At 44.1% G+C, this 67441-nt stretch overlaps 4 long non-coding RNA genes across 11 annotated transcripts; 1 reads left to right on the top strand and 3 right to left on the bottom strand.

Moving 5' to 3' along the window:
• Window positions 1-16951: 16951 nt before the first annotated feature.
• On the bottom strand, window positions 16952-18478 carry LOC124659102. Its single transcript, XR_006989448.1, has 3 exons — window positions 18425-18478; window positions 17923-18039; window positions 16952-16998 (listed from the first exon to the last, which is right to left on the bottom strand). It is a non-coding gene; the product is annotated as an uncharacterized LOC124659102 (long non-coding RNA).
• Window positions 18479-37298: 18820 nt separating this feature from the next.
• LOC124665799 lies at window positions 37299-42305 on the bottom strand. Of its 6 annotated transcripts, none has more exons than XR_006990687.1 (7): window positions 42192-42305; window positions 41942-42113; window positions 41635-41753; window positions 41367-41548; window positions 40884-40952; window positions 40591-40762; window positions 37299-40234 (listed from the first exon to the last, which is right to left on the bottom strand). It is a non-coding gene; the product is annotated as an uncharacterized LOC124665799 (long non-coding RNA). The 6 variants fall into 6 exon arrangements; XR_006990689.1 differs by having other exon boundaries at window positions 37299-37525; window positions 37630-40234; window positions 41942-42270; XR_006990690.1 differs by having other exon boundaries at window positions 37299-39190; window positions 39847-40234; window positions 41942-42264.
• A 5026-nt stretch (window positions 42306-47331) lies between these two features.
• On the top strand, window positions 47332-56379 carry LOC124661473. Of its 3 annotated transcripts, none has more exons than XR_006990201.1 (5): window positions 47332-47490; window positions 50526-50612; window positions 51007-51116; window positions 54854-54952; window positions 55794-56379. It is a non-coding gene; the product is annotated as an uncharacterized LOC124661473 (long non-coding RNA). The 3 variants fall into 3 exon arrangements; XR_006990200.1 differs by adding an exon at window positions 54572-54753 and having other exon boundaries at window positions 54854-56379; XR_006990199.1 differs by having other exon boundaries at window positions 54854-56379.
• LOC124661474 lies at window positions 48102-48800 on the bottom strand. Its single transcript, XR_006990202.1, has 3 exons — window positions 48662-48800; window positions 48443-48568; window positions 48102-48346 (listed from the first exon to the last, which is right to left on the bottom strand). It is a non-coding gene; the product is annotated as an uncharacterized LOC124661474 (long non-coding RNA).
• Window positions 56380-67441: the final 11062 nt, after the last annotated feature.

Below are 67441 nucleotides of genomic sequence, written 5' to 3'. Positions count from 1 at the left end.
CCCATTCACCCTTTTCTTCGGGGACTACTTTATGTTTATGGTCTCCAACTTCACCACCTCACACCCAACTCTATCCTTCACATTTCTATCTTTATCACCCTCTGCGAAGCCTTCCTTGGTGTCCAGCCTAACTGGGCATTATGGAAGCGCATTTTCTTTTGTCGCCGTAATGGCTCCGCCAATGTCGCCTATAATATAGGCGGCCTTGTTATTTCCGTTCGCTCCTCTGTCAACTATTTCGACGTCAAACTCCCCGACTCCGTTCAAGGATGGCGCAAGAAGTGGTTGTACATTCGTGAAGAAAACGATGGCTGCGCCGAAGACAATATTCCTCCTTTTGACGGTGCCGAGAAAATCCTTCGCCGCCGTTCTTGGGACGCAGAAGCTACCGAGGAAGAAAGGACTTCGACAGAGGCCCTGATGACTCGTATCCATGAGTTGCAAAATACTCGTGGAAAAGAATTATCAGGCATCCAGATTACGGCGTACTTCCTTAGGACTAGGGTGCAGCCTCTTCAGGCTCGCAAAAACCCTTTCTGGAATTACGCTGGCGATGAAGACGCGGATCGCTCGTCGACGAATTTGGAAGTCAAGGATTTGGATAGACTTATCCGTAGAATTTCATCTCTTAAGAAGAAAGACTCCATCCCTTCCACTTGTCGCGTAAAACCATACAGCGCCGCCCATGCGCTTCCCAAGGTAAACATTGTCATGTAATTTGTCTATTGCCTTGCTTTTTTGTGTTGTTATTCACTTCGACAAACTTTCCCCTCTTTTTATACAGGACCACCCAAATCTTGTTTCACTTCCTCCTCTTCCTGAAGGTGGGGAAGTCGAAGAAAGGGCTGTTATCTCCGATGATAACCCAGATGCCCCCTCCTTTACAAATGAACCCGCAGAATCTCGAAAATCTGCGGGATCCGACGAAAAAGAGGATGTCTCTGAAGCCACTGCGTCGGCACAATCTCTTCCTCCCGCTGTTTCTCCAAGGAACAAGAGGAAAAGGGATGATGTCGAAGATTCCGGCACCTCCAAAGTCGACGAAGCTGTTCCTTCGCACCAGAAGGCAGGCTATGATCCATACCTCGAGTCTCTCATCAGTTCGTAAGTACCCTTTTTCTTGTTTACTTGTACTCGAAGATTCTTGTCTATCTTGCTTTTTATATTGTCGACGCTTGCTCGTAGTGATGATGAAGAAGAAGTACCAACTGCTGTTGTGGCTGCTCGCACGAGCACGTCACATACATTAGTTGCCTCGGATACGCCAGTCGAGAGAGAAGAAACGTCGCCTCCTCGACAGAATGTCGGCGCTGCTACTCCTCCGGCAAGCCCCCTTGTCCCTTCACCAAAAAGGGCAAGGGTTGAAATAAATCCAGAGCTTACTCTTCAATCGAGTAGCTCTTCTAACCCTCTCTTGGATGATGTAAGTTGCTAACACTCTTGTCGTTGTTTATATTTTCTCTGTTTGCTCTATGTGTCGCCATTTTTCTCATGCCAACATTTTCTTTCTTTGTCTCTCTTTAACAGCCTATGATCAAAGAGCTTCTTCGCATCGGTGCCCAATTCGTTGGGTACCGTGATTATGCCAGCAAGACTGAAGGTAATGCCTGACTACTTTTTGCTTCCTTTCTGCATGACTGTCGACGTTTATAACTAATCTTGTCTTCCTTTTTCAGAGAAACTGGCAGAAGCCAACGAACGTGCTGACACGCTTGCTCAAAAGTTAGAGCAATGTGAAGAGGCTCGTAAGAAGGCCGAGTCGGATGCTGTTGAAGCTAGGCAAGAAGCCGACAAGGCCAAGGCTCGATGCTGCTTGGTGTCGAGGATCTTCGGAAACGTCTGCATGACGCCGAGACTTCGCTGAGTGATCACATAACTGCGCAATCTGCTCGCGAAGCGGCGATCACCAAACGCATAAAGACACAAAGTCGTCGCTTTGTCGGTAAGCATTTGCACCATTGCATACCCTTTGGATTTTCCTTTTTTGCACTTGTTTGTTGACAAAAATTTCTATTTTTATGTTGTCAGATAGGACCTCGCAAGAATTTGAACTTGAGGATCCCGACAACGATGCTCTTCTTGACGCCATGTCATTCCTTGAGTTTCATGGGACGGAAGCGCGTGAAGGCATGGATGAAGCCGAGGCGGGGTTGTCGAAGCTTTTCCCATACTTCTTCCCGAAGAAAGAGGAGCCCGCAACTTTCCTTGGCCTTGCCAAGTGCTTTAATCCTCCCGAAGATCTTGGGCTGAAGATGCGCCATGAGAACATGAAGATTGCCGTGGAAAGCACTGTTGCCCTAGTTGCTGACAGTCAACAAACTATTGACTGGGCCAAAGTTGGCGACACGGAGCAAATAGAGCAAGCAAAATGGCGATCCTTGATCAAGGCGGCAAAGCTTAACACGAAGAAGATCCTGGCCTATCTCGGGATCAAGCCATCTTCGACTCCTAGCTCTTCAAGACCGGAGGTCTAGTTTTTGCTTTCTTTATTTCCTTTGCTATTGTCGCCATTCTAGTCTTGGCGACAAGTTCCCTGCCGATCCCTTAGGAGAACTTCTTTTGTAATGGCCATGTAAATTTTCTACAATCAATGAAATTCCTTTTGGTGCTATCTTTGATTCGGAGATTTTCTTTTCCAGTTGATATTTGATAATTATTCGACGAATCCTTCTTCTTCTGATGCTGCTCCCGCGTCTTCCTTGTCGAAGAAAGTAAGAACCGATGACAATTTTCTTGAAGGTTCTTCCAAGCACACCCTTGTCGGAAGATTTACAAGAACTTCGACAACAACTTCAATCCACGAAGAAACAATCGCTTATGCTTATGGAGCAATCTCGAGAATCTTCTCAAAGGGAGAAAATTGCACTTCAACAAGCTCAAGATGCCATGATCGAGAAGGACGCCGCTGCTATCGAAGGCTGCTGCAGCTGCGTCTCGAGAAAACTCTATGCTCCAACTCCTAATGGATGCTAGCTTGGATATGGCGGGTAAGTTTCATTATCTTTGCCTTGCTTCTTCTTTTCCTTTGCTGCTTGCCTCTTTATTACCCACTGACTTGTTTTATGAAACAATAGGTTCTTTTTTGGATACTGCAACTGAAGATGAACGTGTCGAGGCTCGTTCCAATGTTCTTCTTCGGCTTGCACGTGAACATGGGTCGACTTTTTGGGGCACGCCTGAACGGACTCGCCAAATCGTAAGATTTCAAGATCGCGCGCTTCGAGTTCGCGAATATCTTGACTTCTGTACAAGGACTTTGTCTATGGTTTATAACTCTATGTTTCCTCGGAACATTCAACCAAAAACTCTTCCCGAGTTAGTGGAGAAGTTTAAGGATGCCCATAGGATCCATAACTTTGTCAAGGCTCAACTGGTGGCTGGCGCCAGATTTGCCCTTATCATGCTTCAGATCTGCCACTCGAAGCTTGATCTGACCCAAGTTGTTGAAAAAGTTCACGAGAAGGTACGGCGCCGAAGAGTTGGTGTCGATCGTATTAATACGAAGGTTTCACCTATAGCCGAAGAAATGATTGAAGACCTTCTTCGGATGGATGCTGACTTTTTTGCAGACGGTCATTACGCTGATTTTCTTGGCGCTGCCCCTGAGGAAAACAGAGTTACCCTTGATAATATATTGAATCAAGACTGATTATTTTCCTTTGGTAGATAATTTTCCCTTGTACATCATGATTATGACTATATTGTGAAGCAATCATCATATGTCTATATTTGTCTAGCCCCGAGTATTTTCGGTGGCTATTCGCTGTATTTGTATAATGCGAGGTTTTTAAACCAAGGCAAGATAATATACACTGTATACTATTTTTGTGGGTGTAAGCCCCCGAGTCTTTTGTTGATCACTATTTTGTCTGTATCTCTTGTTATTTTGGCGAGGTATTTTTACCAAGGCAAGATGCTTCTTTTGCGTTTGTCGACACTGTGTTTATGTATATATATTGTATCATGTAGGGGAAAAACCCCTAGTCTTGTCGGGAAGAAGATATATAATTCCACTATCTTTATTATATTGCAGCACCGCGAGTCCGCCTCATTAAAAACCTTCTCCGGCCCCACTCGGTGCCCCGAAAAAGGAAAAGAGTGCGTCTGAAAACTCGCGGGCGTTTCAGTACATTGTAGCTTTACAAAGGGAGACTATATTTTCGACATCTAGGCGTAGAAACGCCTGAGCTGTGCCACGTTCCAGGGATTTGGCTCGTCAATCCCTGTCTTCTTGTCTTTGATTCTGTATGCTCCTCCTTCTATTACTTCTGTGACGATGTATGGTCCTAGCCACGGTGACTCGAGCTTTTCATGGCTTTTTTGATTGAGTCGTAAAACCAGGTCACCCACTTGGAAAGATCTTGGCCGCAATCGTCGACTGTGATAGTTTTTCAGGTCCTGCTGATATTTGGCAACTCGTGACAGGACTTCGTCTCGAGCTTCATCGAGTGCGTCGACATCATCCTCCAAAGCTTTTCTCGAAGTTTCTTCGTCATATTCTATGACTCGCGGAGAATCGTGTTCTATTTCTATTGGCAAGACTGCTTCAGCTGCGTGGACCAAAAAGAACGGCGTTTCTTGCGTTCCTGTATTTGGCGTTTTTCGGATACTCCACAAAACACTTGGTAGCTCCTCTGGCCAAGTATGCCTAGCTTTTTCTAAAGGTCCTAGCAGGCGCTTCTTGATGCCATTGAGATGATGCCATTGGCCTTTTCGACTTGACCATTGGTCTGTGGATGTGTGACAGACGCAAAACTTAGTTTTATGCCCACTTCTGCACAATATGCTTTGAACTCCTTGGAAGTAAAGTTACTGCCGTTATCTGTGACGATGCTGTGAGGTACTCCAAAGCGAAAGACAATGCTCTTCACAAACTTTATTGCGGATGCTGCATCTGGTGAATTTATTGGCTTCGCCTCTATCCACTTGGTAAATTTGTCGACAGCCACCAGCAAGTACTCATATCCTCCTGGCGAAGCTTTGTGCAATTTACCCACCATGTCGAGACCCCATTGAGCAAAGGGCCAAGACAGTGGGATTGGCATAAGTTCCGCTCGTCGGTGAGTGAGGTCTTGCCGCAAATCTTTGACACGCGTCACAAGTGCGCACTATTTCCTTTGCATCCTCGATTGCTGTGAGCCAATAAAATCCTGCTCTGAAAACCTTAGCCGCGATGGCTCTGCTACTCGCGTGGTGTCCGCATATTCCTTCATGCACGTCCTTTAGGATGATCCTTCCTTCTTCGGGTGTAACACACCGTTGTAGCACACCCGAAATACTGCGTTTGTACAGTTCCCCTTTTACCACAGTAAAAGCTTTTGATCGCCTAATTATTCGCCTTGCTTCGACTGGATCGTCGGGTATGGTTTTCCTTAGGATATATGATATGTAAGCCTGCATCCATGGAACTTGCACCATCATGACTAGCTCTTGCTCTTCTTCTTCTTCTGCTGTGTCCTTGGTGATAGTCGAGGTTTTCTCTTTCTTCTCCTTTTTTGTTTTTGCTGGCTTTGTTGATCTCTCGCTTATCTCTTCCCAAAACACGCCTGGAGGTATCGCGAGACACTGTGACCCGATGTTTGCAAGAACGTCGGCTTCATCGTTGCTCATCCTGCTGATATGATTTACTTCGCAACCATCGAATAACTTCTCGAGCTCGTTATACACCTCTTTATATGCTATCATACTTTCGTTGACTGCATCGCATTGGTTCATGACTTGCTGTGCCACCAATTGTGAGTCGCCGAAAATTTTCAGTCGGGTTGCACCACAAGCTTTCGCCATCTTCATCCCGTGTATGAGAGCTTCATATTCTGCTTCATTGTTAGACGCGTTTGGGAATGTCGTCCGCAAAACGTATTTCAGTTTGTCGCCTTCGGGTGATACCAATATTACGCCTGCTCCGGCGCCTTCCAATCTTTTGGACCCGTCGAAGTTCATGGTCCAAGTTCTCGATAAATCTGGGGGTCCCGTGTTTTGTAGCTCCATCCACTCTGCAATGAAATCTGGTAAGACCTGCGATTTTATTGCTTTTCTTTTTTCATACGTGATGTCCCGAGGGGAAAGTTCTATTCCCCAAAGGGAGACACGACCCGTAGCTTCGGGTTGTTCAAGTATATTTGATAAGGGAGCCTCGTTGACCACTATTATCGGGTGCGCCGAAAAATAGTGTCGCAATTTTCTTGCTGTCGTGAATACTCCATATGCTAGCTTTTGATATTGCGGGTACCGCTGTTTTGACGGCGACAGTACTTCACTGATGAAATATACTGGCCTTTGAACTCCATGAAGCTTGCCTTCTTCTTCTCTCTCGACCACTAGGGCCGTGCTGACCACCTGAGGTGTAGCTGCGATATACAAGAGGAGAGGTTCTTTCTCTTTTGGCGCCACCAGTATCGGTGGTGTCGAAATTGCTCGCTTGAGGTTCTCGAAGGCTCTATCTGCTTCCTCGTTCCATTGAAATTTTTCCCCTTGTTTGATCAATGCATAGAACGGCAGCGCCTTTTCTCCTAGCCTGGCGACGAATCTGCTTAAAGCTGCGACTCGCCCCGTTAACTGTTGTATTTCTTTCAGCTTTGTTGGCTTTCTCATAGTGACGATGGCCTGTATTTTTTCGGGATTAGCTTCAATCCCCCTTGCTGATACTAAAAACCCGAGAAGTTCTCCTGCAGGAACTCCAAAAGAACACTTTGTCGGGTTCAACTTGAGGCAGAATTTGTCGAGGTTGTCGAAGGTTTCCTTCAGATCTTCGACCAAAGTCGACCCTTTCTTTGATGTTATTACGACATCGTCGATGTAGACTTGTACATTTTTTCCAATCTGTGTTGCTAAGCACTTCTGCATCATCCGCTGATATGTTGCTCCCGCGTTTTTCAAACCAAAAGGCATTGTTTTGTAGCAAAACACGCCATAAGGTGTGATGAACGCTGTCTTGGCTTCATCTTCTTCTTTTAATCTGATCTGGTTATAACCAGAATATGCGTCCAAAAAGGAAAGACGTTCGCATCCTGCCGTGGAGTCGATGATTTGATCGATCCTTGGGAGGGGAAAGTGATCCTTAGGACAATGTTTATTGAGACACGTGAAGTCGACGCACATGCGAAGGACTATTGTGTGTTTCTTCGGCACCATTACTGGGTTAGCTACCCATGTGGCTTCTGTAGATATTTCTCTGATGAAACCAGCGTCTGTGAGTCGATCTATTTCTGATAACATTGCTTTGCGGCTAGGTTCTGAAAATCGTCGTAAAGGCTGTTTGACTGGTCTTGCGAGAGGATCCAAATTGAGGTGGTGCTCGGCGAGTTCCCTGGGTACTCCTGGCATGTCAGCTGGACACCATGCAAAGATTTTCCAGTGCTCACGGAGGAACTCGACGAGCGCGCTTTCCTATGCGACATCCATGTTTGCGGCAATGGACGTCGTTTTCTTTGGATCTGTCGGGTGGATCTGTACCTCTTTTGAATCCTTGTTTGTGTTGAAAGTTGGCTCCTTAGAAGATCTTCCTACCTCTGGCAGCACATCATAATCAGTGAACCGTGGCGCCGCATATTCTGCTTGCATCCCGAAAGTTTCTGACAGTCGATGAAAATCCTTGTCGCATTTATCAGATAACGCGAAACTTCCTTTGATTGTGATAGGTCCCTTGGGCCCAGGCAACCTCCACAACAGATATGTATAATGCGGCACGGCCATGAACCTGCATATGCTGGTCGTCCCAACAAGGCGTGATACTGCGACGGGAAATCCACAACTTCGAACTCCAGATTCTCTATCCTGTAGTTTTCTCGGGTTCCAAACTGAACGTCGAGGTTTATTTTGCCCAATGGGTAACTTGGCTTCTCCGGTGTAATCCCATGGAAACGTGTATCAGTTGGTTTCAGGTTTGCCAGGGATATGTTCATTTTTCTCAATGTATCTGCATACATGAGGTTTAAGCTGCTGCCGCCATCTATGAAAACTCTCGACACATCAAAACCAGCGATTACTGCGGGTAAGATGAGTGCTGATTGTCCTGGTCGAGGAACTTGCTGCGGATGATCTGCAATTGTGAAGCCGATGTCTTGCCCCGACCAATTTAAGTACTCGACTGTTGGTGGAGGCATCTTCTCTGCCATGAACACTTGTCGAGATATTACCTTCTGCGCCCTGTTGGATGGCCTAGCTTTCTGAATCATCGAGACCACACCGTTAGAATTAGGATCAACATATGGAGGTGGGTGTGGTGCTGCCGCTATTCTGAGCTGATGTCGATTTTCGTCGGTAATTGCGGGAGGAGGTGGAAGGTGGATCTCGCTCCTTGGCTCCCGGGGGTTTCTGTTACTTGCTTGAGCATTTGCAATTCCTGCGGCTCGTAGCATTGCCTGAAAATTACGACAGTCTTTCTGGAGATGTCCTGACTGCCTTTTTCCGTTGTTGTCGAGGTAAAAGTGCATTTGACATGGACCGTTCATCATCTCCTCGGGAGACACGTAAGGTCTTTGAATCCTGGGTCCGCTATTTTGCCTGTTGCCGCGAAAATCACCTCTATTGTCGCCTTGTTGCTCATTACTCCTTTGATAATCATCTCGACTATTTCCTCCAGGATTTCCTCGAAAACCAGCCGATATATGGCCGGGAGCATCGTTGTTGTAGAACTGGCGAGAAAATCGCCTTCTATTTTGATAATTTCGACCACGATCCTCTTCTGGCGACCTGTGTCGCTTGTTGTATATTGCGTCTTCACCATCTGCCCATTTATTGGCTATCTCCATGAGTGCTGCTATGGTCTTAGGGTTAGTTCTCCCTAAGTCCTCGATGAAATCTGCTCGGCGAACTCCTGCCACAAACGCATCTATTGCCCTCTCGTCAGATATATCTTCTGCCGAGTTCTTTATGATGTTCCACCGCTGTATATATTTCCTCATCGACTCGTCGTGTTTTTGTCGACATGCCCTCAACTCTTCCAACGACGCAGGTTTCTTGCAGGTGGATCGAAAGTTTTTCACGAAGATATCCTCAAAGTTATCCCAGCTGTCGATGGAGTTTAGGGGGAGTTTCTTTATCCAAGATCTTGCGGCACCGCTCAGGTGAACTTGAATACTTTGCATAGCTGTTGCTCTGGTTCCTCCTACCAGCTTCACCATCTCGAGATAATCTACGAGCCAATCCTCGGGATCTTGCATGCCGTCGAATTTCTTGAAATTCTCGGGTAGCTTGAACCCTTTTGGGACTCGAGTCTTTCGAACTCTTCTCGTGAAACACGGGAGCCCACACATATCTTCGTCGGCAACCTCTGGTGAGTGCTGACGCTCTCTTCTTTCTTGTCGTGCTCTGTCCACCCTTACTTGGACTGCTGTGTCTCTCGCTCCACTTGTCCTTGGGGGATCTTGGACTGCTGTGTTGGGTCGTGGACTATTTTGCCTAGGATTTTCTTCGGGAGGCGTTGTTGCAAACGCTGTTCCCATTACACCTACTCCAGCCATCGCCATATTGAACAATGGTTCTCTCGGGTCCCCAGGAGGTGGTCTAGACGCCAAGATGTACGCTTGTGTTGCCATGTAACCTGCTTCTGGCGTTTTTGGGATGATGTTTCCTCTTTCATCAATCGACATAAAGGACATGTCGAGATTTTGGATTATGTTTCCTCTTTCTGCTTCGGGTATGTTTTGCAGCCGAGACATTGCTCTCCTCCGAGCTTCTCTGTGACTATCTCCCGTATTTCCTGAATGGCGACTTAAATCTGCTCGGCGTCTGCTTGATGCAGAAGCTGCTTCTTTCCTCCTATTCAGGGATGCTGTCTGTTTTTCCAACTCTCTGTTTACTCGAGCAAGTCTATATTGATATGCTTGAAGTTCTTGTACAGTAGCAGTGGTGGTCATAGGTTCTGAACCATCCATGGCTTTCGCAGCCCTGTCCCATGCTTCTTGCGGGAGCTGTACTCTTGCGCGAGTTGAGGATCCGGCATACTTAGTGCCTAAGCCATGTCTGAGATCAGCGGGATCGACGTATGGATTTTCCAATTCGTCGAAAGCCTCTGACGTTTGTTGTTCTGATGTACCTGCCCCTTCTACCACATAGATCTGATGATATTTTGCGCATTGATTTTTTTCAGGATTGGTGACACCATCATATAGAGTGGTGAAGACCTTTCCGATGGCGACGGACTTGTCGATGAAGTTGAAGTCGTCGACGCTGTCGGAGTCGCTGCTTATAAAGGAGTCCGCGGACGACTCGAAGGATGTGTTGCTGAAGATCTTGGCGAGCTTTCCGCTTGCCTTGTTGTCGACGAAGTATGGCGACGAAAACTCCTCGTCACTCGACGAAAAGTTAGAATCGACCGCTGAAAATTCCGACGAGATCGGAACTTCGAGACGGTAGGATCCTTCCTTGTTGACGCCAAATCGGGATTCTCCGAACGTCATGATGATGGGCTCCTCCAGATAGGCACATGCATCCATACGGGAGGGCGGGTGAGGAATAAAATTGAATAGATCAGTTTTTCCCTTGTTACCTCGATCCATCGCGTTGCTTGCTGTTGATGAAGTCGAAGATCTTGAACGTGCCATCGAGATCGGATCCTTGCAACCTCTAATCCCCACGAGACGGCGCCAATTGACAAAGGATTAACTTGTCAATGCCTACAGATTGTAGACTAGGGTTTTGCTAGAAGTAGAGGGCAAGTAGATCTCGAAGGTTTAGGCGAAAAGTACTCGACGATTATGAAAACTAGGGTTGTGTTGACAGTAGATTCGATCCTTTCTTTGTCCCTCGACTCCCCCTTTTATAGGAAGTGGAGCCGAGGGTTTCGTATTGTACAAGTTACAGAGTCCGGGATGGTTTCTAACTCATCCCGCCAGATTACAAATAACACTTCCTATTACAACTCTAACTTTCCTTAATACATCTTGGGCTTCCGAATCTTCTTATTCTTCGGATAATGGGCCTTCAGTAAATCCCGGGTACTATCTATGGCAGGCCCATTTGGGATGCCTATGTCAGCGGCGGTGACTTCTTCCTAGCGGGAGTCGACGGCGGCGGCGTAGCTCTGGAGGTGTTCTTCCCCGGCGGTCGGGCGCCGGTGGTGGCCAGCGCTGGCCGTCGGGCGTGCGGCTCGGGGAGCTGAGGTGGTGCTGGTGGTGGGCAGGCGGCTCGCCGGCCAGAGTCATGGGCGTCCTCGCGGCTGGATTTGCAGAGCGCGCAGCGGGCTGGATCTGGGCCAGGCGGGCCTAGATCTGTCGGCAGCGTCGCGACGGCAGCTCCACGCGGTGCGGGCCACGACGGGAGATGCTGGTGCTTCAACGAAGGACGCGCGTGCTGGCGGACGGAGGAGATGGCGGTTGCGAAGTGATGCCACATGCTGGTGCTGGGTGGATGCAGGTGGCGGGCGGCAGTGCGGCGGCGCCGGCAACCACGGCTGGCTTGTGGGCCAGATCAGGACCAGGCGGGTCTGGATCTGGTGACTGCTTAAGGGCCCTTCTGGGCCTGAGCCCTGTGGGCTGCAGTGTTGTTTGTTTGCTATGTCGCCCTGCATATGCTGCATCCATCCGTGTCCGTGTGTGCGCTTCTTCGCTGGGTTGCTGCACTTTCGATCCTTTGGGGATGTGGTTGAGGGGAACGGGAGAAATTCCTGCTGGCTGGTCCGGCACCGACGCGGTGGCGCCTGAGGGTGTCGCCATTCCTCCTTGGAGGGCGTCGAGGTTTCCCCCTCCACTCTCTTTAGAGTACCGGGGGAAACCCTAGGATCAGCTCGCTGATCCGGACAGTAGCGTCGTTGCAACGTCGCATTCCTTCTTGGAGGTGCTGTCTCGGGGCTCGGGGATCGTGGTGCAAGTAGCATGGTGGGACAAATTCGGAGGGTGCATAGGTTGCGGCATCTTTTCGTAGTGTCGTCCCGTGGCATTCTTCCTTCTTTTCGAGTCGTTGTATCATACCTTTTCGTTGGGCATGTTTTGCTGCTGCCCCAGCATTTTCTTCTTAGTTCGTGAACTCTTGTATGGTCGTTGCTTTATTTATAAAGCGGGGCGAAAGCCTATTTCGAGGTATCATACATATGACCCCTCAACTTCGGTTGGGGGGGGGGCACTGAAGCAGGGCTCCTGGCATTAGTGTCAATGGCACGATCTGCAGTAGTATACCATTTGTTTGAGTCTATGGAGAAAGAAACAGAAAACAGCCAAATAAACATATTTGAAAAATAAAATAAGACCCCAAAAAAAACATTGTGGACCAATGGCACAAGTGTTATCCTAACAACACTCACATGTCTACAACTTATAGTTACATATGAAGTAGAATTTTTTCCATAAAATATCCGTGAGAGACCTTCACGAAAAACTTTCATATCCAGGTATTCTTATTCCCTCAAAAAAAAAAAAAAAACAGGGTGTCTTGTTGCTTGTAGGCTTCAGAATTTATTTACACGGATGTATCCATCACATACATGCACATAATTAAGCAGGTGTAAGCATGGTTCATTAGACTAGTCACAATGGAAAGTATCATAGACTAGTATCATACATATGATACTAGTTTATGATACAACACCTACAATGCATAGTATCATGAATTAGTATCATAGTTTCATCATATTTAATGTTTTGTAGAATCTCAATGCAAATATGTGTACATGATGTGTTTGCTACTAAAATTTCTAGTTTTACGTGCTATGATACTGTATCTACCTATGATACTACTACTCTCATCTCTCTCCTCATTAATTGATGTGCCACATCAGATTTTTGCCTACATGGCATGCATGATACTACCTATGATACTTCTATTGTGGCTAGTCTTAGAAGGTGGCATGATGACAGCTTTAAATGTAGAAATTGTGATTAAAGGGACAGCCAAAATCAAATATTAATGTCGCATTTAATATGATAGGACCAGGCTACGCTAGCGCATATAAATTTGAAAAAAGGAAAACACGAGGCTGGAAAATGCTTCTTTTCCATCACTTGTAATGTGCACAGATTGATCAAAACTAAGTTGTTGTTATGTTGTTGAATACTCCAAAATTCCGTCCCGAAAAGAGCTGCGCATGCTCTATTCATTTTACAAATTACAAATAAACCCACATGTATTCTACCCGTTACAAATTTAGCTAGTTTCAAGATCCGAAATTCCGGCCACGATCTCCGCCGGCCACCACATTCCCCATACTCCCGCACACGAGTGATCAGCGGGATCAGATCCTGATCTCACGCGATCAGCGCGTGACATCACGCGCGTGTGATCCGCCCGCGATCAACGCGTTGAAGCTTCTGCTCCCCACCACGCGTAGTAGCTCGCCGGAGGCCTCCGCAGCTCCCACGCCGTCCACAGCTCCCTCTGCCGCTCCGCCGAGGGCGGACGTCGTCTTCTTCCTGCTCTGGCTCGCCCACGATCTTTCCGATGTTGCTGATCGAGGAGGCAGCAGATTATCCGGTACCTCGCCTGGCCTCTCCAGCAGCTCGTCCGGCAGCGCCCACAACTCTGGTAGATCGTCGGAATCTCTCTTTGGCTCCTCCGTTGATCGCTGCGCCACCGTCCGTGTCCTCACCGGGCTCCTGTCCCAGTCCTCCTCGGCAGCTCGCGCTACTCGGCACCTCATTGCGCACCTCGACAGGCAGCTCACCGTGTTCCTCCTCTGCTCGCCGGAGTCCACCACAATTGCTTGAGCTGGGTCAGATGATAGCACTCCAATTTTCAATATTTGGCTGGTTACCTTCTTCCATGTTTCTTCATTGAAAAGATCACGTTGGAGAAATAAAACACAAACTACTCATTAGTCACTGAGATGCATCAAGGCAACAGCTAGCAAACTAGAATCTGAAAACTCAAAGTGCAAAAAACACATTAACAGACTGGGAGTGTTAAGTTAAAGAGTTCAGAGAAAACAATCAAGTTCACATATAGAACATGTAATCAATGCGAAGTATATCCAGGGACTAAATTAAACTGCTCTAGACAAGTTGGTATACGATTTCTTAAGTATGCAAAAGGTGTATCTGTCTTGGTGAAAGTGGTACCTTAGCTATTTGTATTACTAGTAATGGAGCACGTGCAATGCCCGTGTCGACTAATACACATAACTCAATTGAATATTTTCATATTTAAGTTTCATTGTGTTTACAAACAACTGTAAGTTATTAGGACATGTAAAAAGGATCAGGACATCACCATGAATTCAATAGAATTTCACTCTCGTTAGTTGTTTGAAATTATGTTCAAACATTTTTTGACACTCAGAGGAACAAATTCTGTTGGACATCACACAGCCAGAAGGAGAAACAAAATGATGAAGAGCTCCCAGTTCCCATTTAAAATGCTAAATAAAATGTGGCATCTACAACAAGATTATCAGCTTTGAATGCAACATACACAACCTTTATACTTCCAGCAGCAGCAACAATAATTCATAGTGTTTTTACCAAGGTACATCAGACCCCCAAAAATATATACTAAGCTTATATCTTTTTAGGCACGTGTTGTTATTGCTGAACTGTTGATAAGTGTACCATTAACTTTTATAATGAAACCATTGTTCTGCCATATGGAAAGACCTCCATTGAGAAAATTAATTATTTTGTTTTTATGTAGTACTTTTCAGAACCTTGAAGCTAAAATACAGTTCGGTCCGTTTTGCACGCAAACAAAAAAATACAGTTCAAAATGAGAAGAAACGTACCAACCATGGAGAGCTAGACAGGAGATACAGGCTATATAGGTAGATGCTTCTGCAAAGTGCAAGTATGGAACCACTCTTTCATGCTCCCAACAGTTTGTGTTGATGTTTCCTACAATTTGTATTTTCAGATCTCACTCACTTCATGCCAAGGCATAATTAATTATATTTGTGTTATCTCTTCCAAAAAAGTTGCACTTATAATATTTCTGCCACTTCTTCCCGATGCTATTGCTCATGTTATAGAATTGATTACACAAATTATTTCTATTGTCCGACATAGAACATGTAGTATTTTTTTCTTAATGGAAATATGTGTTGTTCTTTTCTTTTCAGTTTTGAACGGGAACATGAGAGACATATCAATACATTGATATGCTCCTAGATTCATTATAGATAATTCTAAGTTGCAATGATCAAGTTCTATACAAGAATACAAATTTACTTAAAAGGTAATTTTTGTATTTATTCAGCTGTTGTACCATTCATTTTTTTCTTCATTGTGTTCTTAATTTTCAGGAAATGGAGTTAACACTTTTTACCACTCAGGGTGTATGTGCACAAGCCATTTTACGTGCCACATTGTTTGCAAGACAGAGCACGAGCAACTTTTTGTTCATTCCATGGGAATTTTATATCGAGATGTCTTATGCACCTACAAGAGCTGTGTTATTTATATTGATAATACTTTCAGAAATGTTTCAATAGACCAAACTTAATAATCAGTTTGGCATTGCATCCATTTTTCGAGTGGCTAGATGTCTTCACTTCTCAATAATTATGAATTTGAATAAATTTGCTACCTAGCTTGTTTTATGTATCAAGAGTGGGTTAAGGTAAACTTCACAACACAAAGAAATGCGAGCCTCTGAAACATATCAAGCGGAAGCAAATGTATCTACGTGATTACAGGAATAGTATTATGGTGTAGAAAACAAGGCTCCCCTGATCCCATCGGACTCTGTTCTGTTGCACACAACCTAATTAGTAGCTCACCTTATATAGACTTATGGAGTATCACATTTTGGTGTAAACTGTAGACTCGACACAAAGAACCACAGGTATAACAGGCAACAAGAGCATAACAATATAGTTATTTATTGCGAATAAGAACCATAATAAATTGAAGTTGTTGTTTTGTAAGGCCAGCATTAGAGAAATGAAACAGATCATTAAGTCATGCATACCAACCTTCTTCATTATGTTCAGATCCCTGCTAGCTCAGTTGGTGGCATCTGAGCTTCATTACTGAGAAGATTTGAAGCCCCAAATGCTGCACCTGGCAAACAAGATGTATCATAGTTATCATTAGCAAGAGCCAAGAGGTTATTCAATATAACAGGATTCGTGTAAATGAAATTATCATATCCCGTGTGTTGGTAATGTGGTTTAGAGGAGTGACACATAGCCATCAAAGAAGATGCAGAGTTCAAAAAAGAGAGGAAGATGCAGATAGTTGAGGTTCCTCCACATTAGTAATATTTGATCTGGAATCATTCCTACTGCAGTTTATGATCCTGAGTTATATCTCCAGCGTTGTTGGTTAAGTCTATAAGGGGTTTAATTCCCCGACGGAGATCCAGATGCATTGGCTTTATTTATCAACTGGGCAAGGAAATAAACAAACACCTTAAAGGATTGGAGAATGAGGGCACGGACGAGCTGGTTTTGGAGGAGCTGGGCGCGGTTGAGCTCGGTGCAGTTGAACTGCAGTGCGGCGGACTGCAGATGCAGCGGATGCTACAACGTCGAGCCCTGCCCGAATCCCGTCGGGCAAGCCGTGGTAGGCGTGGTCGGCGGGCGGCGGTATTGACTGGTCGGCGGCGTGCAGCCCAAATCCCGTCGGGCAGGGATATGTTGGCAAGGGAAGTGCGCCGGTGGCGGGCGGCGGGCGGCGCGGAGGTCGGTTATGTGGGATGCGGTCCGACGCCTGCAGTGCGGCGGCGCCGAAATCACGTCGGTTCGGCGATGTGCAGGTCGTGCAGGGCGGTGTCTTCGTTTGGGATAAATGGCAGTTTGATTTGGGATGGGAGCGTCTAACACATGTTTTAGCGCTAATCTGAACCGTTAAATGAGATGATTAGATGGTCCAGATGGCTTGGATCTGCCGTGCTCTCTCTTTTAATAGTAGTAGTGATTACGCCACATAAAAAATGCAGTACCTCATAAGCGTGCAGTTTAAATTCAGAAATTGGCATGGTTTGTCACGGCAGGAGGAACTCCGGACATGGGAAACAAACAGGGTGAATCCAGACTAGTTTAGTTGGGCGTATCTTATTCTTACTGGCTGGTAGAAGGCCGATGCAGCAGCGGCAGTTTCAGCGGCTGTCAGAAAGGGCAGCCTGGCCAACATCCTGCAATAGCATTACCATGGCAATGGTGAGCGGTGAGGATTCTAAATCATGAAAAATCCAATTGTAGTGTTGTTGTGTAAGCTGCAACCTAGGACAACAAAACAAGTGGCGAACTAGACAATTCAGAGGCTTAAATGGGCACAAGATAGATATATAGACAGGAAAGATGAACCCATAGAACAGTAACTATGAACCTGGCTTCAGATCTGACTATGCAGCATTGACAGCTCATGGAGAAAAAACAAGAAAGCTTTGAAGCATTGACAACTCATGGAGAAAAAACAAGAAAGCTTTGAAGCATTGACAGATCATAATTAACACGACCAATACAATCTACAATATGTATTCCAAGGGACAATCTACAATATGGAATCTACCAACCACAGCTTGCTTGCAAATATTTAGAAATGGCAGTCAAAAGAAGCAAAAGAAAAGTCACCTGTGGGCTGTGGCTTTCTATGCCATAAAAATGGACACATTAACCACTAATTTAAGTGGACTCCATTAACAATTTATTGATCATGCAGTGAAACAGTGGTTAAGACATGCAAAATATGTGAGCAAGTTCTTAAATCTAAAGAAAGCACAGAAGTGAATTAACCAGAACTGAATGTTAAAGTTTGTTTGACCACTCACAGGCAACATCTCGCCAAGTGGAACTGTCATGGTCATGCACCTGTGATTTTTGTTCCTAGTTTGGGTTTTCCGCATTAACTATTTGACTCATGTTTACTTGATTATATTCTCTATTTTCATATTTGTTCTAACAAGATGCAATGTTTAACGAAACATGATCTCTGCATGTTGATTTTTTCACACCCTCCGAGATTTTTCATTTCAAAGAATAGATAACTACCACAAAAGAGCAAAAATATGAGAATCGAATCCAGGCGCAAAATATATAAACGTGATGTACAATTGTACATTGATGTGCCCCTTCAAAATTCAGATAACTTCAAGGAAACAACACAGTCCACAGCGCATCATCAGAACTTGATTCAGCAAGGGAGCCCAGTAGAACTCAATCGTGGAATTGTAGTCCTACAAAATGCAACAATAAGCATATTCAGTACAGATGAGAACAGAGACAAAGGCGAGCCATCAAGCAACAAAAAAACACCGTGATGCAATCAAGACATAGGATTTTATATGGTTCAGTGAAGTGCTTATCGCTTTGTACGCAATCATCGTTGGTCAGCATAGATCCTTACTTTCCAATTCGGACGAAAAATAAAAGCCTGAATACCAGATAAATTTAGCTAGTACTACTGTACCTACACTTTCCACTTCTATACCGCAGGGCCAGCATCACATCTCTTCATTTCGATTCCATTATTCACATGGAACAAACAAATCGCCATTGAACATCCAGCAAATCACCATAGCAGTTTGTAGCCGAGTAATAGAGGAACAGCAAGGAGCTCACCATAGCAATTTGTACCCGAGGCCGAACGCAGTGCGCCGTACTGCCGGCGACCTGGGCGAACAGCCGAAGGAGCACCATGCACCAGCATCATCACCGCATCGAGGAGGAGCACCAGCATCGGTGAGCGAGGCGCAGGAGGCCGGCGGCGGACGAGCTCCAGAGCCCGAGGACGGCGGCGCCGGTGAGGGCCTGAGGATGCCAAATATCGAATCTTTCCGGATACCTGTGACGCCCAGGCCACCATGCCAGGGTTCCACCTCCAGAGCCCGAGGACGCCGACGCCATATCAGTAACCAGCCAACGGAACACAGCCACCTGCGATGACCTGGAACCACGGCTCCTCCTATCAAGTCCCGCCCCTTGTTCCTCTTTCGCTGTCGAGGATGCTTCCCCGCTAGAGAACTACTACCGGGCTTGGATTTCCCTGTTTTTCTGTAGCAGCAGGCTTCTTCCAGCGTCAGTTCCTTTGGCATCAGTGTCGACTGCACTATTTGTAATATACTGAAAGAATCGAACAAGTACAAAATTAAGATCAGTAAATGAATTATTACTTCTAATACAAATAAAGTAGAGCAATACATTTATTAGATGTAATTTTTTTGGTTCATGGTTACTGTTAAACCACACTTGCTTCTATTAAACAAAGTCGTCCCAGCATGATAACTAAACCAGGACAAAGCTTTCACATCAGAAACCTGCAAAGCACTGAAAACAAAATAAATAAAAACCACTGTACCAAATTTAGTTTTAGATATAACATTGTTTCAATGTCAATGCAATGCATCACAAAACTGGAAAATATGAATGGAATTCTCCTTGAAGCTTACATAACAATAAATTTATGTGTCAGCTAAAAAAGCAGTGTATCGTAGGTCATATGAAGAGCAAACAAACTAATAAAGAAATACTCTACACAAGATTTTTTAGCCTGGTTTTAGCACTCTCCTATTTAAATTCTGAACAAGGAACAGCTCATAGTTGACACAACTCGCATTAGGGTGTTAATTGTGATTGATCCCACATTCCTTAATGTTACTACGAGCAACAGTAACACTGCAGGACAAATGGATAATGTAGGTTAAGTATACTGCAGCTCTAAGCAAAATATCTTATTGGACTACATGGAAATAACACGCATGGATGACTAGGACTACGGTTAGATGAACTTTGCATGCTGCGTTTCGATGCCAAGATGCAGAAATGATGTTGTCATGCAGCTTATATTTCTTAGGAAGCAAAGGGCAACAATTAATAATAATTCTCAACGAAAAAGCAAGGAAAGTCTGGTATTCTTTTTGCAACACGACAATAAAGTTCTGTTCGGTTCGTTAATCAAAGTAGTAGCCTAAGTATGAAGAAAAATTTTAAATTTTCTGTCTACCTAGCACAAGTTTACCATCACATTTAGAAATAGCAAACAAGTTATGTCACTCAGTTCGAGAACCTCATGCTGTCAATATTATATACCGCAGACATTATGTGAGATAAAAAGTGGGAATGTAATAGGTAGTGAGGTTGCGGTGCCGACAGTTAGGTAAGAATGATGGTAACTATCAATTGTATGGCGGTAATAGGTAAAAAAAAAAAGTAATCTATGTTGGATTTAGCGGAGGCACAACAATATGTAAACAGCTAACTAGAATCACCACCACGGAATGGTAAACAAAACTGGGGATAAGCGCGACAGAATAATATTAACTTGCAAAAGTTTGGAAAGTGTCGTTAATGAACCATGAAATAAAAACATTCTACAAACAATTTTAGGAATTAGGAGTACAAAGCTTCAAAGAAGAAAAAATAGAACAACCATAGAAGCCTAAAATAGTACTGTGCCACAGGCTGATGAGTATATGCCTCCATGTGCATAAATTCGGAATGTTATTGTAAAAATCAGCAACCAAGACGAAAGTATAATCAGATTCCGATAAAAAATGCAATCTACTTTCCATCCTCTTGGTTTGCCTTACCAGCAACAAAACAAACAAACAAACAAACATAAAAGTCTTTTTCCCAAGCAAATTGGGGTAGGCACACTATTTTACAGCAGCATTCATCTCTAACCCAGTCACTAAAGGGAGACCTAGCTGTGAGAGACCTTTACGAAAAACTTGCAGACATGAAACACAATACCACCTTCTGACATAATACATGGTGATGATAATAACAGTTCAGATGGCATAAGCAAACAATACACCCCCTGTTTTACAGAAACATTGACCAAGTGAAGTCCTTTGAAGTATTTGGTTATTTTTACAGAAAAATAAGAGCAGTATAGAGGCTTTCCTAGCAGAAACGAGCATAACTGAACTTTACAGAAAACAAATAATTGGTACACCTGCTTCCACCGATATTGTTCTTCTTCCAAGTGTCGACTTTTCATGACTGAACTGTGCATCAAAAGAGAGGAGAAAAAATGACATTTTTATGTTTTGGATGCTAGCACTAAGAAAATTCTTGGTTCGGACTGCTGGGATTTTTTTTCTCCTGTTGAAAGCAAAGGCTGAATCATCTAGATGTGGTGAAATGAAGAAGTAAGACTAGTGACTAAGGACAACAAATTAGTTATCTGCATGACACTTTTGCTAGTCTACTGCAGCTTATAAACAGACAGGGCAGTCAGCGACAGCACATTCAGCTTCCATCTGCGGTAGAAAAGTGTATGGCAGAACCCGTGTATACAAAAATGAAGAATCATTAAGAATTAGCTCTATATGTGAGAAATTAGGCACACCTAGAAGTTGCAGAAGAGGAGAATAAAAGATTAAGCAAACACTATTAAGTAACTACCTCAGTAATGTAAGTGCAACATTTGTTAACTATCTGGTGTGCAGAAGCACCACTCATTCCTCAGTTTTGTGAACTTAACTCATTCATGATAGAAAGGATCCCTCTCAACTACTAATGTAGTTCTGGGGATCAAACAAATATAACACGGTTGATAAACAGAAAGCTTAAAATTTACAGGTAAGTCACCAAAAAATATGTCCAAATGATAGAACCTTCTGGGCTGATCAAGTGTGAATATTGTCAAGATTGCTGCAGGTTATTCTAAATAAGCTCAGAACAAGAAGAGGGGCAAAGCAATCCTGCAATGCAAAAAGCAATATTTATCATCCCAAAAGTCTCAAATAATATAAGTTCAGAACAATAAGAGGTAGAAATAAATACTGCAACGCAAAAGGAAAAAATTAAGCATCCCGAAACAGGAGCGAAGATGTGCTGATATGCAAGGGCTGTTTGTGTTCCTAGGAGGCATACATATCATGCAAGAACTCAACAAGGGAAAATCACAAAAAATATAACAGTAATGCAGGAAGTAGCTCACCAGACCTAATAAGTGACTCGAGCACCACAGCTCACCCCCGGAAACAGACCCCACCCCACCCCCACGCAAGAATTTATTTACATGGATATATACATCACATACATGCACATAATTAACCAGGTATAAGCGTGGTTCATAAGAAGGTGATATGATGACAGCTGCAAATATAGGAATCGTGATTGAAGGGACACCCAAAATCAAATATCAATGTCACTTTTAATATGATAGGCCCAGGCTATGCTGGCGCATATAAATTTGGAAAGAGAAAACACAAGGCCCGAGAATGCTTCTTTCTCCCTCACTTGTAATGTGCACAGCTTGATCAAAAATAATTTGTTGTTATATTGTTGAATACAATTATTAAACAGCAACATCAAAGCCTTTTTCCCAAGCAAGAAGGGGAGCCTTGGCGCAGTGGTAAGAGCTGCTGCGGTGTGACCAGGAGGTCAGGGGTTCAAGTCCTGGAAACAGCCTCTCGCAAAAATTGCAAGAAAAGGCTGCGTACAAGCTTCATGAACTACTGCCCTTTTTTAAGTTGGGGTAGGCATTGAATATAGTTGTTAAAGTAGAAGGATAAAATAAATAGAATTCGAAGCATGTATATAGGCTGCAATTATCTGAAGAGAGTTATCCCCATTGCCAAGGAACCAGAGGCACAAGAAGAATTACCTGAAGAGGGAAATGGCATGGATCATTTGACTAACTTTTGTGATTGTAGGACGCGATCAACACTGAAGCCTGTCAGTACTTGAAGTCGCAATTAAGAATCCTAATTCCAGGGAATCATTTCATCGAATAACTGGTGGTCTAGCGCACACCTGCAAGTAAAGGACTCCAGGCACTAAACCTTGCTCACAACTCAATGGATGTGTAACACCCGGCATACTTCCTGGGCCGCGCTCGAGTGAGGGGCTGATGTATGTGGGCTGGACTAAACCAATTAAGCATGAAGAGGGTAGGATACATATACACAGGAGGTCAGCACGAGAGGGCATCAAACCAGTCTAGATATTGTTCCTGAGTTTAGGCAACAGATCAAGCCTCACGACGGCAATCATACCGTCAAGGGGGTAAGTGTGACAGGATGGGAGCAGGAGCATACACACAAGTAAGTAAAATTTTAGTCCAGCACTAGTGTTATTTGGGGGTGCGCGCCTAGATGGAGGAAAGGGGAGGCTGGGGAGAAAGCCGCTGGACTTACCTCGTTCAGCTGGGGAGTCAGACGACCTGCCATCCTCCATGTCCATGGTCGGAGTCAGACGACCTGCCATCCTCAATGGTCGGAGATCTCCTTGGCACTGGCCGCTGGACTTGATCGGTGACCGCCTCGTCCAGGTCGTCACCGCGCTGGACTTCCGCGTTGGATTATTTCTCGAGTCGGAGGCAGATTCGTCTGCTAGACAAAAGCCCCCCGCTCCCGCGCACAACCCCGCCACAAGAAAAACAGAGCAAATATCCCGCCGCAATCAATCCTCGTCTCGCCGCAAATCCATACCACCGCCGCCGCCGTCAACGTGGTCTCCGACGTACTCCGTAATTCCAGTTTATCCATGGCTGCGCTCTCCACCGACGCCGTCCGCCCCTCCACTGCCTCCGGCTCCACCTCCGCGCGCTCCGGCTATCCCGAGTGGGTCCTGCTCACCAAGACGGCCCGTATCTCGGCCGACCAGAACGCGACCACCGCAGCCTGCCGCACGCGGGATGGCCAGGCCGTCGCGGTGTCCTTCTGGCTCGCCGACCCGCCGAATGTCTCCCACTTCACTGTCCACTACCCCGGCATCGAAGAAGAGGACTTCTCTGACCCGCCGCCCTTCATCATCGCCGCCGAGGGAGCGTTAGTGCTCCTCTGCGTCACCCTCGACGGGTCCGACCACCACTTCGTCTACTCAGCCCGAGGAAACCGCACCGGGAAGAAGAAGAACAAGCCGTCGCTGCACGTCCTCCTGGACCCAAAGCCCGCGGTCGAAGCGTTCGAAAACCAGCAGTTCGGTATCCTGCCCCTCGGCGATGACGGGCACTACGCCGTGGCCTTCCTCCATCACCGGAGACCAAGGCATGGAGGAGAAGCAGTGATGCTTTGCTGCGCTTGTCGGAGTCTGATACTCTGATCGACTACTATTTGACAGACATGCCAGCTCCAAGCGGATCGCAGTAGGAGCAAGCTCACTGGGCTGGGTTGATCTCATGCGTGGAATTATTCTTCTTTCCAATCTCTTCGATGACGAGCAACCTATCATCACATACATCCCGCTACCCGCAGGCCGCAGAGAAGGTTTGTATCACTGACAAGCAAGGCTACCCTCACTATGCCCCGGAGTACTTCTGCGATGTCGTCTGCTGCGACGACGGTCTCATCAAGTTTGTTGAGATAGACTTCGATGATCCTGACTGCAGGGCCAACGACAAAGCTTGGAAGGCCACCACATGGCACCGGAAGGTTTCTTGGGATGATTGGCACAAGGTCAGAACAATTGACGTTGCTGACATCTCGGTTGACCCAAGATACTCTGCTCTATTATTCCCTGACCTGTTGTCGGATGACAAGAAACAAGAGCTCGAACTGAAGAATCTGTTTTACCTTAACCCCACCCTCAGTGTGTGTGGCGACGACGATCTTCTTTACATGCTGGCCAAGGTGGATGAGGGAGACGCCACCGCCTGGGTTCTTGCTGTTGACATGAAACATGCGGCTCTGCAAGCACTTGTCCCGGTTTCTACCCAGGATTCAAATGCCATTCCGATGTACTATGCACGCGCCTTCCCCAAGTACTACATCAACAACATCACATCAGGTATGGTAACTATGTTTCTTCTTCTCATGACATCTGATTTAACATCAATATATCCTTTGGACTCCATATGTCATATGTGCAGTCTATTCACACCCTTATTTTGAACCGGCCAGTATCCTTCAGAACTCTTGGTTGTGTGTTAGTTATCTGTCATTGCATCTGCATAGGAGAATGTATGTTTCAGTATTGACACCAACCTGCTGGCATTGGACTGTTTAGCTGATATATAAGTGTAAACATTAACGGGGGTATCAAATATATGTTGATATATGATTTATGGAAATTTTCCCATTTTTTCTCCTAAATAACACAATATATGACAATGAAATTATATGTGTTAACATAGACATAATGCTTGAATGTTAATAAAAAATCAGATTTTGTAGTACACCGAGAATAAATAAACAGTTAATTCTTGTCCGAGACGAGAGGTTATTATTAGCTATATATTTACCAACAATTTTTTGTTTGATGCATTGTTATTATTATTAGTTATTTATTTATGTATGACCTGCTACGTCGGTAGTGCCTAGCTACCATATCAAACTAGTGATGCTAAGGCCTAAGGCCATGTTCTGGAAAACCTACTATATAGTCTGTGATTAGCTTCTTTGTGTATCACATGTCACATTGATGAAATTTGGAAGAATAGTGGCCTACTTTTTTAGTCCCTTGGCTTAATAGTTCCATAATCTGTTCGTGGCTTGGGTTATGATCCTAAGGGCAGGTCTCTAGACATCTTGCTGAGACCCTCTTTGATAAAAATTACTCCCTCAAAAGGCTGCTTGCAAGTCTTTCCGATGTTTTATGTGTAACTAAACCTTTGCAAACAATTTTTTTAACAGACATGGGAAATCTAGATGACAAGGATAAATCCGATAAATTGCAGCAAGGGGGGCCCAATTTCAATGACTATGTTCAGAAGAAGAGGTGGAAGAAGAAGCAGCCACGTGTTGTGGATCACCGGGTGGAACATCCGTTTTTGCTCTATTTCTTCGGCTGCACATTGGTCGCCATCATTGTGAAAGTGTTCTGTCATCTGTCTTGAATGTAATAAATTCAGGATCCTTACTCTATTACCTGCAAAAATATTGGCTAACAAAAGATATTCTAGCAGTTGATCCACATGTAAATTGTTCTGGAACGAGTATTCAAATGATATGGCCCAATTTCCGCTGCTATTAACCTGATTTTGCTACTCTGAAGAACGAGTAATGTTTGAAATTTTATCTATATGCTTCTTGCGTCTAAGCCTCATGTGCAAGCACAATTAAAACGAGACAGTTTTTTAAGGGACCTGACCTAAACCCATTGATGTATTGGTTGGAGGTTCTCCGATGCAACCCCTGGAGCTTGTTCTTATTATAACCATGCCAATGTTCAAGGTAAAAGTAGATCATAGCTTTGACTCCATGTTTTTGTTCCATCCAATCTTATTCAGAAAAAAATATACAATGGTGCCCTTGGAGATGCTTTCTTCTGTCCGAACTATGCCTCGGAGTACTTCTGCGACGACGATCTCATCAAGTTTGTTGAGATAGACTTTGATGATCCTGACTGCAGGGCCAACGACAAAGCTTGGAAGGCCACCACATGGCACCGGAAGGTCTCTTGTGATGACTGGCGCAAGCACCGAACAATTGACGTTGCTGACATCTCGGTTGACCCATGATACTCTGCTCAATTATTTCCTGACCTGTTGTTGGATGACAAGAAACAAGAGCTGGAACTGAAGAATATGTTTTTCCTTAACCCCACCTTTAGTGTGAGTGGCAACGGTACATGCTGGCCAAGCTGGACGAGGGAGACCACACAACGTGGGTACTTTTTGTTGACATGAAACATGCGGCTCTGCAGGCACTTGGCCCGGTATCTACCAAGGATTCAAATGTCATTCCGATGTACCGTGCATGCGCCTTCCCCAAGTACTACATCAACAATATCACGTCAGGTATGGTAAATCTATGTTTCTTCTCATCGGACATTTGGACAATACGTAGTTTGTCCGCACCCTTACTTTGAACCGGCCAGTATACTTTGGACACTTGGTCGTGTGTTAGTTATTTTGCTCTCGCATTGGCATAGGAGAATGTATGTTTCGGTATAGAAACCGACTATTGATATTAGACCGTTTAATTTCTATAAGTTTGCAAATTAACATGGGCATCAAAATATATGTTGATATACGATTTATGGATTTTTCTATTTTCTCTCTCGTAAACAGCACACTATATGATCATGAAATTCTATATGTCAACATAGAAATAATTCTAGAATGTTAATAAAGAATCATAATGTATAGTACACCGAGAGTTTTTTTTTTACCGAGAGTAAACAAACAGTTAGTTCTTGTTGATTTAACATGTCTACGAGGCAGCAATCAGAACATTGCATTTATTTCACTCGAAGAAAAATGGTTTGTAAATTGTAGCATACTTGCTTCATATTTTGTTTTTCACAACCGTGTTAGTGATTCTCAAATTGAACTTGGGAAAACCTGTTTTGATATCTTACATAGTCACATAGTCCAGAATATTCAAGCATTTATAACTTAAGATATACGTTCCTAATTTAATTATAAAACTCGATTAGATCGTTTGTTAGAGTTGGGCATTTTGTATCGAATCTTATATTATAATAGGAAAGGAGAGACACTACAATACATCAAACTGGATTTCAATTATGACAACACACTAACCAAAATTGCTCATATTAGAAAGAAGTATCGCGTGTTCTTGAAAGCTCTCATCCTTGGATAAAATTAATTGGTGTCAGGGAGTAAAATCTCAAGAAAAATTCAATAAAACTAATTTAGTGCGATTAATCTTAAAAATAGTTACAAAAATGCATACTCTACATATGTTTAGAATAAAATGATAAATAGTTTCAAATATTAATACTAAAATGAATTGTAAAATAAAATGAAAATACTTTGAAAATAAGATGAAAAATACTTTAATAAATTGTATCCAAAAATAAAATACAAGAATGTTATTAAATTGTTAGCTAGCGAGGTGCTGCTCGATCCACGTGGCAGCGGCTTCTTCCGCAGCGGAATGGAGCGCCGGTCGGCTGTGCACGACGACGGTGAGCCCGGCGGCCGGCGGGGAGGGGAGCATGGCCAGCACCCATCGCCAGATCGACTCGACTTGTTCTGTGATTCTGGTTATGAACGAGGGGATATTTATAATATTCCAGGGCGATAGAGGCACCCGGTGCGGGAGATCGATCCGCGTGACCTGCCCTGGATGCCGTTGGATCCTCCATTTACGAGCGATCCGTGGGGTGGGCGAACAGACCAATAGGAGATAGGCGTTATTTTCCACCTGCTTTCCGTTCGAGCGCGCAGCGAAAAATGGATTTCCTTATCCCGCGCCTCCTTGTGCTTCTTTGCTGTAACGGAAATTACTGCAGTTTTACAAGTTCGTATGGCGTCTCGTTTGGTATTTTTTCCCTTGATGCCCGGAAATTAGCCTACCATATGTGAGCGTTCTGAAAATATTTTTAAATCCAGATATGTGAAGAAAAATATATTTGATTCTAGGAGTTCGTTACAATATTCAGCAAAACTGCTCAAACCGTAGAATGACCGCGTTTGCGGAAATTAGCCTACCATATGTGAGTGTTCTAAAAATATTTTTAAATCTAGATATGTGAAGAAAAATATATTTGATTCTAGGAGTTCGTTACAATATTCAGCAAAACTGCTAAAAACATAGAATGACCGGGTTTGCCATTTTGCTCAAAAAAGGCCCCAGACAGATACCGCAAAATAGTGTAAACCGGTAAAAAGTCCACACTAGTAAAGATATGTTTACCAGGGCGTGTAATTAGCGGCGTATTTCATTTGTGAAACATCACTATTAAAAACATCGGTGTCTCGCAACACCACTATTTTGCGCACAAATGGTAGGGTGTCGTGACAGCAGCTGCGCCACGGTTAACAGTAGGCCCGACGCGCATGGACCTGGGGGTCGAGCCAAATGACAAAATCGCGAAGATATGATCACAGTGACTTTCACGAATCATCCCCGCCTGTACCGGATGACCCAACCATGAGTCAGTGGCACCCTGCAGTGCGATTAGATAAGATATTGGAGTTACAGAGCCGCCATGAAACACAGAAACGCCACCTCTGAAAGGAATCTAGAGGGGTAAGTCGTTGAGTGAATCCATCGCCACCTTTGCTTGGATCTTGGAGGCCTCAGCATCATCATCATTATCCCCTTTCATCTCATTGTAATTCCTCTAGTGAGGAGTTGGGTGTGCACTATTTTGATCCCTTGTACTCCATTCATATAATCATGATCATGTCATAACACCTTGGTCCAATTAGAAATGTTGAATCCTTCACCCCCATGTTGTATGGTTTATAGGTCCATGAATGATGATGGACCATTTGTGTCTACTTGGATACCTTGCACTGAGTATTTTGATACGGACGCCGACAGGTGCAAGGTTCCTTCGAGGGCACTAGCATGGGAGCCATAATACAAGGAGGATGACGTAAGACCCTCAGCTGGACTGTCCCATGAATGGTGATGATGGTAATAAACCCCAAGCTTTGGGTGATCTCTAGTAAACTCATGAAGAGACCACGAAGTATGACGCATATGCTTCCCGCGGGGTAGGCTACTGGCAGCCATGTACTGGTTATGTCTTTGAGTGAAACATGTGACACAAAACTTGCAATTCAAGGCTTAGTCCATTGTTCAAGTGTGAATGGATGTAGCTTAAGGTTCTAGACGGTAGTTCAACTTAACAGCCTCTGCTGAAACGCTGGTATATAAACAAGCAGTGGGTATTGGTAAATCTCTAAATGGTATTTGAGATTTGGTGGGGGATTGTTGAAATATTGGGCCCATATGAAGTTTCCCAAATTAGATTTCAGATTTCCCTATAAAACTCAAAGCCCACATAGTGGCAGCCCATGTGAGTTTGAGCTCAAGTTGGTGGCAGCTCACTACGGAGTGGCGAGAGGTGGGAAGTTTAATCCCACATGGAAAATTGGGAGAAAGTTAGACCACCTTATAAGCTGGGTTGTCCCACCACTAGTAAGTGAGTGAGAAGAGGAGTGATACACGCGCGCTCCTCCTCGCTCGTCTCGTTTCGACACGTCACGCCGCGATCGTGGTGAGTGGATTGAGCCTAGGGCAGGGACTTTTCTTTCTTTTTGCTTTTCAGGAAAACGAACAGAGTCCTAGATGTACGCGTCGCAGTTAGTCGGTTCGGGTCGCTCCCGGAACGTGAGCTATATGTAACCGACTCGAAACGTGCGTGCGACATGGACGTGGCCCACGTTGCCTAGGGTTTCTTGAGCCTATATAATCTCTTGCCCGGCTACCGCAGAAACACATCCGATACACGAGTTAGGGTTTTCCACCTCTCTCTGCTTGCGCTGCCAACGTAGCATACTCCATCCCACCCGCCGGCGTGCACCGGGCACCGGCGAACGGTAGAGCAGGTCTCCGGAACCGCTCGCTTTTTGCGATCCTGTACGGGAGAGGGCGAATTAGCTTTTTGGGAAGCGCTCTGCACGATTGATCAAGCTCTTCACCACGGGTCCTCTTTCGTCTAAGTCGGACGGTGCTGCCTACCGTCGTCTTCAGCGTCGTCTACTTCGACCCGTCGTCAACAACGTTGTCATCAACAACGTTACTGCTGCGACTTCATCTGCTACACCTCCACCGCCACCTCCACCAGATCGGTACGTGCGACATATCTCGATCCGTTTAGCGATGGATGTTTTACTATTTGCGCTGCTACCATTCATGTTGATTAATGCATCTAGTATGTTCAAGTTTCACATGTTAGTAGTTGAGTTGTTGTCGTCATGTTTAATATTTTAAAATTAATCATGAAAATTATGTCTAATTATCCAACACCTGAGAAACGGTGACCGACACAGAGGAGCTGACATGTCGCCTCACCATGAGTAGTTTCCCACGTGAACCAAGTTAATATTAGTGGATCACCTTTCTGCAACAGAACTCTCAAGCTTCGCGTTGAAAATATTGGAGAATGAAAATGGAACCAAACAACATGGCTGCGCGACTTCTTGGGCCGGCCGTCACATAGATATGCGGGATGCATGCGATCGTGAGCGGGCGGTGGCAAAGGCCGGCCCATGTAGGAGGTCACCGACGACCGAAGCGGGAGCTGCTTTACACCGACTCGATCGGTGTATAAGAGCCACCGACCACCCCCGAGGTTTTGTTGGGCCGACCCACGATTCGCTGAGAGCCGGTTCGTTGTGGATTCGGTGCGGATGGACCACCGCACACCCAAGCTAGGTATGTTGGGCCGGCCCAAGTTTGTTTTCTTTTTTCCATTCTCATTTTTTCTCTGTTTTAAATCTGAACAGTTTCAAATTTGAACAAATTTCGAATTGAACGATTTTCAAATTTGAACAAATTTTAAAAATTGAACGATTTTTCAAATTTGAATAAATTTTGAAATTGAATGATTTTCGAATTTGAACAAATTTTGAAATTAAACGATTTTCGAATTTTCTAAAATTTCGAATTTGAACATTTTCGAATTTGAACTTTTTCGAATTTGCACACTTTTTGACTTTGAACATTTTTGAAATTTGAATTTTTTTCAGATTTGAACAAAAAGAAGAAAGAAAAACAAAATAAGAAAGAAAGAGAAAAGAAAAAAGAAAAAAAAAACGAAAAAAGAAACAGAAAACCGAAAAAAGACAGCGAACTGGGCCTGGCCCAAACCCGACCAGGGGTGTGTGGTGGCCGGTAGCCACCGACCTGGTCGGTGTATAGGTTTTCCCGACCGAAGCTGGCCTGGCTCGATCGATGCGACGCCCCTGAGTCAAGCTGGGCTGGCCTATCTGCCCGGCTCACGAGTCACTAATCATTTTTTTCTTCATGAAAGGGCAGGAGTCGTGTTGGCTCACAAATAAATAAAATTCTTTAAAAAATAACACATAAAAGCAACAATGGTACTTTGCCTTGTTGGGAGCATTGTAAATGTGGTAAACACAAAACTAAACTAGTTCACTAGATGGTGCTTGAGTTACTAGTCGTGCTAGAGGGCGATGTTCTGAATATTTACAGAAATACTAGGGAGAACCGTTTGAGTGAAGCAATTGGCAGGCACAAGTACTGCATTCATTCAGTAACAAACAACATTATCTAGAATTCTAGATGCATGCCAGATCACGCCAGAAAAAAAAAGAGTTCTCTTACCTTCATGGTCTGAATACAGAAAAGTAGCATCTCAACTTTAGTCAGTAACGAGTGCCTATGGCATCAATACAGTGGACGCATAAGCTGTGTTGTTCTCCAGTACTAGTTAGCAAAAATCTCAATTAGTGCATTCAAATGATTGTGAGAAATTGCCGTATGGCTAGTTAACAAAAACACAAATGATCACCCATGCAGGTCCAAATATAAGCTCGAAATAGGATAGTTCACGTACTTGCATGCTGATCATGTTGCAGACAGTTTACCTTTGGTACTACGCAATTAACATCGATCGTATATATGTTGGCTTATGGGCTTGAGCATGAAGAAGAGTGGTTACCTGGAAGGAGTGTTACAACAGGCGACATGTATGTCTCGTGTCTGGAAACGGCAGATCTCCGAGCCTCCGGAAAGGAAAAGAGAGAAGATGGAAGCTGATGCCGGCCAGCATTGGCATCCCGCGCTGGCCAGGAGGAGGCAAGCGACGCGCGACCACAACTTCTTCGTTCGACACGAACGCATACGGTACGTAATCCGCCGTACTACGTACAGGATCCATGTTTCCGTGTTCGAGTCGATTAGCAAGCCTGGACTGCTCCCCGATTCGAACCCAGCTGAAATTCGTTTCCAGTAAGGAGACGGAGACCAAGTCTAGGTGTTGTATTATGCCGGCGTTATATAATGCAGTACAAAGGGCCAGAAACACAGCAACAAACAGTCGATACTTGTTTCTCTCCTCCAAAAGCAGGCAAGGAGCGAATCGCGTCGGCAACTCGTCTACTCGCCTGAGTGCGTGAAGAGCCGTACGCGCTGACTAAATCACGCGCCGCGGATCTCAAGCACAACTCCGCGGATGTGGTCCCCGGGTGTGCCGAGCGAGATGGATCGCTAGCTAGGTCTGAAAAGTCGCTCCCTAGCTCGTTCGTGAGTTGGGGACCGCGGATCGCCATGCATGCTCCCTCGCTCGCTCGCCATCTCTCTTTTTCTCTCTGCGCCACGCCCAACCTGCTTCATTGTTATTATGCCCATGCTAATGAATGAAGGAATCCATCCATCCTAATTACTACTCCCTAATTCTGGGCATGCACCAAAACAACGCAATCGGCTGGCTCTTTCCCAAACATGTCCCTACCCCTATACGTACGTACCCCTAGTAGTAGTACATCTTTTCTTCTACGCTGGCTTGCTACCAGATCGATCGATCGATCGATCGATCGGGATCACTCTCTGCTAAATACGTATACGTACGTACGTGCGTACTACGTGTAAGGTGCATGGTACAAGGATCAATACTACGACCTCGCCCCTGCGCGCGCGTGTGCCAGCCACGGGAATGTCCAAAGGAAAAAAAAAAGGGAAAAAAGAGAGGAAACGACTCACCGCGCGCAGTTTTCCGACCCCACCGTGTCGCCGGATTCATCAAACAAATTGAAAGAAAATCTCCGAGAATTACCAGGGCTCCGCGATCTGGACGACGATGAAAGCGGAAGGCCGGGTGATGGAGTGAACGGCAGAGCGCCCGCTCTCCTCTCCTCTCCTCTCCTCTCCTCTCCTCTCCTCTCCTCGACGAGTAAAGAGTCAAAGTCTAAGTCGTCACACACGACGCACGCGTTGGCTAAACCTCCCTTGTTATATATAGAGCTTTTGGAGAGATTCGAATTTCGAGGGAGGGAATGAGCATGGAGGGAAAAGATTTCGGTCTGCAGCGTGGTTTTTTTTTTTTTTTTTTTTTGCTCTAGAGGGAGGTGAAGACACATATGTTCGAAATTTTGGGGAGAAATGGTGGGCGCCTCAGAAAATGAATTTGCCCCTCAAACTTTCCTTTTCTTGTAGACCGGAAATGAATTTGCCCCTCGGTGACCCATTCAACCTGCATGTGCATGCATTTGACTCAATCTCACGACTATATCATGCTCAACTATCCGGCGAGGACGCACACTACTATAGGTGAAATTTTCTTGGCTCTTCTCTTTGCTAACTGTATCAATTATGCTATTTAATTTGCGGGCGGCAGTTATGATGTTTGGCCTATTTTCAGGGTAACCCTGTGTCTCTATGCTTGAGGCGTAAAAAGTTTGACGCTACGATTAAGAACAGCCGCACATGCTGATTAACTTTCATGTTTACCCCTGGTTACTTCTCCCTTTTATTTCTCTTTCTTCCTTAATATAGCCGTACCTGACTCCTTCGTAACTTCCATCTAATGCGTGCACCGCATATAACCAATTATGCACCTGTTTTAGAGGAGATTGATTGCAGTTATTTCAGCGTGAATAGAGGAGCTAATACCATGCGGGTGCCTACTCGTCTCCTTTCTTTTCAGCAAACTGGAAACGGGTCAGAGGGGCAACTTCGACAGATCACTACAGTACGTACCTATACGTGCGTACTAAGGTTACACGGTACAAGGATACGCCCGCCCCTGCATGCCTAGCATCAGCTACGTACGGGAATCCAAAACAAAACTGACCACGGTTCTCCGGCCGGCCCCATCCGCCGCTGCAGCAGAACCTCGGCCGATGATCCATCCATGCATGCCGGTGACTCGCCGCCGCGCGCGCGCAGCACTGGATCCCTTTTCGGCGAACCTGCAGGAAACGAACCTGAGCAGACGGCGGTGACACGGTCGAAGATGCGCTCGGTCGTGGCGCGCTACATGGATGGATATGGCCGGATTCCTCAACCAAATCGAAAGGAATAATCCAAGAATTACCGGGCCGCCGCGACGACGATGAAACCGGGAGGCCGGGTGAACAGCAGAGTGCCCTCTCTCCTCTCCTCGACGAGTAAAGAGTCAAAGTCTAAGTCGTCACACACGACGCACGCGTTGGCTCAACCTCCCTTAGTATATATAGAGCTTTTGGAGGCGATTCAAATTTCGAGGGAGGGAAAGAAAATGGCGGGAAGACGGAAAATATTCGGTCCCCACGCCTGAAGCAACATCCAACTAGGGCACTGGAGCATCCCTAGTAGATGAAGTTTTGGCTCGAGTTTACATTTGTTTTCACCTGGAAGCATTGGCTAACCTAAGCAGCAACCAACTAGGACACTGGAGCATCCCTAGAAGCATTGGCTAACGATGATACAAGCGCAATGCCAGGGCCGTAGATGCACCCGCGCCGAGGGCGCAGTGGAGGCAAGCCTACGATGGGGCGTGAGATGCATGTTGCACTAGATCGCCAAGCATACAGGTTACAGCTAAATTCATTCTACTAGTGATGCTCCAGGCTGCCTTGCTGCAAGTCACAGCGACAAAATAAACTGCACCAATCGTATATGCCGATATTGTTCTAGTGATCATCACAAGATCGGAAATCACAAAACAAACTTCTCTCACAAAATCACACCCACAAAATAATGTCACAAGATCATTCGTGCTTGGGGATGGTTGTTGCCTTTAGTTAACCAATACCACCATGTATATGAATACAAATATAAACTGGAGCCAATGCTTCAAATGCTAGCTCCGGGCCGAGTCGCATATATGCATGGTAGCAAACTAGCAATCGCCATACAACAAGCAAGCTTTTGGAGCGATTCAAATTTCGAGGAAGGGAAAAAACATGGCGGGAAGAAGGAAAATATCCGGTCTCCATTTGTGTGTTTAAGTTCTGGAGGGGAGAAGAATGTGAGCGCCTTCTCTAATCTGTTCCCGCTTGCTAGTTGTGTGTTGACGGGCCAGAGCTTGTCGAGCTAACCCGTAGCATGCCACATTTAATCATAGGGGCGGCATGTTTAATCCCCTGGAGTATATGCATGGCATGTAATCAATCAGCATAACTGCCCGGCTGCTTTGCCTTTCTAAAAGGGCGGCAGTTATGATGTTTGGCACGGAAAGTCCAAATGTATCCCAAGCTACATGGCTCTCTTCTTTTTTACAAAATTCGAATTCAACATTTTGAAGTTTTAATTTTTTTTTGAAAAAAGAATCTTGATGTAGGCAATGATGTACTCTACTGTGCAAAATCTCACGATGAAATATATTATATTTAAGGCTACAGAAAAATGATAAATTCTGATAAATTTTGGAGGTTTCAAAATATGTACTGTTCACTTATTCAGATCCACGGATTTGTGATTTTTTGCAAAGCCCAAAATACTCAGTCTTTCGTATTGCTTTTTTTTTCAGAGTGGTAGAGTACAACATTATCTATCTCAAGAATTTTCGTTCAAATTTTTTTGAAACTATGAAATGCCATTTTTAATTTTTTGAAAAAAAGGCTACATTTAGCTCGAGCTACAAAATGCCACACTCATGTTTGGCATTCCTTCATAGGTAGGCCTATTTTTCAGGTAAGTATACGAGGGGAAAGGGACGTAGTACCATATTTCCTATTTCCTCGCTTGTTTCTTGATTTATTATGCATGGATAGACCTGTTTTTTAGCGAGGACCCCTATAATTTCTCCGTTGTTTTTACAGCATAGTTAATCCAGAACCACACTTGTTTATTTATTTTTTAGTTTAATAACAGTAGGTGCTAATCGTTTCGGATACCTATTTAAATCTTTCCTTTCTTTTCAGCCACACTCCTCGCTCCTAATTCTCCTTCCAAAACTACTCCTAATTACTCGCTCTTTCCCTCGAATCAATTCTCTCCCATTTTCTTGGATGTCCAATCTGAGAGAGAATTCCATCCATCAGAATTAATTACGACACGCTATTACAAGAAAAAACGAGCAGTGCCGGAGGGTTAGAATCAGAAGAATAGCAACAAACTTACCCCGTGCCTTCCTTTCTGGCAAAAAGCTAGAAAAAAGTTGCATCTTAATTAACAGAATGGAACAAGTAGTTGCTAGCTCGTTTCTCATTTTAGCATCGTCTCCCTATAGTTCTAGATACCTATTTGAATCTTTCTCTTCTTTTCAGCCACAAATTGTTGTTCGCTACGTACGCATTAATTATAATTAGTTGAGATAAACATCTAGAGGTAACGGACAAGCTTTGAGAAATAGAAACAAGCTCCGGTGTAGATTAATCGGCGCACTAGAAGAAATTCCGGATCCAAGGCGATCGCTAATTGGTTGAGAAATACGAGAAAATTAAGAAGTGTTTTTATCGTAGGTAGCAATGGGAATAAACAGCGGTAGGCCAATGATGTAGGGAGGCCCATGTTCCAGAGGAAAGCGGCATGCATAGGTGAATCCCATCACTAATAAAAAATAGCTGGGGAAAATAAACTGCACGGTTTAGATGGCGGCCAATTCGGTTGGAAGCTAGCTCACACTGATCCTTAGCTTCATTTTTCAAAACGTGACATGCATGTGCAGGTTTAAGTGAATTACCAAACTAGCTTACGTTAGACATATTTCTTGCTGGAACTGTTTACAATGGCCTCAAGATAATAAAATTAAGTCAAGTTGAGTAATTCTCTTAAAGAGCAAAAAAACGATCAGTCACGTTCACTGCTGGTAGTACATCGATCAGGCAAGATTAGCTCAGCTCCAAACCATCATTCCTTGATCCTTTTACTTTGCAACAACAAACTATACAAACATAAGTAGAAATTTTGCCATGACCATCTTGCTTTTTCGGACATTCAGGTCACAAGTGAAATAATCAACAGTAAATTTTTTTCATATATATCACAGCAGCTCATACTGACATCCACAAGTGGAAACACAAATAAGCAACTAAGATAGACGTGGCACTTTTAACACTCCAGGTCTATGGAGCAATTACAAAAATGGATGTCACAAGGGACCGGAACGGTAACATAGCACATACACCACGGACAGCAGTAGAACTTAACTTGGTACAACTGGCCCTCACTCACACAGTTTCTGCGAAAAGGACAGCTCAAATGCTCAAGCATACCACAAGATATTCTCTCACTCAAACTCTTGTCAGAGCATCCGTGCAAGATTCGGCATGGTAGTATGCATACCTATAGAACAATATGCGTGGAGGCTTTTCACTAGTTGATCTTTTGAAGGATATAAGAAGCTCCCTGCAAATGCATCCCACGAGAGTTAGATATGAATTGTGCCATTAAGTAGTACAGACAAACTGAAAATGGTGATCATGCCACCACGGATGGTTCATCTCTGGTCCACTCATGTATGTGAGCCTCAGCAAGGCAGGGTGACAAGAAACAGCCACTAAACATGTAGAATGAATAAGAACTAGATGGACCCTACGTAGCCCACTTTTGCTCTTTGAGATATTGGTTTTTCTCTGCCATACAAAGTTGGCTAACGAAATCTGCGCATTGATGCATCACATTTGGGTTAGTGAATCTAAGAAACAATGAGCGGAAGTGCGAAAAAAAAGGGTACCAACCCAAAGCACATATTCCCAAAACTTTACACGATATGTAGTTTTTTGAGGCGGCCAGCTCACCAGCACGGGCCCATAATACAATAAAAATCATATTATTACTTCTGATTCAGTACATTACCAAAAATTATTCCTATAACAGTGAAACAATGAGTGGTTGAGTGATCACTTCTGAAGCTGCAACGGGAGTGATATCCTAATCTAGGGGCCAAATCAAAGATCATCACTGCAACTCAACCATCTAGTAAACCTACAACTAGTGTACAAACAATATAGCAGGCCGAAGCCTTTTATTCATGCTGCTGCAAAACAAACCAAGAAGTACAGGTAGCTTCTTATGTGAAACATCGTAGAAACTAAGGCCTAACGAAATCATTGGATTTTCAGAGGCCACACCTGGTACAAAATTACCTAAAACAATTCCACTAAGAACAGGCACCATAATTACCTCTATAGAAAGAGCATGTGCCTAAGTAGCTTACTTCCAAAACCACATACATCTGGTCTTATTGAAATAATCTAGCAAGTAAGTGCTGGCATGAAGAAAACTTCTCCTAGGCCTGCAAATGACGCTTCAAACTAAAATGGTCACCGTTTTATTATATAACAGAACCGATGTGAAATGAACAAGTCAAAATGATGATGGCCTCAATGAATCTCAATCTAGTAAAAATTAGACACTATTTTGTGATCGTTCTGAAGAATCCTAGTTATCCATTAAACCAAGCAACTGAACCATTCCTAAATACACTAACAACTGGGCTGGAAATAAGGGAAGGTGTGAAAAGCATGTACCTCTACGTTTTCACCTCCTTTGATTTTCTATGCAAGGTAAACTAGAGAAACATATAAATAGTCAGGCGTTCCAAAAGCCCACTAAAAATGGACTGAAATATTATTAGGGTTTAATATAGGTGCACAACACGCACATGCGCCTGTGAGTTTCAGCATTCCCTGATCTGGTAAACCGCTAACCATGGAAACCAAAGAGTCGAGACGAAACATACTTCCTCATACGACCGAATGTTAGACTCGACGACCCAAGAAACGCACAAAGCACAACAAGAAGTGGCAAGTTTAGCTTGAACACCGACATTGACATTTATCTTCAGAGCTAGGCTTGCCAAGATTTGCTTCTTCACCTTAAACACTTGCTTGGTAAAACAGCACTGGGAAAGAAGCCCAAAATGTGCAGTAAGTCTTGAGATAAAATAAGCAAATGGCATATACTTTATTCAGATAACAACTATGTAAAATTTAAGTTTAAGAAGCTCCAGGTCCAACAATCTAAGTTACAGGATCAGAGAACACAGGAATAAGACCAAACAATCTAAGTTACTAGATCAGTGAGCACATGAATATAGAGCATCTATTCGATTAAGAAGCTCTAGATCCAACAATCTAAGTTACAGGATCACAGACCAGAGGAATAAAGATCAGAGAACACAAAACATACAAACTAACCACAATCTAAGTTTGGGTTCACAAATATTACATAACAAGGGAAACCCGTTTCTTTGTTGATAGTTAACCATAATTCCAATTAAGTACTATAAAAGATATGAGCAAATCACTCGGTTCTGACCTCCTCTGTTTTGAGATTCAGTTTTGAGATTCAACAGTATCCGAACCATCAAATATATCACATAAGGCAAAGAGACTCACTCAGAAAATATACATTTTTGAGAAGGCCTTATTAATCTAACCATAAGCTCTTGTGAAATAGCTCATTAAGGAAACCATGAATAAACTACATGTGATGCATCCTTGTCACTCACGTCGTGAACTTGGACAATAAATTTGTATATAGACTTAAAGATCAAACCTGTTGGTGTGCTTTGAGAAATCATGGGCAGATATGTAAAAATGCAAATGTCAGTTAGATGCAATTCAACATTATACCGCATCCAATGCAATTACACGCTTGCTCTTGATACATTCCTGGTTAAAGGCAACAACCTTAAAGGCAATTAAAACCATTTATTCATGGTTGCAATGACCTGAAAGGAATTTTTTACTAGCAAGCACAATCGAAGGCATTTTGTGCAACCAAAATAAACTACAGGAAAAACATAATCACCTTCTTCTACATGTCGAGATCAAGAAGATCATTCACTCTGCATCCAGCTCCTCGGAGGACAGCTCCACATACAAAGAGTGGTGACTTTTTCAACTCATGAAGCTCTCCAAGCATTGTTGCTACGGTGACTGACCTACGAGGCAGGGGTTACAATAACTTTAAGTGAGTTGGCACATGGTAATGTATAACAGGTTAAATAATTTGCTCTGATGATGATAAACATGTTCCCTTTTCTTCCTAAACCACGATCTTACTATGGACTCGAAATTGTAAACAATGACCTGAATGGTTCCTTTTCTAAATAGAGAAAAAAAAACTCAACTTCCTCTATACAGAAAACTGCATGTTCAACTATACTGTTTTTGCTCCCCTTTCCAAACCATTCACCAGAATCGGTCAAATAATATACTACCGGAAAGCTAAACCAATCGGGTAAATTCTACCAACACATCTAACAATCTATAATAAAGGGACTAACTATAAGGTTACCATGGCAGCACGAGACATGAATTGATGGCGAGCTCGAGGAAGGTTCGCAAAATCCCCATCCTCTGTTGTATCTTTCTTATTTCTATTTTGTCTTCCTTTCTTTCGCGCTAACCTGAACCTCTTGGATGCGTGGTGCAGCAGCAGCAACGAATCATCATGGGCATGGGGTGCACTGTATCAGGTCGAAAATATACAAGTTATTGTTATATGTGAACTTCAGTAACAAACTACACTGTAGAAATTAACTGGGACTGTTTAAAGAACAGAGAAGGGGATACATCAAAACTACACACCTGATAAAGTCTTCTTTTCTATTTGTTGCAACAATAACCACCACCGTCTATCTGCTTGAAACCATCGATCTTCAGAAAAAAAAAAAACAAGTGTTAGCAAAAGATATGCATGGTCAAGCGACTGTAATGAGCATGATAGCAAGATACCACATGCAGATCATAAATTATTTACTGAAAAAATAGTGGCTTACATACAAAAGCGTGAACCTGATATCAAATAAAGTTCCCCAGTACCCAATTCTAAACTCATATTTCCCCCCACTTGAAACTAATATAAAGCTTACAATTTTTAACTTGGAATTAACATCAACACCATGCTACAATAAAAGGATGAGCAGTAGCACTAACAAATGCTCATCTAGGTAGAACTGGATATGTCCATGAATCTCACTCTAGGATTCGTTACAAACTTCAAGCATGAATGCATCTTTCAATTGACAGAGCAATGTACGGGAGGTCTATTGCTCACGAAAAAAAATCTACCTTTATGTGCCGAGCTCGCCGTGGTGAAACTTGGGACAGAGCAGCTAGACCTGCAGGTCTCCCATCGTGCCTCCAAGCCTTCATCCCTGCAAGCTTATGCGCCCCTCCCGCCGATCAAGGTCACCAGAAGTCGCCAAGAGCCACCTTGGCGCCATCTCTTTCTTCTCAGCCTCGGTAGGCTCCTATCACACATGTGAAGATGATCATTATAGGGTAATTCTAGCGAGGTGCAGTGTGAACATTTAAGTAGATGGGCTGCAAACCGAACTTGACAACGATTGGGGCTGCGGCTGCGCCGACGCCGTCGACGACGCCACCGGCATGTATAACAACACATGTTTGCTGAGCCGCGACGGCTCTCCTCGGTCAGTTGGATATCCACCCCATCTGCGAATGCACAGGGTGAGAGTGGCGTTCGGTGTGATCCAGCAAAACGAGAAATACTGCAAGGTCGAAATGGAAATTGCTGGGGCTTTCACTAGACGCACATAGAGAGGGCAGGCGGGCTACTTTGCAGCTGGTGGAGCGATTATGGGGAACGGAAACTAGAACGGAACAGGGGGCAAAGAAGGGACCTTTAAATTGGTGGGCGTCATCTGACCGGACGAGCTCCTCCTTGGCCGTCGAGGTCGGAGTGGACGAGCCCTTCTGCGTGGTCGTCGGCCATCTCCGAACGCCCGCCGGCCTCTCCTTGGCCTTGCGGCGGGAGGAGCTGGGGTAGGCCGTCCTTGATCTGCTTCTGCTTACCTGCACGGGGCAGGGGTAGGGGGATGACGAAATTAATCGGGGTGTGGACGCGGAGAGGGGACGGGGTCCGGAGGTTACCGTGGCGGGTGAGGTCAACGAGCGTGGTCGCCGTGGAGAAGGGTCTCGCTCCACCCTGATGCAGCGCCGGATGGATTCAGCATCGGCTGTTGGTTGGTCGCCCACGGGTGCGGGCGTCAAGCCGGGGATGGGGCGGTCTGCGGCGGGACGGCGGCGCCGCAGCTCCAGCCGCTGCGAGGTCTCGCCGGGAGGGTGGTCGCCGGAGCCGGGACGGGCCGCATCGACGGCGATCGGCAATGGTTCAGCGCGGAGGCGCGATTGAATGCGCGAAGGACTTGGTCGGCCGGAGGGGATAGGCCCGCCGGAGGTTGGGTAGGCTGCGGCGAGGCTGTGGTGTTGGGAGAGAAAATGGGTCACGCAAATACACTTGCAACCAACTCAAGTCAGCTCAATAAGTAATCTTCGGAAATTTGACACCAAATATTTCCCGTGATTTGTTCCTTAACTTTACTCTCCTTCTCTCGCAAAGCAATATTCCTTCTCCGCTGCAGCCAAATTACAGCTTTCCAATCTTACACCACGATTAGAGCATCTCCAGTCGCGTCCCCCAAACCGTCCCCCAAAGGGATTTGGGGCGCGCCGGACAAAAAAACGTTCCCAGCCGCGCGCCCCAAAGCCCTTTTTTGTCCGGTGCGCCCCGATACGGTGTCCGGCATCCCGAGCCCGTCCCCGTCCCACGGGGACGCACGGGGCACGCCGGACACAACGAAATGAGAGGCGAGGAGGCGCGGGCCGACCCGTCGGCCGGCTCGGACGCTCAACCGCCACATACGTAGCGACGGTGCAGTTGACGGAAGCGGAACCGTCGCATTGGCAACCGCGTCGACGACGCGCCAACCCCGCCGGAATGGAGCGCCGACTCCTCGGAAGAGCAACCGCTGCTCTCTTCGACTTCTGCGCCGCCGTTCATCCGCGCTCAATAAGACCCGTACGTACGCCGTCATTCATCCAAGCCTCCATCCGACACCTCCGGCGACGATGAGCTACATCTCCCGGCTCCCGTCCGACACCTCCGGCGAGGAAAGCCTGCTGGCTGGCGCCATTGGTGGGACAAAGCCGGGACGCCGAGCGGCGGCGACGATTCCCCGCCGCCGGTTGACGGCGAGGAGGAATGGCCGGGCCGGGAGGAGGAGGAAGAAGAGAGCGAGGCCGCGGCGGCGGCGGTGGCCCGTGCGAAGGCGAAGGCGGCCAAGGCGAAGGCTTCCAAGGCGAAGGCCGCCAAGGCCAAGGCCGCCAAGGCCAAGGCCAAGGCCAAGGCGCAGCCGACGAGCACCGGCGACGACGACGCGTCGAGCGCCGACACCGCCTCTTCGGAAGAGGTGATGAGCAGGAAGCGCCACCGCGATGACGACGACGAGGCGGGGCCATCAGCGAAGAAGAAGTAGATAGTTTATATGTATTTAATTATATTTTTTCGAAGTTTTATATATAATTTGTTTATGTTCAACCGATTTGAATATTATTAAATAGTTTCTTTCTAGCCAAAAAAAAATACTTTTAATGTTTGGGGGCGGCGTTTGGGGGACGCGGCTGGGGAGCGACGTCCCCAAACGCGGCACGAACAAAACACGTCCCCCAAACGCTCGATCTGGCGCGGTTTGGGAGACGGTTTGAGGGACGCGGCTGGAGATACTCTTAGATTAAGGAGAGGTTGTAGCGAAAATGACTACGTACTACTTTCCAATCTTGCTGCAGATGTACGTGCTCCCCATCCGTAAAATCTCTCGGTACGTAAAATCGATCGTGGTTTCTTGTTGCGAGAAAATCTCTCCTCATCAAGAGACACATAAAGTCATTCCTTAAATTTACCGGGCGCCAATCAATCCGTGTTTCCCATATTTTGGGAATTTGATTGACGGAGAATACCAAGGAAGGACGTCGATCGTCCATAGTAGCTTTAACTGCCCCCGGTTTTTTCGGGACAAGGTGAAAAGGGATGCAGGGGTAATTTCGTGGCGACAAAAAACAATTCACCCGCGCCTAATCGAAATAAAAATATGCGCCTTCGTTCCCGTTCAAGGCAAATTAACATAAAATGTTAACACAAAAACAATAACCGTTAACTGGAATGTTTATGTTTATTAATACAAAACAAAATTCATAAATGTAACAAATCATCTGGCTCAAATCCAAACACATCGAATTTCAGATCCATCAATATAGGCACAACTAAGATTCCGCACGGAGACACCAGCGACGATGTGTATCCTCTTTCATAATCATTAACACATGCATGTCCAAATCGACCGCGAGAGAAATTTAAAAACAAGTAAAATAAAAATAGACTCACCTACTTATTCCGTGGAACACCTCGGCGGCAGAGGAGGTTTGAACAGCGGCCGACGGAGTTGAGCCGGGGCATAGGGGTGAGAGAGAAGACCGTCGGAGTTGCGCGATGATTGGATGCTGACGTAGATGTCGCGGAAAAGCAGTCTTAGCGGTCGTCGCTCTTCGCCGCGTCCGGATACTAATCGTCGAAGACGAAAAAACTTGGGGGTATGTTCCAAGGATGACTATCTCCGCGGCGGTCGATCTGCGACGTCTCCATCGATCCTCCAACGCCGGCATATTTTATTTGTGTTTTAGTTTAGCGGAAGAGGGAATTAGGGATATAGTAGAGTAATTAACGGTCTTTATTGTTTTGGTTGGCTACTAGTAAGCGTGCACGTGCAACGCACGTTCCATACTTATAAAGCCATTTAAATGCGTCTCGAAATACATGATCCATACACATAGTTACATAAAATGCATAATTAAATAAATGTACTATAATAGTTACATAAATACTTAGAAAACATGAACCAAGCAAAAAACGTCTATTATGCTTCTTTCATAAAAGTCCATCTAAGTATGCGATCTATAATGCTTCGTTCCATGGCTGGGATATTGTTTAGAGCCTCATTCCCCTCGTACTTCAAAATATGAACCACAAATTGCCTCCTCATTTCAATATCATCCTACATATGGATTATACAAACTTATTATAAAAAAAATCAAAAGTATCACTTATAAAAATTCGCATGTTGTAAATACTTACCATGCGTATTGGAAAATGGAACACTCCATCATACCAAGAGTGCATAAAATTGAAAACCAAATAACCTGACAGAGCACTGCATGTTTGAAATGTTAAATTGTGCGTTGAATCATTAAAGATTGTAATGCATTGACAAGATCCATACCCGTTTGAGTTTGTCGGAACAACGGGAACTTTGCATCCCCATTTGAATAGGTCCTCGTTGAATGCAGGGTTTGCATGTCGAAGTGAATGGTTTAGATTTTTTACCATAGTTTTAAATATATTTTTGCCCATACCAGGTATTGGAAGAGGGTCCAAAATAGTGACAACTTTTTTGTTTTGATCCAAGACGAATAATTGAAATAGCCCAAAAGTATCGCAAGGTAATAAAATCTGCAAGGATGCATATAATTTGAAATGTATTAATAATTAGGACCAAACAAACCACTGTTAGTAACGTTTAATTAAAAACTTACCATATTGCATTCTGAGATATGGTACTCATTGCTATCAGGCCAACAGTTAAACAAATGTGACAACTTAGTAATATCCAACTTTTCATTGCGCCTTGGATCTCGTGCATATTGGGACATCCACTAAAAATAATAAGACATTAGTAGAATGAAAAAAATGTAATATGTGATAATAATAACTTACACAAAAGTTCAGATCCATGTAATGAACGGGAATATCTCTAACAAGCTGGATGTCATGGCATGCTAGTATCCGCACAGCCATGTTAAAGCAATTTGCGTCCATATATTCATCCACCTTCAATACGTTCCTTATCTGTCTTAGAGTTAATCTAATTGGATAAGGATTAGAGCTTATCACCCATTCGGTACTGCGAAAGAGAAATTTTGTGAAGTACAATTACAAGCATGTATCACAAAATAAACTTAGAGAAAAAGGATGCTTACTCCAATAACTGGACATCATCAACCATGCTAATGCGTAAGCAAAGTTCATCTATTAAGTCAGAGTTTGTTGGTTTGAAAGACGGTGAAAGGCCCAATGATAGTGATAGAGGCTCCACTTCTGATGATTCCATTAAGTTGGCCTTTGTTGGATCGAGGGGCGGTAAAAGCACCAATGACGGTGACACGAGCTTAACTTTTGATGATGAGTTTGATAATTTTGTTTTCTTAGGTGGATCATCCAGAATCATACAATCGGTGGGATCCGTGTTATCGTCCTCATCAAGGGACAAATCTCGATTTCTTATGTCATCATTGTTCAATTCCGAATCGACCAATATTACCGCCAATTTTGTCCTAAAATTTATCATGTGTTCCTAGCAAGTAGTAATCAGAATTAGCTTCTAAAATAAGAATAATAATAATACAATATTTAATGCATGATACCAAGTGAAATATACCTGGTAAAAAATGTCGGACAAAATATTTCCTGTCCGAATATTCCATGAAATTTAACATCCACAATCCACACGATGACCTGCAAGATTAGATGATACATATATTTTTAGCATACTCAATATAAACATTACCATGGGCTTAATACAAAAATTAGTTGGTAGAAAAGGACACTTATCGAAAAAAAAAGTTAATACTAAAGGAGCAGCAAAAATCAACAAATCATGGATATAATAAAATGTCCGTGAAATAAATAAAATAAAAAAACATCCGGCCAGGCGGCCACACTCCCAATTCCCCATCCCTTTCCCTCAAAAAAACAAAACAAAAAAAAATCCCCCATCCCTAACCTCTTCCCATCACTCACATCCCCCGCGCGCCTCCTTCCTCCCCTGTCTCCATTTTCTCCACCTCCCCGGCTCGACCCCCGCGCGCCTCCTTCCTCCCCGGCAAGGCCCCCCACCGCTCGCCCCGCCCGCCCAATTCGCGCGCAGCCGGAGCCCGGGCCGACGGAGACGGCCGACCCGCACGCGTCCTTCCTCCCCGGCAAGTTCCCCCACCGCTCGCCCCGCCCGCCCACTCGCGCGCCGCCGGAGCCCGGGCCGACGGAGACGGCCGACCCGCGCGCCTCCTTCCTCCCCGGCAAGGCCCCCCACCGCTCGCCCCCCCCCCCCACTTCGCCCGCCGCCGGAGCCCGGGCCGACGGAGACGGCCGACCCGCGCGCCTCCTTCTTCCCCGGCAAGGCCCCCCACCGCTCTCCACCAGACCACGCTGAATCATATGCCGGGATGATGCACCGCCACCCTCTCCTCACGCGGACGCGTTGGCCTGGATGCCGCTGCTGCCCCAGTTCGCCCGCCCCTGCAACCTTTGTCTCCTGAAGCTAAGCGTGCCTGCAGGAGCAAGGTTAGGCCGCCTCAGTTTAGTTTTTTTTTGTATTTATTATTCGTTTCTAGCTGTGGATTGATGGTACTGGAACACGAATTTAGAAGTATGCCTATTCAGATGTATTGTGTGCTACATCGATCTACTTTCCTCAATATATGCCGCTGGACAAATAGTATCCCGTGCAGTCTTCACTATTGGCTTAAGTATCATGGAAGGAGTGTTCTATTTTTTCCACACAGTTTATTGCACATTCAGATTTAACCTTTCAACATGTCTCAAGCTGAACTCGAGATAGCGCATGAACGTTTTATGGCCAATTCAGGATTGTTGACAAATAGGAGCTAACAATTTTTCGTGTAAATGGAAAACGAACCAATTTGCTCACTTTTGATTTTGTTGATTCACAAGGAAACCTCTGTATTCACTTTGCTTCATACAAATAAAAATGGTTAGTTATATTTGGTTGTTGAAAATAGTTGAAGCAAATTTGTGATGTGTTCTGTTGTGTTATCAGATTACTATTATATGACATATTGGTACAGCAATAAAAGTCTATGGACCTGAATTTGAATTTTCAAGTTTAGGGGCTGAAGCGACATATCTAGGAATTAAAAAATATACGGTCTACTTCTGTCCTAATAGGTAGTACTACATATTATTATGAAAGGTTTTCATAAAAAATTGGTATGTGAAAACACTCTTCTATTTCCCATCTGATGCAAAAAGTGAGCTAGGAGGTGTACCCATCTGTCTGTAGGCTGCTCTTAATACACTCTTCTATTTTCCATTTTTTGATGTTTACGTCCTTCCATTTATCAGATCTTAGTTCCATGCACGTCGATGCATATGTGAAAACATTTTCCAGTCCTTGTAGCTGTTGCAAGGATACATGACAAAGTATTAGCATCAGAAGTGAAGACTAACATAAATAGTGTTATGAAAAGATGGCGCAGTGGGACTAATTGCTAACCATAGCAGCGAGATCTTTGCGGTGCATTCCACTGCCTAGCGAGTCGAGCACCTGGATACATCTTAATCTGGCATTTATAACTGCTACGTACCAATGAATGTCATCAATGTTTATTGGAATGAATATCTGAATAAAATTGTTCCGTTAGTTTAGGTCCCATATAGAGAAATATTCATCCTCGATTGAATTCATAGTAATATGTAGGAAACTGCTACTAACCATATCATGCTTCAAATAAGTTTTGACTCTTTTTAATACCCATGGTGGTGGGTCATCCCCTAGACAGCTACCAGTCTTTATCAACTTAGAGATGCATGCATTCTCTAAGAACACACTTCCACCTGACCTTACCTGTAGATGCTCTTTTCCACTTATGCAATGTATGTACGCGTTTATGATCTACAATATGAAGTGCATACATTGGTTATAGGAGATAATAGATACTCATATACAAAATGCATCTGCTTGTCATAAAGCTATATATATATGTACTTCATCGCCAACGAATTCTCCGGGAGTTAAAAGAGATAGTAATTGGGGCTTTTTTAGATATGCGTCTTCGATGCTGACTAAATTTCTTTTATCGCTTTTTTCGTTTCTGATCATTTCAATGACGGACCAATCATCGCCGGTGCAGGCATAATCTGTCATTATGGAAGTAATAACATTTATTAGTTAATAATGATGAAGGAAATAAATGTAGCCAAAGCAGAGCATAGAAAGATTTGTTACATACCTTCTGGAGCCACCACGTAGTCTTGTGCCCTCTTAGGCTTGTTATGCCGTCGCATAGGTATTTGTATCTGCACGGGCGTTGACAACTTGTCCCCTTCCATGCAAGACGTTTGTGCTAATTCTGCGTTCTGAGCTGCCAACATGTGTTCACTTGTTTGGTTGTAGGTGAAATCCTGAGAACAAGAATACAAAGAATTATCCATATGCAGGATAGAATATATAATTAAAATTATAACAATTTGTGGGAGATAGTTGGAAAAGAAAACACACCTTTTTCTCTACCTCATCTATGTCGGATATTCCACTTGATTCTTCATCGCTTATTATCTGAAACCCACAATAATAATATATGCACTACTTATAAAAAGATCAAATATTGTACAGAAGAGTTAAAAAAACGCCTTGGTGTGATATTATTATAGTAAAAATTACATATTGCTCTGTCCCGTCAGAATTTGAATAATACTGACATGTGAAAAGAAAACCTGCCTTTGTCGACTCAGGATGTGTATGCTCGGCTTTGGTTATCACCTCTTCAATCTGCATATTTTCGGTTTCATCCATAATGGCTTGTTCTGGTATTTCCTTTGTCGCCTCAGGGTTAATAACCTCATCTTTGGTTATCACGTGTTCAATCTGCATATTTTCTGGATGCTCATCCATAGCTCCATTGTCGATGTTTTCCTGAAAACCCAAACTTATATAACTTGTGGAGATGAAACCGTGAATAGGGTGCAATCACAGAGATATATAATTACCTTGTTGATAGCATGGATAGTGGTATCGAATCTGGGAGGAGATTGATCTGCAGAGGCCACCGGGGATGGTGGCGCAGACATGGAGGACGATGGTGGTTCACCAAAAGTCACGATGGGCAGATGCGTGCATACAGTGGAGAGGCTTGCGGAGGAGGAAGCTGGGGACGTGGAGGAGATGTGGGATGCGGCAGGGAGATCGTGAGGGAGGATGGAGGAGAGGTGAAAGGGAAACCCTATGGTGAAAATAACCCTTATGAACAAATCACGGGAAGGGTTTTTATACCGTGATGAGGCAGAAAATCCGAAATATCAGCCGTATTAGAATTGTTGTCAAAACTACCCATGCTAAGTTGCCGCATGAGATTTCTGCTATTAAGACACGGCATGCCAAATTTTGGAATAGATGATTTGGCCGGCTAGATAGGTTGCCGTGTTTGTCTTTTTTCTTCCTCTCTCACGTAGCTATCTTGCCTTGTTTGTATTTAAAGGAGAGAGAGATTTGTGGGATCTGTTGGGAGAGGATTTAGACTTTCCTAAACATCCAGTACTACTACTTAATAATATTCTGCTATTTTGATTTCTTTCCACAGAAAGGCCAATTCTGGACGGGGATTGCAATCAACCATCCATGTTGCTTTGCTGGAATTCCATGTATGGCTTTGGTGGATTAATTCCATGTAAGTTCAGTTTTTTTAGTGCAACGCACTTCTCATATCTTCCGCACCCAATGAACGTGTTGAGTTGCATAAATTTAATCAACCCACGTTTTATAACAAATAAACATGGCTTCTAAGAATTCAGATGCATCGCAGTGCCCATCTTGGCCTACAAAAATTTGGCGCCCCATTTTATCAATTGAATGCTATATTATACAGAATTGTACAATTCTGAGCCTTCTTTGAAAATGTAATAACGGGAAAAGATTTAGTGCAGCTGCAAACATTACGAAGGTACATGGCAAAATTTTTTTTTTTTTGGAAACAACAGGACAACACTATCGATAGTGCATTGGAGGTATGCAATATCTATGCATTCTGATGATTACTGAAAAGTATCTTTACGTCTATTCAGGAATGAAGTCTGAAATAAATTGCCATTTTATTGCCTCTCCCATGGTGCGACTCATCCTGTACTTGCTTTGGCTTGGATCGCTTCATTCTGCCCAACTCAGAGGATAACAGGTAGTTTCTGCCCAACTCACATAGCGTCCAATACCACGACAGGTTTAAAAAAGCTCACCAAGACACCATGTTCAAAGATTATCATCATTAAGACCTGCAATCAGATTTTCTTTTGTTAGCATCAAAAGTAGCTACATATGTACAATAACATAAATTCAAAAGCACCAGAGAAGAACGCACATTGGCTCACCCCTCCAAAACATCTGTATAGACAATATTTTTGGTGCTTTTCCCGGATTTATCAATGTCCTTGTTCGGCTTGGCCAAAATTCGTGTAGTTTTTCTGGACACTCCCCTTGACAATGCAACATATAGCTGGCCATGTGAGAATACAGGCTCGGGAAGGTAAATGCCAACGTTTGGTATGGTCTGACCCTGTGCTTTGTTAATGGTCATTGCAAAACTCAGTCGGATGGGAAACTGTTTTCTCTTAAGTTTGAAGGGTAGTGAGATGTCCTCTGAGGGCGACATAGGGATCCTAGGTATGAACACCCTCTTTCCAGCATGCTGACCACCAACAATCTCCGCATCGATTGCATTATCCTGAAAGGCTCTGATCATGAGTCGTGTTCCATTGCATAGCCCATTATGAGGGTCTAGGTTCCGTAGCAGAATGACCGGGCAATTGACCTTTACCTTCAAGGTATGGGGGGGCAAGCCATTTGGTGTTATCGAGTTTAGAAAGTCAATTGTGTAATTATTCTGCAAGTCATCTTCGATTGAGTCGAAGCTATGGTACACCTTTTCCTCGCCTGGAAACCTGGAGATCATTTTGTCATTGAGGTCATCCACATGCTCGTTCTTGGTTGAAAGAATTGCACGTGTGCTCATGTACTCTCTTGACGTAGCATTGGCATGTAATGATGGGAAGACATCTTCGATGAGTTTATTAATTGCTTTCCCATCCTCGGTATAGCTGATCACAATGTCGTCTGGGAGACGCACATAGTCGTCGCCAATAGTCTCTTCTGTTCCATTGCCGATCCTTAGGAGGTATTCAGAGAACCAAGGGTCAGCTTGTGCACGCATATTGCGCGTGAGGCGAATCTTACGAATATTCTCCCATATATAGGATCTTAGCAGTGTAGCATCAGTGATCTGAGCTCTTGTCCCTCGTGTCACAACAGGAAGGACCTGTCTGAAATCCCCACCAAAGACGACAACCTTTCCCCCAAACGGCAAAGGACATCCCATTATATCCTGAAGTGATCTATCAAGCGTCTCAACTGCTTGACGCTTTGTCATAGCAACCTCGTCCCAAATTATCAAGGACGCTTGTTTAAGCAGCTCCGCTGTACCACTCTGCTTTGTGAAACCACACATGCTGTAGTCAGTGAGCTTGATTGGAATTTTAAACCTGGAGTGTGCAGTCCGACCGCCAGGCATTATTGACGCTGCAATACCTGATGTAGCGGTTGCGATTGCTATTAGGCCCATGTGACGCACCTTCGCAAGCAACGCCTTGTATAAATACGTCTTCCCTGTGCCTCCTGGACCATCAACAAAAAATGTCTGACTTTTTTGGTTCGTCACATGATCCATTATGTCATTGAAACCAGCTAGCTGCTCACTGTTCAAACAGTCAATTAGATCTAGATGTTCTTGGTCCGCCGTGACTTGTCTTTCCTCGTATACCTCTCTATAATCAGCCTCATAAGAGCCATCTGTCTCAACCAGATCTGGAAGTCCGTAGCTTCTAATATCCTTACCCATAGATTGCACCAGATCCCTGATATCTCTGAGGACCATCTGCTCAAGTGCCGCCTCATTAGGTTGATCGCGGCGATAGTCCTCAGACATCGATGGTAGATGTTTATCCCACAATTTTCTGATTTCTGTTGCCTCGCAGAATACCAGTATAGTTGCGAACAACCGCCTAAGAGCATAAGGCATCTGAAATGTGGCTGCCTCCGTCATGCAGTCATCAATGGATTTGTCGTGCTCAATGAGGCCTAATTGCTCACATGCCTCTCTGTAGGAACCACATAGCCGGCCATTCACAGTTTTTAAGTCATCAAAGGAAGTGGCACCTCGGACATGACTTAGTAGCACCCGCAAGTAGTACCTGTCTCCTTCAGCCGGGTGTGCATACACCAATCGTCCAATCTGTGATCTCTTATTTTTTCTCTTCTGCCACTTCTTATCTCCGGCAATCCACCTATAGTGTTCTGGAAACTCTCTATACAACCATTTCCGCGCCTCTGCATATTTATGGTTCATATCAAAGTACTCGGTAAGCATGGATTTAGAAGATGATGGTTTAGCAACAACATCTTCCAGATTATCACACGCTTTCCAGGCAACAGAATGCATGTTGGGCAGATGAAGCTGGAGCTGCAGAACAGAAGGACTAACACCAAACATGTGAAAACAGAAAATCCTATAAATAGCCTCTGGAGGAGATACATAGCGTGCGTCCCTGTACTGGCGAATTTCATTGATGATTCCCCCGTCATTGATGACCTCCTTCTCGAATGCAAATGATGCTTTATCATGCCCTTTATAGATGTACTTGAACAAATACTTGACGGCCTTGATGCTCGAGCATGCTTCAACATTAATGTGGCAGTTGTATCGCATGAGAAGGAATGGGTTGTATGGGACCACCCATCTATTGTCCAATTCTGCTCCTCTTATCTTAACTACACACCCATCCTTCCTTCTTCTATAGATGGGGTATGAATCCTTTCCCTGCTGTGTCTGGCTGCAAAACTGTCGAGGGTAATGGAAGCGACATTGTCCATCAATCATGCAAGGACAGTTCTTCTTCAACACACCACAGGGTCCATGCAACATGTGTTTGACGACCAGATCATGTAGAACAGGAAACTTCTCTTTGTCAGGTATCTCTGCAGATATCACCCGATCATAGTCATCTGGGGTCTTTAACTTGCTATCTGATTTCATAATCAGAAGGATATGCTCATGCGGGAGACCTCTTTTTTGAAACTCGGTGACATGTACATAAGCTGCGACTGCTCCAAAGTGCTTGCCCTTCGTCAATAAGTTCATCATGTCTCGCTGCTTAGCCTTGTAAACTCTTGCAACCAGGTCTGGACGATCTTGTGGCAGCTGCCCAGGTAATAGCTTCTCTGTTATTTCCTCCCAGTACGGGTTGCAAGTCATTGTGATAAAATAATCCGGTTTGCCCCAACGTTGGACTATAGCCATAGCATCAAGGAATCTTCTTTGCATGTCTCTGTCACCGCCTGGAAAAGTTCGCGGGAGAACGATTCTCTTGCCAATCCGATCACCACGTGCCTCGCCAGCATCAATGGTGTCAACCAGACCCTACAAAATAAAATAAAATCAGAAATAAGAACAATTCATGCATATTTGTGAAACATTAGTAACATAAATTACCTGGTACAGATCAGCTCGTATAGTCTTTTGATTGCTTGGCTTTGAGTACCAGTCAAGCCTCATAGTTTCTATCTTGATGTACATATCAACAGCCCATTGTTGGAAGAGGCGGCCGCCGAACAAGATGATGTTAAAGAGCCCCTTCCGTATCTGTAACTTGAAGCAGTAGTACTCCCTGGCGCTAACAAATCTAGTGGACTGCGCTAGGTCGATAGCATCCTGATATGGGTTACCATCGACGTCATCTACATGCTCAAGTGGTTAAAAAAGCACAGTTAGTTTGGTTTATGTTTGTCAAATAAATGAAATAAATTTATCAATTATGATCATGCCTGCTGTAGCATGTTCTTCATCGCCTTCTTCATCGCCCGCAGGTAAATCATTACGATGGTCTTCATCTTGGTCAGACAGATCGTTACAATGGCCTTCATCTCGTCGAGTTAAATCACCTTCTTGGTCATCATCCCGTTCAGGTAAATGATCGTTTTCTATGTCATGTTGTGTAGACATACCATCTGGACCTGAAATAATGTTACTTTGTAATTGTAATGTGATAAATGCGGAAAACCATATTTGTTCATAGCAGTCTACGGAAATAATAATAAATAAAAGCTGGTACTTCATACACACCTGCTTGTAAATCAGAATTGCCCACTAAAACTTGAGGTAGCTCAGCATATGGCATCTTACGATTCCAGCCAGTCTCCCCACCCGGAAAAAATAATGGATATGCCAAGGGATCATAGCAGCCATAGTACGCTCTAATATACAGGGGATCACCTCCTTTTCCATGCACGACAACACTCCTATCGAAGCAGTTCATCGGGTCATTCCCTTCAACCCATATCGCAGCCACTTCCGAAGCTGTCGGTGCATTGTATCTGCGTTGATCCAAAGTTATATTTGTGTTTAGCTCAATCCTGTACTCATCTAGATTTGAATATGACCCGACAGTCTTGAAAGTCTGCACATATGGATTGTGCTCGAGTATTCTCAGTATTTTCCGAATGAGATCTAGATTAAGATCAGGTGACCTCTGGACCCTATGAGATAATGATTCATCGCTATCATAAATGTATAGCTGCAAATGCCGTGGCCCATTATCGCCATGTACCAGATCATCCATTTTGTAGTACATAATTCCATGTGCCCGAAATGTATAGTTGCCGGTTCCTGCTGCAGTGCTAACTCGGCGATCTAGTGTAACTCCAAGACTCGTGAATGAGAAGTGCGAGTTGAAATATCTGATATTCTGTCTAAAATATTTAGCATCGTCGTCTTCCTGACTTGTCCACAACCTTTTCAATTCATCAGGAACATCCGGAATAAACACTTGGACTCTTCCTTTTCTACAGCAAAATGCAGGTCCCTCAAATTGGAACCTAATAGCTCCACAGTGGTCGCAGTCTTTAACCTTTTTTAGAACATGGTGTTTTTTTGGTAGATTTTTATATATGATGCTATCAGCAATAGTATTTACTTGTGCTTCATTGTTACTGTGTGGTTCTTGTCGATACGATTGATATTCAACACCTAGAAATAATAATTCAATCCGTCAAATTAAAGTATAATATTAGTAACAAAATAATTTTATGCTTAATAAATATACGTACGATGTCCGCTGAATATCCTTGCTTCCTCGTCAATATCACCATCTGGTGGAGTTTGGTTATTCACTTCTGTGTCCAAGCATTCTAGCAACACAAAATTATTAGCTTTGAGGAAAAAAATTATTAGCTTTGAGGAAAAAAATTATTAGTTGCATATGTGAATTACCAGGCAAGCTCTGATGGATATTAGAGGGTTCAAATAATCCTGGATCTGCTACCACTGTGTCAGTCTGGATATCTTTATCATCATTGTTGTTACAGTCTCCTTCTGAGCATCGGTAGTAGAAATTATTAATCTCTACTACTTATAAAGGCACGAAGTGCTGTAGGAAAATTAAATCTTGACCCTCCATCCACTCATATCATACGGTGCACAATGCTCTGTTCTCCCCGCCCACGATTATCGCTGCACCATCACCCCACGCCCATCGTCTAGAAAAAATATCCCGCTCGAGACTTCCTCAGCCCCGAATTACGGATCAAGCGGAAATTGTTCAGCTAAATCGACCTCTTCCGCGCGAGCTCCCCACGCCCCGAAGAATCCCGCCGCCGCGCCTCATGGCCCCCATCCACCCTCCTTCTCTTCCGCCGCCTACCAACTACCGACCAGCTTCATTGTCGTCCGCCTACATGCCTCCTCTGCTCCGCCGTATGTGCCTTTTCCGCGGTGCCGCCCCAGCCCCCAGTCGGAGGCAGCAGAGGCGGGATATGCACATCGTGTCGCCACATCCGGGGAGGCAGGGCAGGGGGGCCGAATTCGCGCCGGATGTGTCTCGCGGGTGAGCAGCCATCAGGCCGATTCTGTCTAAATTTCTCGGTAAAGCTGCTTATTTTGGGGTTCTTACTTAGCCCGGCGCCTGGAGGAACTTCCGCCAAATCCGTAGGATCTGCGCACGAGGACGGAGTCGCCGCCACATCCCGCCATATCCGAGATTGACTCCCGACCCCCTGGATCCTGGTGGTTGGGGGGATCCCGTGATTGGGAATATTATGAAGCACCTTGGAAGTCGACAATGGGGAGCCCATGTGCATGGCAAGGAGCGCAACACCAGAATGCCAGCCATAGATTTTGGGAAACACAACTCCATCTACTGCCTCATCAACCCTAAGTACGCCATCGTGGCCCTGTCAGCTTCAGCCTCTCCATGATCCTGCATCCGTGATATGGCATCTTACTATTTTTAATTATTATTTACCATGAACTTCATTTTCTATACTGTGATGAGTGGGCGTGATATAGCAGATAGGCCACACGGTCTGTACTGAATTGTGACTGGAAAGTTTAGATGTAAACTGAAGTTTGGCATACTCCGAAATTAGCATACATATCATTTGACGTCTCTGCACTTCGACCTTATCTTTTTTCCTTTTCGGTTTTGAATTTTTCTGAAATATGCATTTCCAACGGTTACTTTAATAGAAGAAAATCATGTTGTTACTTGCTATTTCGAAACAATTTATAAGCAGATCGTCTTGAAGTTATTAACCCAGATGAAGGCACAGAAGATGTGGATAAGCAATGAGATGCCGATGTAAACAGGAGGCCAGGTTTGGCGGTGAAAAACAATCCATTAAATCTTTTAAAGCATTACAGATTTGTTCGTGCAATTGACAATTATGGAATCAATTCTCAAAAATAGAAGTATGTACTTTGTATTCAACCTGCATGATAGAAACTGATAGCTGGAGCTTGCTTTCTTACATCTCAATTTTTTTGCAGGCACTTATAAAGTCTTAATTATTGTGTGTTTGGGTCTATTGCCATGCTATATTGTCCCGGTTCGAGTTCTTGCTGATTTCTTCTGTTGAGGCCGACCTAGCATACCAACATCCTCCAACAGTAGAAGCTAAGCTAGGGCATGGATCTTGTCTGGTAGGACATCAATTTCTTCATCTTTGTGTCTGATTTTATTGATCGACAATCAGGGAATAAAACTTGATTGTATATAGATCAAATGTTCAATCGTGATAGTTATTGCAACACGAAAGTCTGTATTCTGACTACCAGTGTCTGATCATGTAAGCTTACATATGTTAAATGCTGTGTGCTTTTGTTAATTTCTACTTGGTTCAGATATAGATTTTTAGAATCTTATTACACAGTGAGAATATTGAATCACATAACTAGGAAGAACTGAAGAATCATAAGTTCTTTGTTGAATTGCACCTGCCATTTTTGTGATATAAACACAAGCTGTCATGCCAGTTGCCTCTGTACCGGCAGCACAATTGATCACAAGGGAGATACAAGTGTGACCATAGCTCAGATAATTAGCACTCTCCAGATCAAAACCTTTGATTTTGGATATTATTCGGTGCATGTTAGTTGTGTCCGATCAATAGTGGTTGTGCATATAGAAATTCTGGTCATATGTTTTTACCGGTGGTCTAGCTGAATAATTGGCATTTTTTTAATGATTTTCGGTATTGTAATACATGCACGATCCGATCTCCAAGGTATGAATGCTATAATCTCCATGGTAAAAACGCTTCTATCTGCTGCAAGAATATATACATGCTTGTACAAATTAATTTTGAGTTGCACTTATACTTCATTTTTTCCGAGCAGTTGCTCTGATGGCATCAATTTCTGTCTGATTACTTTGAGCTTGACATAACACATAGCCTGCGTTGATTCTCCATCCCAGTTGCATAGTTTCAATCATGTCGAACAAGAAATGTATATATCCCTATGCCTATCCTTGCACGAGTACTGCATTACATTTGACATTATTTGTTTCCTTCTAATTGAAGGTTTATCTCCTTTGGGAACAAATTGCTAAACAGTTGTGTAAATTCCACTTTTGTGATGCCAGGGCCGATCAATGCATATGGTCCATCAGAATAATCCATTAAGGTAATTGTTCGGATACTAAGAAAGGTTAATTTACTACACTTCCATCTTACCTACACAACTGATCTTCTTTTCTACCATGTGAATGTTCGTGTCTTCTTACTAAATCTGATTACATGTTTCTGGTTTTCTTGTGTTATAAATTGCTCGATTTGGTGTCTATTTATTTAACATATGTATTCTTAGGTTTACTATGCTGAATCAGGTGATTCTGTTAGTAGGAGCTGAGGTGCTCAGATCCGAATATTGGCTATTCTACTTTATTTACTTCCCAACTTGTAGGATACTGGAACAGTGTGACTCATGCAATTAGTGTTGTGAACCTTTTTGGAATGACACCCAAACCATTACCCAATGATGTATATTTTGGTCTATCCATGTGTGGATTGTGGATGTTAAGACTGTGAAGTTATGTGGGATCAGGACATTCCTGTGATCCACATTGTAAGTTTGTAACATATTCAATTGTATATGTTATAAAGCTGATTCAGTGTATATATATGAACATCAGTGATCAGCCGACCTCATTTCTTTATTCTATCATACATCGCTGCTTACAATAATTGCAAAGCACGTCACATATATTATATATGTTGTGAGGAACAAAACATATAAGCGGTATATTTTTTATTACCTATTATGGTGATAGTGAGGAGTAAGGCATATTAGCAATATTCTTTTTAAGAGGGATATATTATTGATCTAGCGCATTTTACAAAGACTACCATGCACCGAGGCACACAGACTGATGTTACATCTGACTCTCGACAAAACTCCCGTAGCAGAGACACCTGAAATGTAAATATCTACCCTGAAGCTTAAGAGCAAGCTTGGCCTGATGGTGAGCTTTGAAGTTGAGGCTTCCGGATATGTGAAAGACCCTGGTTGCATAGTTGTTCAACATAATTCCCTGATCATTCAAGGCTTAGCACTTTTTGCTGCAGATTCAGCATCAACATTTCGAACATCTTTCTACAATAGAAGAATTGGCACCCAAATTACAGATGGATAAAAAAGTGAGTTGCATGCATATATACCCACCACAAACAACTATGGCAATAGCGGATTGATGGGAAGCAACTTTGCAATCTGATGGTACAATATGATTTGCGAAATATCATCGATTTTCGTTAACTAAGAAATCGTGCGTTGCACGTGCACACTGTCGTCTGGGAGACGCACATAGTCGTCGCCAATAGTCTCTTCTGTTCCATTGCCGATCCTTAGGAGGTATTCAGAGAACCAAGGGTCAGCTTGTGCACGCATATTGCGCGTGAGGCGAATCTTACGAATATTCTCCCATATATAGGATCTTAGCAGTGTAGCATCAGTGATCTGAGCTCTTGTCCCTCGTGTCACAACAGGAAGGACCTGTCTGAAATCCCCACCAAAGACGACAACCTTTCCCAGCCGCGCGCCCCAAAGCCCTTTTTTGTCCGGTGCGCCCCGATACGGTGTCCGGCGTCCCGAGCCCGTCCCCGTCCCACAGGGGACGCACCGGGCACGCCGGACACAACGAAATGAGAGGCGAGGAGGCGCGGGGCCGACCCGTCAGCGGCTCGGACGCTCAACCGCCACATACGTAGCGACGGTGCGGTTGACAGGAAGCGGAACCGTCGCATTGGCAACCGCGTCGACGACGCGCCAACCCCGCCGGAATGGAGCGCCGACTCCTCGGAAGAGCAACCGCTGCTCTCTTCGACTTCTGCGCCGCCGTTCATCCGCGCTCAATAAGACCCGTACGTACGCCGTCATTCATCCAAGCCTCCATCCGACACCTCCAGCGACGATGAGCTACATCTCCCGGCTCCCGTCCGACACCTCCGGCGAGGAAAGCCCGCTGGCTGGCGCCATTGGTGGGACAAAGCCAGGACGCCGAGCAGCGGCGACGATTCCCCGCCGCCAGTTGACAGCGAGGAGGAATGGCTGGGCTGGGAGGAGGAGGAAGAAGAGAGCGAGGCCGCGGCGGCGGCGGTGGCCCGTGCGAAGGCGAAGGCGAAGGCGGCCAAGGCGAAGGCTTCCAAGGCGAAGGCCGCCAAGGCCAAGGCCGCCAAGGCCAAGGCCAAGGCCAAGGCGCAGCCGACGAGCACCGGCGACGACGACGCGTCGAGCGCCGACACCGCCTCTTCGGAAGAGGTGATGAGCAGGAAGCGCCACCGCGATGACGACGACGAGGCGGGGCCATCAGCGAAGAAGAAGTAGATAGTTTATATGTATTTAATTATATTTTTTTCGAAGTTTTATATATAATTTGTTTATGTTCAACCGATTTGAATATTATTAAATAGTTTCTTTCTAGCCAAAAAAAATACTTTTAATGTTTGGGGGCGGCGTTTGGGGGACGCGGCTGGGGAGCGACGTCCCCCAAACGCGGCACGAACAAAACACGTCCCCCAAACGCTCGATCCGGCGCGATTTGGGAGACGGTTTGGGGGACGCGACTGGAGATGCTCTTATATTAAGGAGAGGTTGTAGCGAAAATGACTACGTACTACTTTCCAATCTTGCTGCAGATGTACGTGCTCCCCATCCGTAAAATCTCTCGGTACGTAAAATCGATCGTGGTTTCTTGTTGCAGAAAATCTCTCCTCATCAAGAGACACATAAAGTCATTCCTTAAATTTACCAGGCGCCAATCAATCCGTGTTTCCCATATTTTGGGAATTTGATTGACGGAGAATACCAAGGAAGGACGTCGATCGTCCATAGTAGCTTTAACTGCCCCCGGTTTTTTCGGGACAAGGTGAAAAGGGATGCAGGGGTAATTTCGTGGCGACAAAAAACAATTCACCCGCGCCTAATCGAAATAAAAATATGCGCCTTCGTTCCCGTTCAAGGCAAATTAACATAAAATGTTAACACAAAAACAATAACCGTTAACTGGAATGTTTATGTTTATTAATACAAAACAAAATTCATAAATGTAACAAATCATCTGGCTCAAATCCAAACACATCGAATTTCAGATCCATCAATATAGGCACAACTAAGATTCTGCACGGAGACACCAGCGACGATGTGTATCCTCTTTCATAATCATTAACACATGCATGTCCAAATCGACCGCAGAGAAATTTAAAAACAAGTAAAATAAAAATAGACTCACCTACTTATTCCGTGGAACACCTCGGCGGCAGAGGAGGTTTGAACAGCGGCCGACGGAGTTGAGCCGGGGCATAGGGGTGAGAGAGAAGACCGTCGGAGTTGCGCGATGATTGGATGCTGACGTAGATGTCGCGGAAAAGCAGTCTTAGCGGTCGTCGCTCTTCGCCGCGTCCGGATACTAATCGTCGAAGACGAAAAAAACTTGGGGGTATGTTCCAAGGATGACTATCTCCGCGGCGGTCGATCTGCGACGTCTCCATCGATCCTCCAACGCCGGCATATTTTATTTGTGTTTTAGTTTAGCGGAAGAGGGAATTAGGGATATAGTAGAGTAATTAACGGTCTTTATTGTTTTGGTTGGCTATTAACGCATTTGGCGCTCTTGTACGTGTTGATTAATCTGCGCCTATGTTAATGCGTATATTTTCGGGCTCCTCAAAAATATCTCCTCATCAAGAGCCACATAAAGTCATTCCTTAATTCACGACGCCAATCAAGAGCCGATCTTTGGAATGTCTATGATTAAGGAGAGGTTGCAGCAAAATTACTATACTTTCCAATCTCTGTTGGTAAAATCATGGTTTCTAGTTGCATGCAATCTCCGTAAAGTCATTTCTTAATTCACGAGGCCAATTAAGAGCCGATTTTTTCACAAGCCCACAGCTTTAGCTGCTCCCGGTTTTCGATATTTTGGTAATTTGACGAGGAGTACCAAGAAAGGACGCCGTCCACAGCTTTAACTGCTCCCGGCTTTCCAGGACGGTGGAGATAGAAGTAGGGGCAATTTCGCGACGACAAAAAAAATCACTCGCGCCTCATCCAAAAAAATATGCGCCCTTGTTCGCGTTCAAGGGGAATTAACATAAAATGTTAACTTAAAAACATTAACCGTTAACCTAAAATGGTTTTAATACAAACCAAATTCATAAATGTAACAAATCATATGGCTCAAATTCAAACACATCGAAATTTAAATCCATCAATAAAGGCACAACTAAGATTCTGCATGGAGACACCAGTGATGTGTATCCTCGTTCATAATCATTAACACATGCATGTCCAAATCGTCGTCGTCTTCCTCCTCCTTCTCCTCCCCCTCCGAAGAGAAAAAAGAGTTGTCGAAGATCATCTCCGTCAACCTCTTCATCTATAGGCAGCAGTCAGTCGCAAAGAAATTGGAAAATAAGCAAAATAAAAAAGACATATCTTAGTTACTCCCTCTGTTCTGATTTAGTCTACATTCTAGGGAAATGAGACAAACTAGTATTGCAATTTATTAGTACTATACTTATATATATGTGAACAACCAATCAAATCTACATCGAAAATAACAACATCCAATAAAGAGAGCAAAATCACATCGTTTTTAGTGTTCTTGTTGACCAAAAGCTAGAATGTAGAGTATTTTAGAACAAATTTTGGGGCTAGAATGTAGACTAATTCAGAATGGAGGGAGTATTCTGTAAAACACCTCGGAAGTGGAGAAGGTGGGAACCATGGCGCATAGGGGTGAGAGAGAAGACCGCCGGGGTTGCGCAATGATCGGATGCCGACGTAGAGGTCGCGGAAAGCGGTCTTAGCGGTCGTCACTCTTCGCCGCATCTGGATACTAATCATCGAAGAAGAAGAAAACTTGGGGGTATGTTCCAAGGACGCCTATCTCCGCGGTGGTCGATCTACGGCGTCTCCATCCTCCAACGAGTGGCATTTTCAACAACCGAGCTCATCTAGGTGCACGCTAGAGGATCAAAAGGGAATTTTTTTTCCTAAATTTTGCTCCACTAAATATTTTGGCACCTCGCATAGTCATGCTCTAAGTTATGCAAACACAAAGAATCTCAAAAGAGGTCAAGTTATTACAAGAGTTGGGGCAGTGACATCAAAATTGGAATGTCACCCCATAAGTCCATAATGTTTCTTACCGGCTGGTCCTATTTGTGAAGATGGTGCCGCTTCGAGGTTGTATATTTGCCTTTCCTCTGGACATCACCATTATACACCCATGTTAGGACTTCATGAAATAGGGAAACGGTTCTGACCCTCCCTCACGTTATCTCAGGCGAAAAAGTGTTATGTGGACCTCACAATGTCTGCCCCTAGTTTTCCAACAAAAGTGGTGATTCCATGTGGCCTTTGCCATTTGATTGTGTTATGATAGGTCATACCAACATGGCGAGCCTACAATGATGCCATTTTTTTACCAAGGGACTATGGTGCGAAACCCCCCACAACATTTTATTAGAACTCTGCCCCTTTACAAAAGTTCAAAGATATACACAAACAATAAAAGAAAGGAAGATTATTTCAGTCCAGGATTAGAAAATTCCAGTGTGCTTGTTCTTGACCCAATGCACATGCAATGTGGCCTCATGAGTAAAAGTTCCGCGAGACTTGGGCCAGTGACCTTGAAAATGGGGAATTAACATTATAAGTCTAAAATCTTCGGCGAGAGAATAATATTTGTGAAGGCGGTGCCACTCTATAGTTGTCGATCGGTTATTCATCCTCATGCATACTGTCATTATATACCAACATTGGGACTCCTTGCAAGAGGGGAGTATTACTGACATTCCCTACTCTTTGAGACGAAACCCCCATTAGTGGGCCTCGTGTCATCTACCCCATTATTTTCTGTCAAAAGTGGTTATATTTCATGCGGTTTTTCTCTTTGTTTTAGTTGGGAAATGTCATAGGAACATGAACCATATAAAATTATGTCAATTTATATATACAAATAATAAAATAAAGGAAGATTATTTCAATCCAAGATTTGAACATTTCTGAGTCCTTGTCCTTGACCCAATGCACATGCAATGTGGCCACAAGAGTGGCCGCGAGACTTGGGCCACTGACCGAGAAAATGGGGGCTTGACATTATATGTCTAAAATCTTCGGCGAGAGAATCATATTTTTGAAGCAGGTGCCACTCTATAGTTTTCGATCGGTTATTCATCTTCATGCATACCGTCATAATATACCAACATTAGGACTCCATGCAAGAGGGGAGTGCTACTGACCCTCCCTCACGATTTGAGATGAAACTCCCACTAGTGGGCCTCGTGTCATCTACCCCATTATTTTCCTTCAAAATTGGTTATATTTCATGTGAGTTTTCTCTTTGTTTCAGTTGGGATAAGTCATAGGAACATGAACCACGTAAAAATATGTCAATTCATTACAAGAGTTGGGTCGGTGTCCACGAAGTTGTAGTTTAGCACTATAAGTCGAGGATCTTCATGCAGGGTAGTCTTGTTTGTGAAGCAAGTGCCACTTTTGCGTTGCGTATTTCAAGAAGAACGATGTTTAGTGGGCGCCATCTACCCCCACAATAAGGCCATTTTTTTACCAAGCGTCTGTGGTGCGAAACCCCCACAACATTTTATTAAAACTCCGCCCCTTTACAAAAGTTCAAAGATATACAAACAATAAAAGAAAGATTATTTCAGTCAAGGATTTGAAAAATCCAGTGTGCTTGTCTTTGAGTCAATGCACATGCAATGTGGCCTCATGAATGAAACTTCTGCGAGACTTGGGTTAGTGACCTTCAAAATTTGCGCTTGACATTATATATAAAATCTTTGGCGAGAGAATCATATTTATGAAGCAGGTGCCGCTCTATAGTTGTCAATCGGTTATTCATCTTCATGCATAATGTCATTATATACCAACATTGGGACTCCATGCAAGAGGGGAGTGTTAGTGACCTTCCATACTCTTTGAGAAGAAACCCCCATCAGTGGGCCTTGTTCCCATTAGTGTGCCTTGTGTCATCTACCCCGTTATTTTATGTCAAAAGTAGTTATATTTCATGCGACTTTTCTCTTTGTTTCAGTTGTGATAAGTCATAGGAACATGAACCATGTAAAAATATGTCAATTTATATATGCAAACAATAAAAATAAAGAAATATTATTTCAATCTAAGATTCGAAAATTTCTGAGTCCTTGTCCTTGACCCAATGCACATGCAATGTGGCCTCAAGAGTGATCGTGAGACTTGGGCCACTGACCGTGGAAAATGGGGGCTTGAAATTATATGTCTAAAATCTTCAGCGAGAGAATCATATTTTGAAGCACGTGCCACTCTATAGTTGTCGATATGTTATTCATCTTCATGCATATCGCCATTACATACTAACATCGGGACTCCATGCAAGAGGGGAGTGCTACTGACCCTCTCTCATGCTTTGAGACGAAACCCCCATTAGTGGGCCTTGTGTCATCTACCCCATTATTTTCCGTCAAAATTGGTTATATTTTATACGACTTTTCTCTTTGTTTTAGTTCGGATCAATCATAGGAAATTGAACCACGTAAAAAGATATCAATTTATATATACACAAACAATAAAAGAAAGGAAGATTATTTCAATCTCAAAAACTCTGAGCCTTGTCCTTGACCCAATGCACATGAAATGTGGACTCATGAGTGACCGCGAGACTTGGGCCACTGACCTGGAAAATGGGGGCTTGACATTATGTGTTTAAAATATTCGGCGAGAGAATTATTATTTTTGAAGCAGGTGTCACTCTATAGTTGTCGATCGGTTATTCATCTTCATGCATACCATCATTATATACCAACATGGGGACTCCACACAAGAAGGGAGTGCTACTAACCCTGCCTCACGCTTTGAGACGAAACTCCTACTAGTGGGCCTCGTGTCATCTACCCATTATTTTCCGTCAAAATTTGTTATATTTCATGCGACTTTTCTATTTTTTTTAGTTGGGACAAGTCATAGGAACATGAACCATGTAAAAATATGTCAATGTATATATACAAATAATAAAATAAAGGAAGATTATTTCAATCCAATGTTGAAAATTTCTGAGTCCTTGTCCTTAACCCAATGCACATGCAATGTGGCCTCATGAGTGACCCTGAAACTTGGGCCACTGACTTGGAAAATGGGGGTTTGATATTATAAGTCTAAAATCTTTGGCGGGAGAATCATATTTGTAAAGCAGGTACCACTCTATAGTTGTCGATCGGTTATTCATCTTCATGCATCCCGTAATTATATACAACTATTGGGACTCCATGCAAGAGGGGAGTGCTACGTCATTATATACAACTATTGGGACTCCATGCAAGAGGGGAGTGCTACTGACCCTCCCTAACGCTTTGAGATGAAACCGCCATTAGAGGGCCGTGTGTCATCTATCCCATTATTAGTGGTTATATTTCATGTGTCTTTTCTCTTTGCTTCATTTGGGATAAGTCATAGGAAAATGAACCACGTAAAAAGATGTCAATTTATATATAAAAACAATAAAAAAAAGGAATATTATTTCAATCCAAGATTTGAAAATTTTAGTGTGATGGCCCTTGACCCAATGCACATGAAATGTGGCCTCATGAGTGAAACTTCCGCGAGACTTGGGCCAGCGA

The sequence above is a fragment of the Lolium rigidum genome, chromosome 6 (assembly GCF_022539505.1).
Source record: "Lolium rigidum isolate FL_2022 chromosome 6, APGP_CSIRO_Lrig_0.1, whole genome shotgun sequence".
NCBI lineage: Eukaryota > Viridiplantae > Streptophyta > Magnoliopsida > Poales > Poaceae > Lolium > Lolium rigidum.
The sequence above is the reverse complement of the archived record's forward strand: the minus strand, read 5'-3'. Positions and strand labels throughout refer to the sequence as shown.